At 36.6% G+C, this 61,808-nt stretch overlaps 6 protein-coding genes and 2 long non-coding RNA genes across 10 annotated transcripts; 4 read left to right on the top strand and 4 right to left on the bottom strand.

Moving 5' to 3' along the window:
- Nucleotides 1–5,953: 5,953 nt before the first annotated feature.
- Nucleotides 5,954–7,071, bottom strand: LOC125476914. The gene is made up of 2 exons (XR_007258140.1): nt 7,024–7,071; nt 5,954–6,188 (listed from the first exon to the last, which is right to left on the bottom strand). It is a non-coding gene; the product is annotated as an uncharacterized LOC125476914 (long non-coding RNA).
- A 3,804-nt stretch (nt 7,072–10,875) lies between these two features.
- On the bottom strand, nt 10,876–12,538 carry LOC125476910 (EG45-like domain containing protein). The gene is made up of 4 exons (XM_048583543.1): nt 12,353–12,538; nt 11,751–12,007; nt 11,268–11,550; nt 10,876–11,156 (listed from the first exon to the last, which is right to left on the bottom strand). Exons 1-4 carry the CDS (start codon nt 12,457–12,459, stop codon nt 11,150–11,152), a joined length of 654 nt encoding a protein of 217 aa, XP_048439500.1. The 5' UTR covers nt 12,460–12,538; the 3' UTR covers nt 10,876–11,149.
- On the top strand, nt 12,528–17,585 carry LOC125476913. Of its 2 annotated transcripts, none has more exons than XR_007258138.1 (3): nt 12,528–12,546; nt 15,555–17,135; nt 17,243–17,585. It is a non-coding gene; the product is annotated as an uncharacterized LOC125476913 (long non-coding RNA). The 2 variants fall into 2 exon arrangements; XR_007258139.1 differs by having other exon boundaries at nt 15,461–17,135.
- Nucleotides 17,586–17,716: 131 nt separating this feature from the next.
- On the bottom strand, nt 17,717–18,736 carry LOC125476911 (EG45-like domain containing protein). Its single transcript, XM_048583544.1, has 3 exons — nt 18,399–18,736; nt 18,026–18,308; nt 17,717–17,934 (listed from the first exon to the last, which is right to left on the bottom strand). The coding sequence occupies exons 1-3, from the start codon at nt 18,490–18,492 to the stop codon at nt 17,928–17,930; spliced, it is 384 nt and encodes a 127-aa protein (XP_048439501.1). The 5' UTR covers nt 18,493–18,736; the 3' UTR covers nt 17,717–17,927.
- Nucleotides 18,737–24,801: 6,065 nt separating this feature from the next.
- On the top strand, nt 24,802–30,030 carry LOC103930168 (ethylene-overproduction protein 1). Its single transcript, XM_048583539.1, is given in 6 exon segments — nt 24,802–25,323; nt 25,439–26,101; nt 26,103–27,445; nt 27,806–28,097; nt 28,178–28,487; nt 29,233–30,030. Coding segments are annotated over 5 exon segments (2,823 nt in total). The 5' UTR covers nt 24,802–25,323; nt 25,439–25,456; the 3' UTR covers nt 29,466–30,030.
- A 736-nt stretch (nt 30,031–30,766) lies between these two features.
- Nucleotides 30,767–35,032, top strand: LOC103930166 (importin subunit beta-1-like). Of its 2 annotated transcripts, none has more exons than XM_048583537.1 (3): nt 30,767–31,048; nt 31,961–34,366; nt 34,508–35,032. In XM_048583537.1, exons 2-3 carry the CDS (start codon nt 31,968–31,970, stop codon nt 34,704–34,706), a joined length of 2,598 nt encoding a protein of 865 aa, XP_048439494.1. In that variant the 5' UTR covers nt 30,767–31,048; nt 31,961–31,967; the 3' UTR covers nt 34,707–35,032. The 2 variants fall into 2 exon arrangements, with proteins under 2 accessions (XP_048439494.1, XP_048439495.1); XM_048583538.1 differs by having other exon boundaries at nt 31,958–34,366.
- On the bottom strand, nt 34,978–37,494 carry LOC103930167 (lectin-domain containing receptor kinase VI.3-like). The gene has a single exon (XM_009339468.3). The coding sequence runs from the start codon at nt 37,107–37,109 to the stop codon at nt 35,085–35,087; it is 2,025 nt and encodes a 674-aa protein (XP_009337743.2). The 5' UTR covers nt 37,110–37,494; the 3' UTR covers nt 34,978–35,084.
- A 12,667-nt stretch (nt 37,495–50,161) lies between these two features.
- LOC103930165 (TATA-box-binding protein 2) lies at nt 50,162–55,184 on the top strand. The gene is given in 9 exon segments (XM_048583644.1): nt 50,162–50,474; nt 51,046–51,133; nt 51,474–51,545; nt 52,441–52,491; nt 52,876–52,920; nt 53,038–53,064; nt 53,066–53,131; nt 54,355–54,498; nt 54,599–55,184. Coding segments are annotated over 9 exon segments (651 nt in total). The 5' UTR covers nt 50,162–50,394; the 3' UTR covers nt 54,677–55,184.
- Nucleotides 55,185–61,808: the final 6,624 nt, after the last annotated feature.

Here is a 61,808-nt window from a genome sequence, read left to right as displayed (position 1 = left end):
ACTACCTATGTACCCTAGGACAGGATCAAGCCCATACGTAATTCATCCTTTGTAAAACTCTAACATTTCTTCTGATACTTTATAGTGGAAAACATAGAGTTCCATATTAAATTAACAATCATATGTCAACCAAGATTTGTCATTTCGTTGTTCACATATCTCACATGTTTTCCAACTCCATTCCACAATCACATGAACTTATTGATTCAATGACTCAAAGATGCATTATGTAACTGTGTAAACCAATCAAATAAAGTAATAATTCTGGAAATGTAATAAAGCAATCATTGTATTTCCCTATCTGGATCCCAAGCAATGTTATGATCGCTAATTTACCAACATAATTATTTATCGTGAGCAATTTCAGACTAACTCCAAACCACTCAATGAAATCCCACTAGAAAATGGTCACCCATCATGGATCTACCAAGCACAACCTCTCCTTATAGCCTTAGGTAGGCAATGATCACCTATCGCAGATATACTAAGCATGATCACCCTATAGTACGTATGGTCCCCCATCGTGGATATACCAAGTAGGACCATATCCTATAGTACTTGGTAGTATCATCTATTGCAGATATACCAAACATGATCAGCCCTAAAATGTGTATGGTCTCACCATTGTGGATATACCAAGCAGAACCATATGCATAACCTAATCGTGTAGGCAGTGATTACTCATCACAGACATACCAAGCATGATTACCCCTAAAATACGTATGGTCTCCCCTTATAGATATATCAAGCAGGACCATCCATGTACCACACTGCTACATGGTGTAGTCACATCATCACACAACCTACCTCCTACATCAACACGACAACACCTAAGATTTACAGCATGAGCACATACACTATCAATTTCTCATGACAATCTTGTCATACAGGCACACAAATTTTACATAATACTAATAATAGGGTTTCAAACTCATATTTTCATACTAGTAATCATACATATCATTTGTAACATCTAGAAGTTTAATAAACACGTACATCACGATAAGGTACCACTTCATGTAATCCAAGGTGCACATTAACTGGAATAGCTCGCTAACTGAGATAGGCCCACTAGGCTCTACCAAGTCTCTAGGAATGCTAATTTTATTTATTTAAGAACGATTTGAAACTTGTTGACCAAAAGTCAATTCTTGGTCAACTTGGACAAAGGAATGGTCAACAACCCTAGTAATCCAATTTGGGAGATCCGTACATCAGATTTCCGATCCGTAACTTCATAAGGGCTCATTTTTCTCCTAGAACAACATATTAAAATTTTGTGAAGATCCGACGGTCGGATCACTGCCAATTGCAAATTTAAGTGGTAAACCACTACGAAGCTATTAACACATCAAAATTGCACAAAAATGATGCAAAAAAATAGATTCAAGGCATCAAAATTAGCCTAACAGGGTCCCGGGCCAAAACCCGAAATCAACATTGGACTGAATATTCACAAAACGGATGCTTTTACCAATTTTGTTCATCTGTTTTTATACATTTCGATGATTAAAAAACTTTAGTTTTAATTTTTTTTTTTGCAGAGGCGATATTTACCAATTTTGTTCATCTGATTTATAACATGAATGTTTTTTTTAATCATAAACACGAAGTTGAATGAATCGTCAACGAACAATTTGAGTATGAACTCTTACACATTCATTGAGTAGCCAAGTAATAGGTTCGAATCTTAGGAATAATTCTTATAGCTGTTTTGTTTGGAAAATTAAAATCTTTTAGCCAATATATTATAGCAAATACATGAACGGTTCATAATGCTTTTACCAATTCCGTTCATATGTTTCTATATAGTTCGAAGACTAAACGACTTTAGTTTTAATTGATTTTTTGCAGATGCGATATTTATAGAATGATTTATAATATGAACGGTTTTGATCATAAACACGAAGTTCAATGAATCGGTAAAGAACAATTTGAGTAGGAACTCTTACACATCCACTGAGTAGCTAAGTATTAGGTTCGAATCTTAGGAATAATTCTTATTATTCGGAAAATTAAGTTCGTTTAGTCAATCGGTTGTACCAAATACATGAACGGTTTCTAATTCCTTTACCAACTCCGCTCATCTATTTTTATATAGTTTGATGACTAAACGTCTTTAGTTTTAATTGATTTTTGCACGGTTCTCATTATAAACACGAAGTTCAATGAATCGGCAACGAACAATTTGAGTAGGAACTTTTACACATCTGTTAAGTTTCCAAGTATCATTCAATGTTTAACGGCAATTTTATGTGTGGGTATTCTTTAAACAACCTGACCAATCTACCCTATACACCTATGGTGGGATACGTTGAGTCGGGTTTAATGATCAACGTTTTTGGATTTGTGTTATAACCCGCCCACCCATGAACAAAGGGATTAGTAGTTGGATTTAAACTGTTAACCCATAGAAACTCAGACTCGCTCAAACTCTATTCTTTTCTTGATGAGATGCTGATAATCCTCATTACTTGAAAGCATTCGCAAGCAAGGTCACAAATCTTGGAAGCATTAGTCCATCTTCAACCTGCAAAAACACCCAACCCAAACTGAATGTGGGTAGTTTGGGTAAGTTGGTGATTAATGTTGTTCGATAATGGGTTGAGGTTTAACGCGGCCCAACCCACGCATGTCCACTCCTAACCATTGTGCCATTGTGCATAAGCACTAAGGCGTATCTAACCCTAATCTGTTTTTAGTTCTTTCTTCTTCTTTTTTTGGTGAAAAGTTGCTTTATTCCTACACAATAATTACACAAGAAAAGGCCCATATACATACACAAACAAAAATAAGGACCTCAAAAGCAACTAAAGAGCCCAAAACAAAAGTGTGAGCCTGAAACAAAGAAAACACTGAAACAAATTTTAGCAGCTTCAACCCCCCGTAGCTGGAAAGTCGCTTACCAACCAACAAAAACGAACGTTTCCTGCACACACTTGAAAACATTCTAAACAGATCCCCCAAACTCGAAGAGAATTAAGGGAAAACAGAACCCCAAAGCAAATCCCCAAACACTGTTGAGCACCACACCGGTAGCGACCACACATCAGAAGAAGCTTGCGAGAAGAAGCAACCCGTTAGCAACTGGGCCAACAAAGTGAAACCCAAAACGAAGGAAGCCAGTGGGAAAGAGCAACCCACTAGCAATAGTGCCATCAAAGGCAATCCCAAGGAAGGAGGTGGTGTGAACACCCGAGCGAAAACTACACACCTTTCAGGTAAAATGCGAAAAATCACGGTACAAAGATGTAGAAGGCAAACCAGGATGTGAAGTCAAAAAAGAATGAGGCTGATTGGGTTGAAGATGGAGTGAACTGCCAAGAAAGTGGAGGAAAAAAAGAGAAAAAGATGGAAAGAAGATGCAAAGAAAGGGAAAAAGGAAGAAACGGCAGAAGGAAAAAAAGGAAAAAAAATGGAAGGAAGGAAGAATGAAAGTGGAAGGGAGAAGAGAAGGGAGAACAAAGGGGGAAAAGTGGAAATGAAGTGGAAGGAAGGAAGGAAACCAGGGAAAAATGGGCTACAGACAGAGAAATTAGGGGCACAAGAAATGGGAAGAAAGTGGCGATCAGGCCCCTGGAGAGGGGGAAACGGAAGCTCAGGGAGAAAGAAATGAAAAGAAAAATGGAAAATGAGAAGAAGAGGACTGCCGCCGACCCTAGTTATGGTCCATTAGATTGTGCTGGGTGGATTTGACATGTTGTTTTAACCATATTATTGATGTATTGTAATTGAAATCATAATCACAAGCCAGCCTAGATTTCCCAATATATAACACTTGTATGAAAAATAAAAAATAATAAAAATGATTCCGAAAAATATCAAAAAATAATAAGCCAACCTAGATTTCCCTATGTATAGTCGCTTAGAGCATCTCCAAGGGAGATGTCAAATTTTAAACATAAAATTTAAATTTAAAGGTTTATAAATATGTAGCACACTGATTTTTTTTTTTTAATTTTGTTATCCAACTGATATGTCAAATGTAAACTATTATTTATTAAATTATTTACTTTCTATAGTTGTAATTAGTATTTTTTTTAAAACAAAAGATAAGAATAAAAATTATGAAAAGCATTTAGTAATTTCTAAAAATAGATTTGAAGTAGCTGTGAAATTTGACAGCAATTTCCTCTGCTACCATTCTATGTCATGCCATATAGGAATTGGTAGTTCGGCTAGAAAACACTAGTGATGTTTTTTTTTTTTTTCACCGTTATTGCTGATGTGAACTTTTTGACATATCTTTTTAAGATGCTCTTAGAAAATAAAATAATAGCGGAAAATTTTGAAATGTCATCTAAATTTATACATATTTTTAATTTTTCATTTATAGTAAAATTTTAAGCAATTTCTCATACAAATTTTCTGAAATCATTAATTTGTCATCTCACACTAATTATATTAAGTTTTTCATCCAAAAGTTCGACTTTTAACCTCATTTTTCACAAGCTTATTTATTTATACAAAGATATATGCATGCTAGGGTGGGTTATGACATCCCGTCCCGAAAATATAGAAAACGTGCGTGTGAAATGACATTTTTACCCCTAGATCGTTTCTTTTACGTTATTTGTTGTTTTGTGTGGTGTTGCCAAGGGTTGGGCCACACACACACACACACTGTCACTCTCCTTCACCCTCTGTCTTTTCCCCTCTCTCTCTCTCTCTCTCCCGTGCTCCCATTTCTTCTTCTTCTTCTTTCGAACGTACGGACCACACCCAAAACCCCTCAAACCTTGGCAGATCGAGGGAACTAAGGCCATATTCGAGCTCGTGAGGTCGAAGGGAGCACGATCGTACCATTTTCAGGTAGGAACTTCAACGTTTTCACGTCGTTTTCACAAGGTCCGATTTGAGTACTATTCATGTGAACGTAAATTCTTACGTTTTTGGGTGTTTGAAGCTCGTAGGTGGTTTGGTGAGGTCCCAAGGAGCCTCGGAGTGCTTCGTTTGAACAGTTTTGACGTCGGGATCACCGTGGTCGGAGTTGGCCAGTTTTGGTTAGTTTGCACAGGTAATTTCTGGTGGTTTTTTATCGTTAAAACTTGTATATCGTTATTCTCCTAGTTCTAGGCGTCATTTTGGTTCAAGAATCATGAAAAATGGTTGAGAAACGAGTGAGAAAACGAAGTTAGAAGTTTTTCCAGTTTTCCGGCGTCGGCGACGTCGCCGGAGTCTCGCCGGAGAAGGTGACGGAATATTCCTGACGCCGTTAACGGAATCTGTCAAAACTGATGGAATATTCCTAACGGCGTTAGTTGACGCCATCCGTGTGCACCGCACGTGCCTGCGCGTGGCCGGCGCGTGTGGCCGTGCCTTGGCTGGCGCGTGTGGCCGTGCCTTGGCTGGCGCGTGGGGGCGTGTGCGGCGGTGGAAAATTTTTCTAAAAATATGGGTGTGTTCCTGAGGTTGTGTAGAGCACGTTGGTATATTCAATTGTCCATTTTGAGCAATGTATGAGAAGTTATTACGAAAGGATGGTTATGTGCTTTATAATTAATGTTTTTATAGTATTTTCGCATTTAGGTGATACGTATCCCGAGGACGAGTGTGCTCATTCGAGACAGGGGGGCTACGACCCTTCCACATACCAGTGAATGGGCTTTTGATTTCCGTATATACCTATATACATATAATTCCCAGAATTAATATAAATGCTTACTAGTGACATGCCATTCCTTTTGTGTTATTGATTGATATGCATGGTTAGTGGCATATATGTTGGTTTACATATTCATTCACATGTCATATATATATATATATATATATATTGGTGCGGTGGAGGCACAGGCAAGTGCCAGATAAGCGTTATTTAACATTTGCATTAAAAAGTGATTAGAGGTGCTTAGAGAGCTCATAACCTGGCTCTGATACCAAACTGACACACCCCGACCGAGATCAGGGCATGTTGGCCGTCACGTGGAAGTGACGTAGCCATGTGCACAGTGCGGAAGCGAATAGAATAGTAATATAAAAGTACGAGTAATTAAAAACTAGCATACAAGGTCAAAGTAAGTGTGCTAGCGTAAGTAAGACACTAAGTTCAGAGCAATAAGTCTACAGCAGTCCAAAATAAAATGACTCGATAATAGTGCACCCAAAGGTGACCCTACATCGGTGAGTGTCTGTCAGAAATGCCGGGACGCCCTCTGGGAAAACCACCGAACTTGCAAAGCAACTAGAACCTGGAGGGGCGCAAAACAAAAGCGTGAGTGGGCAAAAAAAAGCTCTTTGAAAACCATTTAGTAAAATACATTCTAACCCCTCGCCGTAAAACCTGTATACTTCCCAGAAAATAAACATACGTACGTATATAGATATGCCAAATCATGCTCAAGGATATGCCATACCAAATCTCATGGTGAAATGCAAGTGCTCAGGTATAAACCGTATCAATAACATATCACTGGCAGCCGGAGTCACCTAAAGTGACCTGTGCGGCTAAATCTAGAGCTCAAATCTCAATCTCAATAACTAAACCTGCCCACGAGTCGGAACCACCTATAGTGGTCTGTACGACAGGCCTGGGTGTAATACATATAAACGCTCTAGTGCTACGATCACATGAAGGCTGTGCGAATAATCGCGGGTCACCTACGTGTCGGAACCACCTATAGTGGTTTGTATGACAAGACTGTGCACCTAACTTGGATCCAAGCTGAGCGTGTGGTGCGGGAGGTGAACGACACGTGAAGGACTGTGCCATACTCTGGGCGGGAGCACTAACACCGGGGGTGCAGGTTATGAGCTCTCTAAGCACCTCTAATCACTTTTTAATGCAAATGTTAAATAACGCTTACCTGGCACTTACCTGTGCCTCCACCGCACCAATATATATATATATATATATATATATATATATATATGACATGTGAATGAATATGTAAACCAACATATATGCCACTAACCATGCATATCAATCAATAACACAAAAGGAATGGCATGTCACTAGTAAGCATTTATATTAATTCTGGGAATTATATGTATATAGGTATATACGGAAATTAAAAGCCCACTCACTGGTATGTGGAAGGGTCGTAGCATCCCTGCCTCAAATGAGCACGCTCGTCCTCGGGATACGTATCACCTAAATGCGAAAATACTATAAAAACATTAATTATAAAGCACATAACCATCCTTTTGTAATAACTTCTCATACATTGCTCAAAATGGACAATTGAATATACCAACGTGTTCTACACAACCTCAGGAACACACCCATATTTTTAGAAAAATTTTCCACCGCCGCACGCGCCCCCACGCGCCGGCCACGCGCAGGCACGTGCGGTGCACACGGACGGCGTCAACTGACGCCGTTAGGAATATTCTGTCAGTTTTGACAGATTCAGTTAACGGCGTCAGGAATATTCCGTCACCTTCTCTGGCGAGACTCCGGCGACGTCGCCGGCGCCGGAAAACTGGAAAAACTTCTAACTTCGTTTTCTCACTCGTTTCTCAACCATTTTTCACGATTCTTGAACCAAAATGACGCCTAGAACTAGGAGAATAACGATATACAAGTTTTAAGGGTCAAAAACCACCAGAAATTACCTATGCAAACTAACCAAAACCGGCCAACTCTGACCACGGTGATCCCGACGTCAAAACTGTTCAAACGAAGCACTTCGAGGCTCCTTGGGACCTCACCAAACCACCTACGAGCTTCAAACACCCAAAAACGTAAGAATTTACGTTCACATGAATAGTACTCAAATCGGACCTTGTGAAAACGACGTGAAAACGTTGAAGTTCCTACCTGAAAATGGTACAATCGTGCTCCCCTCGACCTCACGAGCTCGAATATGGCCTTAGTTCCCTCGATCTGCCAAGGTTTGAGGGGTTTTGGGTGTGGTCCGTACGTTCGAAAGAAGAAGAAGAAGAAATGGGAGCACGGGAGAGAGAGAGAGAGAGACAGGGGAAAAGACAGAGGGTGAAGGAGAGTGACAGTGTGTGTGTGTGTGGCCCAACACTTGCCAACACCACACAAAACAACAAATTACGTAAAAGAAACGATCTAGGGGTAAAAATGTCATTTCACACGCACGTTTTCTATATTTTCGGGACGGGATGTCACATGGGTGATAAATTAGTTTTCATTAACTTATGGTGAACTATTAAAATAGTACATTAGGCTCACTAACATGAAGTTTAACTAATTACAAGTTTTGAGAATTCAACGTGGCCAATCATGTTCATTAAAAATAAAAGGCAGTTGAAATGTTCCAAAGAACCTTGAAAATAAGTCATGTGCATTGAACATGCCTTATGTTGGATAAAAAACTTAACGGAGTTGGGGTGAGATGACAAATTAATTATTTTCAAAATTTGATATGATAAATTGCTTAAAATTTAAGCTTATATCTCTACTAATTAATAAAACACTTATTGTCCACCAAAACCTATAAAATTACAAGTTTAACCCTCTAATTAAAACAGAACATGAATAATAAATATGGGCAGAAATGTAATTTCACACAACCAAATTTTGCTGTTTTTTTTTTCAAAGTCTCACCCACATGTAATCTTAACGTATCTCTAATTAAAAAAATAAATAAAATAAATATTAAAAAAAAAACATCTCACTCTCACATTCTCTATCACTCTCTTCCACTCTCCTTCTATTTCAAAAACAAAAATAAATAAATAATTCACACACACTTTGTGTGTGCCCACATGCTAGTAACAAATTAAAAAAAGGAGTATAAGGTCATATGACAATTCAAAAAAAAATTCCAAATAATATTTAGTAACAACATTAGACATGAGAAAGCTAATAAGAATGCACAAAGCACATGTCAAGTGGAAACTGGTTAGTGTATCTTTTTATAGTTGTTGTTTTCAAGTTTTTTTATTTATTTGTAGTTTGTTACGGAGTCATTTGTCACTCTCACCAAAAATAAAAAAAAATGTGATATGTAGAAATTAGATTACCAAACATACCATTTTGCTTTCTAATGTCAAACAAAAGTGAAGTTCATTTCCTCTAATTTTTTTCGGGTGAATAAATTTAATTTGTAGCTTCAATCATATAAGAAGCAAATAAAAAACATGATTGATTCCTAATATTAAAGATATTTTTTCCTAACCGAAATGTTTTTCTTCTTTTTTGTATGCAAATTTGCTTTTACCGATTTTTCCAACTTCCCATTGGGCATTTTATATGGCCCAAACAGTGGTTCGTTTTAACGGTTTAAGGTCCAACAGCGACTCCGTCGCAAGACCCACGGGCAGGAACCGTACGCGTAGCAAATCTAACAAGTTCCAACTAGGCCTGGGCAAAAATACCGAGAAACGAACCGACTCCCACGGTCTCACCTCCACCACAACGATCGTGACTACGTCTTTCTCTCAGTCTCTTGAATTTGTTTGCATTTTATAAAATTAGGGTTTGAATTTCTAGATTCAAATTGGGATTGGAATTGGGGGTTTCTCTGAAATTGGATTTTGTAGTATTGTAATTGTAATCCCCAATTCCTTCCGTTGTTTTAACACTGATGTAGTTAATCTCGCCATATTGGATGATGCTATCGATTCTGTGTTCTGCATTTCATTAATGTTTATGTTTTAAGATCAAGTAAAGAAATTTGCATGTGCTACAGTAAGAATTGAAGGTTAAGCTCTAATTAAGGCTTACATGTTCACCCGAACCTTAAACTAAGAATGAAATCATCAAAACTCAATTTTACATGACAAATTTTGATTCATCCAAGTAAACATAGATTCATGGATTAGAAGTTGACTACTTGTTGAATGCACTGAAATGAGTTTCAGAGCTGATTGATTATGAAATTTGATCCCCTTATCGTCTTAATGCTTTCGTAGTTTTCAAGTTTTAGGGTGTTTACCAAGAAAAGAAGATTAATGGTTGTTAAGGTTAACTAAAGCTTAAAAATGTCAGAGTTTGATACCATATTGCTTATACATACGTGATTTATGGAATAAAATGGTAAGTTAGTATGTGATTAATTTTTGACTCCGAACTATTAGGCCAGGAGCTTGATGTTATGAAGCAAACACTGGAACCATTAGATTCTACCCTTCCTAGATCAGTCCTGGCCCCTGAAGCTACTGTGGTCAATATGGAAGACATGCCACCCTTGCCACCTTTACCACCAATGCAATGGAGGATGGAAATACAACATGCTTCCCTTTTTTCACAGAGAGAATTGGTTGGAGTTGGTCTGGATTCTTTGCTGCCAATACAGCCATCGGAATCAGTTGAGAAAGCTCAATTTGATATGCCAGCACCACAGGACCTAGTAGATTTACCAGGAGACTTACAAGAAGGATTTAGTTGACTAAGACTACTCAACTTCCAAATCCAGTTGGTTATTTCACCATGAATCAGGTTTGCTGAAAGGTCCAAAGTGCTTAATTTTGATTGATTTCTCAAGAAATCAGGAAATGTTCTCAACTTTCCAGAAGACAATTTCCATGTCGTAAGTTGAGGGAAGGAAGAATAAGAGGAACTAGTATCAGCATAAGTAATCAACAAGCTATTGTATGACAAATCAAGACTCGAAATTCACAAACCCAGGACCGTTCTGTTTTCAAATTAATTGTACAAAAGCTATAAATTTGAGGCTTAAAGACATGTGTAGACACCAAACTTACAACCAACAGTGAAGAGAAAGAATGGAACTCAATGAAATAAGCTTATAAGTTACAACACTCTAACCTAGAGCATGAACAGTACAGCCAAAAGAAAAGATGAAAAAACTAACTCAAAAGGATAAGCAACAGCTAGTTATCAATGCAATTGAAAACTATTGTGTGGAAGGAAAACCGAAGCATAAAGGAGTGCCATCTCACCATGAAAACATGTGGGTTTCCAAGACAGCCACAAACAAGGAATTAATATAAGCTGTTGGGTATGTGGGAAGTCATTCTAGAAAAACCACTTCAATTTTAATAGATTTCAGTACCAACAAGGCAACAATAAAGATTAAACATACGAAAAAACATCCTATTTAATACAGTTGAAGTATGAGATAATACAGTTGAAAGTATTATCGACCATTATTAAATAATACAGTTGAAGGCTGAGAGCTAAGTTTTAAGATTTAGAAGCGTTGGCCGCTGGAGAGAGTTCTTTGCGAAATATCCTCAGCTGTATGTGATCAGCATAGATCGGGTTCAGCTGATTTCATATCCTGCACTTATCAAACCATCGACATGTATATTAGTGTGTGTATATATATATACACATATATTTACACGTATATAGATATAAGGAAACCAACATTAGAAGTATAGATACTTACTGGACATATTCGATGTTGATTCGTGTAGAAGATGAGTTTGAGATGGCTGCAAAAGCATAGGTTGACATGGCTATAGTAGAAGGGCAAGGAGATTGACGGCAAAGATCCACCACCTTCACCTCCACAGTAGCACCATCCTTGCAGGGCATATTAGGTCCACTCAGGCACCTAATTTTATAGAGCCTTCCACACGCAGAACCACCGTCCCACAACCCTTCACTCACCGCCACAAAAAGGTACATCGGAGGGAACTGGTCTGGCCTACTCCCAAAGCATCTTGTTGCTGCTCAACAATTACAATAATGGCATAAGAAAAGCTAATTGTCATCGATATGATCCAATTAATTCTCAATGCCCTATTCAACCTGCAACTAACTAGACATGAATTACTCACTTAAAACCATTTAAACCCACTAATTGTGATCAAGGCAATCACAACAACACAGTAATCATTGCGTTGAGATGAATAAGTTGTTTACTTACGCATATAAGGAGGACCGTAAGAATTTGCTGTGCCGAGATCGCCAGAAACTAGCCTTGATTCTGTGCAAAAAAAGCCTAAAACGATCAACATGAATAAGAGTCCCACCATGTTCACGGAGCCCGCCCAAGATGTTGTCAAAGGAGCGGCCATCGTTTCAATGGGTCCTTTGATTTTGAGGGTTTTGGGATCTATGAAAGAAAAAAGAGGCGGGGGGCACCTGGAAAGCTGATTGCTAAGGTGGTGGCGTTTCACAAGCCTGACATGAGTCAAAATAATATATTTAATGGCTCGGACAATGAAATATTCTCCATCTCTCTTCAGGGCTAAATTTAATAGCTTTGACAATATCAGTCGAATGAAATGAGGATGAAGAGAAAGAAAAGAATTATAGAATATTATGAAAACTTAAAATATAAACTTACGATAAAAATAATATTATTACCCGCCGGAAAACTCATCGGTTTCTGGAATTTTTGGCCGGTTTCTGGGTGAATTTCAAATGCTCATAACTCACTCATTTCTCAACTAAATTCAACGATCCATATATGAAAATTCATCTATTCAACGACAGGCATCCAAATATGATGGTTAGAGACCTTACCTTGGCCGTAATCGGAGATAAAATTTCCCGGAAGGTTGATGGTGGTTTTGGTGTAAAATTTTTGCCATTAAAGTGATGGTGGTTTGTGGTTGTTCACGTGGTGGCATTCCCACTATCTAAGATCTCATTTTTCAGCTTGAGGTGGCAGGTACGTGAACAGGTGTCCTTTAGTTCAAAACGCAAGAGAGTGGCAGGTATGTGAACAGGTCTCCTTTAGAACTCGGTTTTTATTATTGTGTTAATTTTTATTCTTTCCATCAAAGTTTAAGGGAACCGGATCCCCTCCCTCCTGAGATTAGTATACGCCTCCTGAGCTAGAAATCTGGATAGTTGAAATTTGATTTAACGGTTACAATTATTATAATTTTTAGATAAACCTCCTATTTGTAGCAGTTGGATCAAATTTCAATAGTTCAGATCCCTTACTCAGGAAGCTCAGGTTCCAAGCTTAATCTCTTTTCGTTCAAATTTAAGTTTTTTTATTAAATAAAATAATTAGGTGTTTCTTTTTTAGTTAATAAAAAGGTTTTTTTCTTTTCATTAAAGTTCCCAAATAAAGGAAATATCTTATACATCGGGGACCCTAATTTGAGATAATTATCTGAATAGGTGAAGACAATTCTATTGTTGATTAATTTAGAGTAATTTGTTTACTAGTTAATTAGTTTCCATCAAATCGTGATGGTAGGTATAGATAGCAATTATCTTCCTATTTATTTCTATCCCAATGCAAGTTGCAAGTTAATATGTATGCCCACTCTTGAAAAGGGAGGAGAAGTGCCTCAAGTCGTAGTTGCTTTTGATAATTAGAAATTATAGTCAAGTTGATATGTACCTCTTGGTTTTTTTAATTTCTCAACTAAATTTAACGATCCAACAATTCATATATGAAAATTCATCTATTCAACGAGAGCAATCCAAATATGATGGTTAGAGATCATACCTTGGCCGTAATCGGAGATAAAATTGCCCGTAAGCGTCAGTCCATTTAAAAGCTTTTGGAACTCAGTGTATCTTTTGCTTTTCACGAATCTGAATGATGATTGATGAACATGTCCTTATCCTGACCCACCATCTTACCCAACCTTGCGTGTGAGTTGCGAATAAATATTAGGAAAAATTGCACCAACAAAATCTTATACTCTGGTTAAAATGATTTACATAATTCAACGACAAGACTTTCAAGTTCAAATGATTTCTCGTTACTCATGTCAGTATTCTCGCTTCTGATATCTCCATTTCGTTAGTTCTCTAGTTCTACACTTGAATTGATATTGAATTGTACTAATTATAATTACTAAGAGATGGGTTCAACCATTTTAATGAGATACGCACCATTCTTGTTCTTCTTACTATCCTAAAAGTTGGAAACAAATAGGAACACTTTCAATTTTTTCTGTTGAAAATTAGTGAATGATGGAAAATTATTTTACGATTTGCAGCCATCTTGAACAGTGGAAAGGCACGGTGCTGATAGGTCAGTTTGGGAAAAAATTACAAAACTCATAATTGCCCTAATATGTATGAACGGTCAAAGATTGCGTGACCTGCAGGCTCTACATGGTTGAATCTGAAAAATATTCTAATCCTTTCTAGCTAGACAGAAATCGAGAGAGAGAGTGCAATATTATATTTACCAATCTCAACCGCCAATTTTTAACTCGTTGACAAGTCCACTGAGGATACTAAGGTGAAAATTTGTTGTTTATAGAATACAATACACCCAGGCATGTTAGAAAATATTTCTTAAATCATCCGTATCATTGTCACGCATTTTTCAAAATCACCTTTACAGTATACAAAGCACAAAATTGTCAATTCATTTAACTTTTTATGTGTCATAGTCGACTTGTCAACTTCAATCGTATTCCATCTTTTTTAGTTTCTTATATTATGAAAGCATTAAAATTAGGTTAGGAACCTATAAATATTTAAAGGGAGATTGAGAAGTGTTGAAGATTAACATCAGCCCAATTGATATTTGTATTCCACCAGCAGCAGGTCTAGAAGACAAAGCTTCTGGAAGACTTGCACGTTGTCCAGGTGCAATGGAACTAGATTTTTCTAGTTTAAATATGCAAGAAATGGCGGTGCATGCAGAAATATATAAAGCTAAAGTAGTTTCTACAAAGACTATAAATAGGAAAATATGACACCAATTTGCAAAGCCATATTTCGGTGGCAATGCTTGATCGGTAGCTAGAAAGTTCTCACAATGCCAAAGTCGGCAAATCTCAGGGCTGGTTTGGTATTGCTGTACTTTGAAAAAAAAATTACTTTTGTTGTGCTATGAGAATAAGCAGCTGTGAAATAAAGCAGCAAAGTGTTTGGTAAACTTTTTTGTAAAAGTGCTTTTGAAAAAAAAACAATATTCTAGTGTTTAGTAAATTTTTATGTAAAACAGATGTGAAAAAAAGCCAGTTTTTCAAAGCTAGGTTTTGCAGCTTCTTGTTTTTGGCATTTTTTCACCCAAAACTGTGAAAAAAAACTGAAGCTAAATGTTTACCAAACACAAAAACAGCTCCTAGCTTTTTTTTATACCAGTTTTTTTCATAATCACCTCGGTACCAAACCATGCCTTACTATAAATATGTAGTGGTGTAATACAATGAAGTAAGAATTAAGAGAGAGCTAGGTAAGAGAGTGAGAAGTAAGAGTAGTTTTGTAGAAGTGTGAGTGGTCTAGAGTTTGTCTCTAGAAAGTGAGTGGGTGATATAGTTTTTAAAGAGTGTCCTTGATGGTTTGTGTGTTGTAATTAGGGGTGGGTACTTGGAACCAAAAACCGAAATCGAAATACGAACCAAATCGAATCGCACCGAACGACTTAGTTTTGTGGTTTTGAAACGATTTTGGTTTGAAACCCAACCGCAGTGTAGAAAAACCGTTTGGTTTCGGTTTTGGCTTTTGAAAACCACACCGAAACCAAACCACACCACAAATATTAATTAGTTGTTTGTTACACTTCATACATTTAATTCAATGATGTTAGTTTTTCATCTCAAAATGCAATTTCTTCTTCACCAAGGAACTTTATAAATTTGCATGCATCTTTTCCTGGATTTGGAGATTTCCATGACAATGAATCTGAACTGGATGAAGTTTCTCCAGAATCTGCCACAGACTCCCGAATCTGACGATGGTCATAATTCCTCTCTGGATAAATAGACTGATAACAGTTTGGCTGTTCGTGATGTTCCTGCAGAATCAAACCCAAGCAAATCAACTACTTGTGACCATTCCAGATCAAAAGTATTTGATGATGGTCATAATTTCTCTCTGGATGAACAAACTGAAAGCAGTTTAGCTGTTGGTGATGTGACCATGGCCTCAGCATCTTTAGAAAATACGGAAGTTGTGTCTTCACCTACCTGCTACCTGCTACCTGCCGAAGCCTGAAACTAGTTTGGAGAATTCATTGGAGTTGCAAGCAAATGGAGTTGGTATCAAATAGTTGCCAAGAGATGGAGCAAGGGATCACGCATCAGCCAGAAGCTGACTTAAAGTGTTCTCTGGTGGTTCAATCTGATGAGCTTGATGTGGAAAATTCGGAAGAAGATAAGGCATCATTTTATCAAGTCTTCTATCTGTACAGGCAGGGTCTCAAAACCACATGGATTCGGAGAAATCCAACCAGTTACCATTTATGGATCAAATCAATCAGGAAGAATGCTTGGATGCTTCCCCGGAATGTCATCCTGAATATCTTCCAAGCCATGCTTTAACATCAAAGTTCTTACCAGAACCATTAGGCCAGAAACTTGATGTTATGTAGTAAACATTGGAACCATTAGATTCTACCCTTCCTATATCAGTCCTGCCCATTGAAGCTACTGTAGTCAATCTGGAAGACATGTCACCATGGCCACCTTTACGACCAATGAAATGGAGGATGGGAATACAACATGATCCCCTTTTTTCAGAGAGAATTGGTTGGAGTTGGTTAGGATTCTTTGCTGCCAATACAGCCATCGGAATCTGTTGAGAAAGCTCAATTTGATATGCCAATGCCACAGAGCAAGGTGCTGCCACCCCAGAACCCATTTTTGCCTCTCATGTCTGAAGAAGGCGAGAAGTTCCAACATGTTTCTGGACCTGTAATGGGCAATGTGGTGGATCCTGCCCCGTATTCATTGCGTTTACCAGCCATGGTTAATGATGCTAATCATCAATACAATTTTCCTGATTTAAGGGGGGGGGCACAATTCTCAAGCTCATTTTTATCGTTACCAGAGGTATCTCATGATAGGCCAGGAAGCAATCACTTTGCTTCAGAGGGAGAAAAAGTTCAGACTGGTTCCAATCTATTCACTAGACCAAGCTCTGAATGTACAACTTCTACAAATGACCCTGAATCTTCTCATGGATCTATTATCCAGCCTGTGCAGCAGGTAACGCCAGAGACAGGTATCGAGCTCAATGTACTTCAGCATTCACTGAAAAAATCAGAATCAGAACGGGGAGAACCTCTTTCCACGTCTGTGACAGCACCACCAATGGTTGAGCACCCTCAGCATAGTATGCCAATATCAGGGGGAGAAACAGCATGGTCATCCCATAATTCTGCTGTAATGTCAGACTGTGAAGTTGGAAGGTGTAATGGAGTTCCAGTTACTAAGATCACTCTGTCTTTCAGCGCATGCTCTTCCTGAAATTTATGCTCTACAAAATACCTTTCTGACATTTTGACATTTTACAGTTGAGAAAAGTCACTGAACAAGTTCGGCCTCAGGTCGAACCTAAGGTAGATGAAAGAGATTCGTTGCTGCTAAAGATAAGAACTAAGGTTAGAGCCGTCTATTTTTGTTGTTCTTGCTTTTGCACCACTCAACTTTTCCCCATTTTGGGCTCTGTATTTTCGAAGTTAAAGACAACCAATTTTTGTTGTCTTAGTCCTTCAAATTGAAGCCTGCAACGGTGGCAAAATCTTTAACATTGACAAGACCCAGCATTCATGGTCCTGCAACCAACTTGAGGGTTGCTGCTATCTTAGAGAAAGCAAATGCAATTCGCCAGGTTTTGATCGTGCTACAAAACTAGAAGAAGAAGAAGAGCAGAGTAGACTGGTGAGCAGTATTCAGATGATCCGTTGAAGTTATTCGTCACTCTTTCTTTATTCTTCTGATGTACATGAGATTAGTTGTACATAAGATTTAAGATGTATATAAATCTCACATTAAAAATATGTCAATTTCAGTACCAACAAGGCAGCAATACAGATTGAAATTACAGTTCACTATTTTATGATGTGGTTGAAAGTATGAGAGCTAAGTTTTAGGATTTAGAAGCGTTCGCTTTTGGATATAGTTCCTTGAAAAAAGTAGAGCATAATGATGGTGCAGCAACAAAACACATCGAACATGAAGATTTCATAAACACAGACAAAACATCTCATTAATTTTGCCAAGAAAGGACTTTATTGACAAGTACAATCGAGCAGAGGAGGCTTATGACGGTTGTGCCTCCAACTGTGTCATTCAGTCCTATCTGCTGGAACTTTTACAATTCATATTACAAAACATTTCCACGCGTCCACCTTTGGTGTATGTGAAGACATCTTCGATGATGCTGTACAGTCTCACGTCCTGTAAATCAAACCATCGGCATGTATATTAGTATATAATGAACTGTAAGAGTACAGGTACAAGAGAGTGCAAAATTTAGATTGATGTTTACTCGACATATTCGATGTTGATTGGTGCAGAAGTAGGGTGTGATATGGCTGCAAAAGCATTTGTTGACATGGCCATGGCAGAAGGGCAAGGAGATTTCCGGCAAAGGTCCACCACCTTGACCTCGACAGTCTCACCAAACTTGCAGGGCATCTGAGGTCCACTCAGACACTTGATTTTATAGACCCTTCCGCACGCAGAACCACCGTCCCACAGGCCAGGACTCACTGCCGCAAAAAGGTAACGCGGAGGGAACTGGTCTGGCCTCCTTCCAAAGCACCTTGTGGCTGCAAAATTACAACATAATGGCATAAGAAAGCCCAAACATACTGGATATATTTATCTTTATTGCGTTGAGGTATGTATTGTTTGCTCACGTATATAAGGAGGGCCGTATGAAGTTGCAGTTCCCAGATCCGCAGAAACTAGAATGCTTAAGTTTAACATGACTGACAGGACTAAGAGCTTCATGCTCACGGACTAAGATCCTCTCCGGATTCTGTACCTTCGGAGCCTAGAGATCAGACAATCCTCCGACGATCAAACAATCCTGGCAGATTTTCGTGGATTTGGGCGCTGCGATGAATTGGGGCTCACCACTGCAATGAACAAGAGCCCGGCGTCGTGACGTTGGTAGAGTCACATCGGAGTAAGCAATTGACACACGTAAGTAATATATTAGATTTAATTGGCGTTGGGGATCCTCTCTCTCTCTCTCCTTATTGATTCCAAAGGAATGGTATCATTCTTGAATTTGACGATTTCTAGTCAAAGGGTTCAAAACCTCTATAACGGCGGTAGTGGATGTACAATTTTCATAAGAAAAATAAAAATACGACTCTTATTACTTATTTTTCGATCAGTTGTATCATTTTTATAATAGAGATATAACTTATATGGGTTGATAGACCGTACGTCTATTAGAAAAATAGTACAAATAATGATACAAATATGTGAGAATTGTATCATTACTCTCAAATAAAAGTTACAATCTTTTGTTATATTTTTCTTTTATGTGCTTAAAATATATATGTTTAACCAAAATATATGTAAACATTCATTGACAATTTCTTCTTCTAGCATTTTTCGAGTCAAAATCATGAAGCACGCGTTTTTGAATTAATTAAATGCTTCTTTTTCTTTTTTTTTTTTGTCAGAGAATTAATATGGCAAAAGATAAGTATGTTTAATGAAAAAGTCCAGGGAGATGCTGGTCTGTTTTCTGGTTAAATCCGACAGATTCATATAATTTTGAAGATATTGTTTTTATCTTTTTAATTTTGAAGATATTGTTTTTTTTCGTCAAACGTTATATTTTATAATAAATTCGTCAAAACAATTGAAGACAAAAAATTTGGTGTAGAACGGATAGCAAATTGATATACTCCACTTGACTGAGCACATATGCGTTTAACTTCTCTATAATATTAGATTTTTCCATAACTTCCAAGAAGCAAATTTCTCTGCTCACACCATAGCCAACCTTGATCATCGTAAGCACTTCAATCAATTGAATCAGGGATGTCCCAATGGCTTCTCCTTGTAAATTTTTAGTTCTTTTTTTCAGCCAAAAAAAATAAAAAAAAGAGAAAAGAGAAAGATAGACGGAAAATTTAACATGCCAATTAGTAAGGGAAATTGCATAATATCACTACAATCTTCTATATTTGTGACCATAGACTAAAACTTTTCCTAATTAATGATGCCAGTTTGACACCTGCTTTCGGAAGGTCCACCAAATCCGTCCACTAGCATTTAGTCTGCGCACCTGCAGATGTTTATGACTATGAGGCTGTCCCTGTTGGAGTACGGACAGAGATTGCGCTTTAATTTGACTTGAACTTCGGCATAGAACTCCACCGACTACTTGCAATGAATTAATATTAAAACAAGAACGTTGGCTTCTTTCCTTCTTCTTGCCGTCTCCCATGTCGGCCAATTGCATGTATTGAATTAATTAATCAAAGTTTTGTCTTTATTCTTGGTATGATTTAAAGCATACCACAAAGTAGCATACAAATATCATATTGATTTTCCTTATCAACATTAAGATTTGCCAATTGTAGCATATGAAAATAAGAGTCTTTTCTGCATAAGATTATTTTAAGTAACTATTTAAAATGTCAGAAAAACTAGGTTGTTGTCCCTACTGACCAGCCACCGAAATATTATTATTAGATCTACTTACACTTATCTAAAGTCTAAAAAATTTTATATGCAGACACAAGACACACAAAAGTACACTTGCACAAATTTTTGGGATTTTCGAAGTTGATTTGCTATTTAAATTAAATTGAACAAAAACAGGACATAAACAAATTTTAAGTAATTCACAAATTAAGAAAAACGAGTTAGGGGGATTGCTATCCACCACCAAATAATCATTCAAACATGTTATGTTTCATTCAAATTCCTTTTATTTCCGGATGAAGATGCTCAAGTTGGCTCAATGTTAGAACTCAACCTATTACTCTTTCTTATGTAGTATGTTAAGAGAATGACGTTTTCAACTTAATATAGTCTCTAACATGCAATCTAGAATGGCGTGTTCATAGATTTAAAAGTAGTAGAAATCATTAAACAAAAGGAGTTTGAGTCATCACAAGGCGTTGTAAGTACTGGCATTGTCTTACTTATCCTAGAAATTGGTTCACATGTTAATTGCAATTAACAAGTACTACTCTAGAACATGTGTAGGTCCCTATTCGATAAGGGCAGACACATACATATTCATATTATTAGAATCCTAGATATGCTTACTAAGTATGCATCCATAGAAAACAAGTAAAGAATTCATCATTGATATAAGTAGTGAACCAATTTTCATCCATTCATAAAAGCAATTTAACGAAATGTCATAACAAACTTGCAATCATATTTGGAGCTTCAAAACAACCCCTAACTACTAAAAGCATAATTACACATCATAATTGAAAAACAATCTAAAATAAATATTGAAACTTAAAACAAAGAATTCATGGAAATGGAATTCGGATGGGATGGGGTTGCTGGGATGACCCCCCCCCTCCCCCCTTGCTCTCCGCCGTATGTTTTTTCTGTCCTCTCTCCCTTCTGCCTTTTATTCTGCTCTCTGCTCCCTGCTCCCTCTATTGCCTTAAACAAATATACTTTTACAACGAGTCAATTCACTCACAACTGAAATCTTAAATATTAGTTGTGCCCAAAATTTTAGAAATTCAAACACAGAATTTTCAACGAATACATCGAAAAATTATCAATATCGGTGAAAGTTTAATAAAAATGAAGGGCATTGTGAGAAATAAATGAAATATGTAATCAAACTTTAGAATATGTGTATTTAGGTAATTATCTATTATTTTGATCAAAGAAATTTGAAGGACTTGATTGCAAAGTGGGTTTGATTATTTAAAGTGAATATAATGCATGCTGACCAACAGAATTACTCTATCCCTAGTGAGTAGGAAATTTAATAAATTAAAGTTATATTGAACTTTATATTTGACTCAATCTTCTCTAATGCACGAAAAAAATTTAAGATCATATGATTTTAAAGTTATATGCAAAGTATATATGACTTTGAGTTAAAAAGTAGTATTGCATGTAAATTTTTTTATTTTATTTTTTTATTTTATACTATTATTAGGAGAAAAGCAAAATGAAGAGTTTGAAACTGTTACAATAATTCAGGGGATGAGGGAGTTTCGAACCCGGGACGCATGGGTAGAAACCTAACAACCAATCTACTAGAATATTGGATTACAAACAATTATTAACATGTATGTTAGCCATATGAATTTGTGTTTGCAACTTTTGGTGTAGATAGGTCTAATATGGGTCAGCTTGCTTGAGTGACCCCCATGATCCTCATCCAAGGTTGCATGCGTGGAATCTGCTTCACCGATTAACTGGGTTATGAAAGAAGAAGAGTCGCTTAACATGAAAAGAAGGCAAGAGGTTCGAACTCTGCCTCCCACGCTTGATTTTCTTACATTCTTTCTATGGTGAGCAAAGACAATAAAATTGAAAAAATCACGGTAAAAATTTCGTTTAGTGTTGGACTTAAATATGCACACTTAAAGCAAACAATAATAACGATCATCAATATGATATTATCAACATTTTGGTATTTGCCCACTATAATCATAACCTTTACTAAATTTTTGGTGGTCTAGAGCGAGAAACTAAAATAGGGCCCCTTCCGACACATTATTTCACAAGGATAATAAAATGTTCAAATATTTTCTTTATATTCATTTTTTGGGCTTAAAACATAATAGTTTGACTAAAATAAATATATAAGAATACATTCATTGAAAATTTATTATTCTAGCATTTTTAGAGTCAAAATCATCATGCACACATTTTCAAAATCAAGCCCTCACAATAATATATCCTTATCAAAGTACAAGATTGCCAGTTCATTTATCCTTTCATGTGTCCATGTGTCCATGTGTCCATGTGTCATAGTTGACTCAACAACTTCAATCGTATTACTTCTTTTTTAGTTTTTTATATTATGAAAGAAGGGTTTGTTTTGATGTGATACTTAATAAAGTGATTTTACTCATTAGAGTTTTTTGTTTGTAGTACTTTTTAATAGCATTTTTATGAGAAAGCAGTTTGTTATTTGGCACACAACCAACTAAGTGCTTTTATATTGTATAGAAGCACTAGAAAAAATTGGTGATGACATTTTTGATGATTTTTTAATGTGTAATGATATTTTAGACTTTGCAAATTAAAAAATAGGGATAATTTTGGAATTGAAAAAAAATCATTAAATGAGCAAAGTGCTTTCCTTGTTTTCTCTGTATAGCACTTTTAGGAGGAACCAGCTCGAAGGTGCTTCTTAGAAAATGTTTGTTAGTGTTTCTACTTCTAACTAAAAGCACTTTTAAAATATTTGACAACAACTATTTATTTTTAAAAAATTGAAGTGCTTTTACTCATTAAGAAGCGTTTTTGGCTCTTCCAAAAGCACAACCAAACTAGCCCTAAAACTAGGTTAGAATCTAGAAATATTTGAAGGGAGATTGAGAAGGAGAGAATGGAAAGAAAAAAAAGGCGGAATATGTATCCTTTTATAATTTTTCTGAAAAGAATTGAGAAATCTGGTTTTTAAAAACTGAAAAATCTTGCTAACATTTATACACACCAAAGTTCTAACAGTAAAAAGATTTTAGAGTTTCAATTTATCCTCTATAGTCCATAATATTTATTTTCTTTGAAAGAAAAAAATATATAAATAAACATTGGCCAGCATATGAGTGTTAGCTACAAAGCCTACAACATTATGTGAGGACTTGATGATGAACCTAGGCCCATAATCCTGGCCCAAAAATGATTATACGAAAATGACCTTTAGAAGCCTACAACATTATGCGAGGACTTAATGTTCATATGCTACAACATTCCTGAAGGTCATTGTCCAATATTGGAGGAGAACAACTATAATCTAAAGTTTATTATTTGAATTAAGAAAATGGAATAATTTTTTCTTTTTTTTAGATTATAGTTGTACTCCTTCAATATGCTGCTTATTCAGCTCTGCACTTCGATCAATTGAATCAGGAGTGTCCTAAAGGTTCTCTTTGTAAACTCTTAGTTATTTTTCAAGGAGAAAAAAAAAAAAGAGAAAGATAGGCAAAAAACTTTAACACGCTAATTAGTAGGGAAAACATTAACTAGTACTAAAAATTGCATAATATCACCATAAACTTCTATGTTTGTGAACATAGACTACAATTTTTCCTAATTAATTATGTGAGATTCATGTTATGTGACAATTTTTGACACCTGCATTCAACTCTCTCGAATTTCATCCATTTTTTGTACTAAATAACAAAAATGCTACTCTTATCATCATTTATATCATCTATCTAATAGAGATGAAACTCACATATGTTGGTGAACTCTGCTTCTATTAGAGATATGGTAAAAATACGTGGTACGTGTAGCATTACTCATTAAATAATATTCACATGCAATACATGTGGCTCCTTTCAAAGATGTTATTGTAATTAAACATGCATGGAAGGTCAAATATCATTTGGTTGGTGCTCTATGTACACACTCATTTTTACCTCATACTTTTCTCAATTTCCGCGGTCTTATCGAATTAATTGAAAAATGTCAAAGGACAAAATCGACACAGTATGTATGAGGTAAAATGGGTGTAAATAGCACTATCCTATTATTTAGTCTATCAAGCTACGTCTAAATTGGTTGCTATGCGGTGAGGTTGTTCCTCTAACGAGTATGAGAATGAGAGTTTTAGCGGCCAATTGCTTGGAGTCCGATTTGAATGAGAATGTTTTATCTGAAGAGGAGTGCTAATCCTTATTGGCTTGTGATTGCAATAGAAAACTGATATTTTGTACCAAAGGCTAAAGGAAACGTATTCAGTTTCCTATATGAATTTAATAAAGAATCCTTATTTGAATTCTATATGTGTGTGGGGAGAGAGAGAGAGAGAGAGAGAGAGAGAGAGTAGCCTCTGCTTTCAATTCATTGAACATATAGTTAATTTAAGTTTTGAAATTTTGACAGAGAAGAGGAGGACTGGTGCGATTGTTCCTTTGATTTTGTTCATTCATGGCTTCGAGTAATGAAAGCTCTTTAGGTCAGTTTTCTACATTATCTCTATATATTATAGTTTTGTGTGATTAATTGTTGTTCATGAAAATTGATCTTGTTTGCTAATCTACGTCTAAATTTATCTTTTGTCTAAATAATAATATTTGTAGCTGTCTTTCCAATAAACAAAGATCGGAGAGGGAGAGAGGGAGGCAGGCCGACTTTAATGCCTATCCTCCTGTGTCCCAAAACACTACAAATACCCAATAATCCATCTTGTCACTCTCAGACATTATACAAAAATACATCTGCAAATATATACATTTATAAAAATATATAAATAAATAAAAACAGCAAATAAACAGAGAGAAAAGGAAAGGCTTTGCATATTTAGACGGACAAGACAAAAAAATATCAGAAAAAATAGGAAGAAAAAAAAAAAAAGAGGGAAAAAAGAGAGAGATCGCGGTTGCAACGGCCAGGCAGGCCACCCTCCACCTCAACACATCTGGCTGCAAATTTTGCAAGTCAATGTGAGCAATCATTCGTTCGTTCTCTCCCTCCCTCTTTCTCTTCAAAACACCCCAACTTTCTCTCCATTTTCTTTGGGAAAAAGAAAAATACCCAGTAAAATCTGCGATTTCCCCACCTCGAATTCGCCTGCATCACCATCGTTCCCGCCTCCAATTTTGTGTCTTTTTTTTTTTCTGGGTGCCCAAACGGTGGTGCTTGCTGGGCAATGAGGTAGCTCTCAATTACCTATCTATTTCTTCAAATTTTATTGAATTAATTGTATTTTGCTTGAATTTTGAGGGTGGTTTGGGAAATTTGAAAAAGCTCGGTAATTTGGAAGATGCAGCATAATATATTTACTACAATGCGGAGCTTGAAGATCATGGATGGGTGTAAAGGAAGTCAAGTTTTCGCGCTTAATCCTTCCGGAGCTACTGCCGCCGGCGGAAACGGCGGTGGTGCGGGGGACAAGCTTCTTTACGACCATCTCCGGATCAACTCGATTCGATCCAGAGCGAGTCGGGGCAGTTTTCAGGCTCCGAACCCTACCGCCAACAATGTTTTGCTCGAGACTCTTCTCCCTTACGGTCTGCCGGTGTCCGATCTCCTTGAGCCCCAAATCGAACCATCCCTCAAATCGGTCGATTTTGTCGAAACCCTAGCTGATATGTACCGTAGGATTGTGATTTGCCCCCAATTCGAGAAGTGGAAGATGTATTTGGAGCAATGTGCGACGTTTCGGGGCCTTTCGGATCCGAAATTGTTCCGGCGGAGCCTCAGGTCGGCGAGGCAGCACGCGGTTGATGTGCACTCGAAGGTGGTGCTGGCGTCTTGGTTGAGGTATGAGAGGAGAGAGGATGAGCTTATTGGGTCGTCAGCAATGGATTGTTGTGGTAGAAATGTTGAATGTCCGAAGGCTAGTTTGGTTTCCGGGTATGATCCGGAGTCTGTTTTTGAGTCTTGTATGTGTTCTAGGACGCCGCGGGGGACAAGATGACGATGATGATCTTGTGATGGGGGATGACGAATGTTCCACTTCAGAGGAGGATGGTGATATGTCGTTTTGTATTGGAGATGCTGAGATTAGGTGTGTTCGGTACAACATTGCTTCGCTTTCGAGGCCTTTTAATGCAATGTTGTACGGTAACTTCACGGAGACACGAAGGGAGAAGATAAATTTCACACAGAATGGGATATCTGTGGAGGCAATGAAGGCAGTGGAGATTTTTAGCAGGATAAAAAGAGTAGATTCTTTTGAAGTGAAAACTGTTTTGGACCTGCTATCCTTTGCAAACACGTTTTGTTGCGATGAGTTGAAGACAGCATGTGATTCTCATTTGGCATCTCTGGTTTGTGAACTGGAAGATGCAATACTGCTGATTGACTATGGGTTGGAGGAGACTGCTCATTTTATCGTGGCAGCTTGTTTGCAGGTGTTTTTGAGGGAGCTACCGAGTTCGTTGTACAATTCTCATATGATGAGATTATTTTGTACTTCAGAAGCTAGGCAAAGGTTGGCTATGTCCGGGCACTCTTCTTTCGTTTTGTATTATTTTTTGAGCCAGGTTGCTATTGAGGATGACATGAGATCGAACACAACGGTGATGCTTCTAGAGAGGCTGGCAGAGTGTGCCACCGAAAGTTGGCAGAAGCAACTTGCATTTCACCTGTTAGGTGTTGTAATGCTTGAGAGGAAAGAATTTAAAGATGCTCAGTGGTGGTTTGAGGCAGCAGTAGAGGTTGGTCATATTTATTCCTTGGTGGGCATTGCAAGGGCCAAGTTCAAGCGTGGCCATAAGTATGCGGCTTACAAGCAAATGAACTCTCTCATTTCTGATTATACACCGGTTGGGTGGATGTATCAGGAGCGATCTCTGTATTGTATTGGAAAGGAAAAGATGATGGATTTGAGCACCGCTACTCACTTGGATCCAACTCTATCTTATCCATACAAGTATAGGGCTGCTTTGTTGTTGGAGGAGAACCAGTTTGAAGCAGCTATTACAGAGATCAATAAGATAATTAGTTTCAAGGTCTCCCCTGATTGTCTCGAATTGCGGGCTTGGTTTTCAATTGCCCTTGAAGATTTTGAAGGAGCTCTCAGAGATGTCCGGGCACTCTTGACTTTGGACCCAAATTACATGATGTTTCATGGGAAAATGCATGGTGACCATCTGGCAGAGCTGCTCTGCCCTTTGGTTCAACAGTGGAGTCAGGCTGATTGTTGGATGCAACTATATGATCGATGGTCCTCTGTTGATGATATTGGTTCTCTAGCTGTTGTACATCATATGCTGGCCAATGACCCTGGGAAGAGCCTTCTACGCTTTAGGCAGTCTCTCCTTCTGTTGCGGTAAGTAGGAGAAAGTGTTACCTTACTATACCAACTAGCCTATGTATAATTTGCTTTTGGATTTAATTAACTTCCTTTTTAAAAATCAGTAGTATTGTTTTTGTATGAAGGGCTTAATCCAGAAAATAACATCTACAGTTCTTGACACACGTAGAATTTGTCACTTTCAGTTCATAGGAATTGTATGTGCCTGACGGACTTATAGTGCATGTTGGGCAGAATTCTAAACCTCATCTGATCCTAAGATATCATAGAGAAGGATGACAATCCACTTATTCCAATTTCTATTGCTTCTTTGATGTCGTTGGTTGTTATATTAGTCTGTTTTAGAAGCATCTCTGACATTCCTGAAAATCATAGGTTAAATTGTCAAAAGGCTGCTATGCATAGTCTGCGGTTGGCCCGGAATCATTCTAGTTCTGAGCATGAGAGGCTTGTCTATGAAGGATGGATCTTGTATGACACTGGCCATCGTGAAGAAGCATTGGCAAAAGCAGAGGAGTCCATTGCTATCCAGAGATCATTTGAAGCATTTTTCCTTAAAGCATATGCTTTAGCAGACTCAAATCTTGATTCTGATTCTTCAACATATGTGATCCAGCTTCTAGAGGAAGCACTTAGATGCCCTTCGGATGGTCTTAGAAAAGGACAAGTAAGTGTCATCCTAAGAATAATTTTTTTGATCTTGTTATCTAAACGTCAAATTAATCAGATTGGTATGTTATCCTGCAGGCACTAAATAATTTAGGAAGTGTCTATGTAGATTCTGATAAGCTGGATCTTGCTGCCGACTGCTACACAAATGCGCTCAACATTAAGCATACAAGAGCACATCAAGGTCTAGCACGAGTATATCACCTTAAAAATCAACGCAAGGCTGCATATGATGAGATGACAAAGCTGATAGAGAAGGCTCGAAACAATGCATCAGCTTTTGAGAAACGTTCAGAATACTGTGACCGTGACATGGCAAAGAGTGATCTAAGTATGGCAACACAACTAGATCCCCTGAGGACATATCCGTACAGATATAGGGCAGCAGGTATGTTCTGACTATGGTTCTTTTGTTTGATGCCTGCCATTTTAAGTGGAAGTTGTTGCTTATGGTTAAGTCTTAGTGCTCATAGATGAACGCCCTACTGCATGCATGTCGTTTTTCTTACTATTTAAATACACAGAGATGCCTGTCATTATTGATTCCAAATCCTTGGGCCTTAACTTAGTGTAGAGCTGCTATATGTTGATTCAATCACTTAGAAACTAGAATAGACATATCTAGGTCTTCAAGCAGATGGGCTAGTGGCCCATTCTGCTCGTTGGAGTTTCAATTACTAAGTATTTGTCAGTTTAGAGGGCTTTATTGTTTCGTAGTAGGATTTTAACTGAACACTGATAGTTTATATAGAAATCTGCATGCTGATGTATTTGCCAACTTGAAACTTGTTAGTAACTGGTCAAACTTACTATAAAAGATGGAAGTAGATTGTTTAATAAATAATAAATTAGAGAAAAAAAACCTGAGAACTGTAAGTTCTATAAAAAAACACTTCAAGAGCTCAACTGGAGAATGATAAAACCTCGTCTATCCACTTGTGATGTTCTTATGGATTCTTATTTTTGGTGCCCTTCCCCTTACAAAGGCAGTGGGGTTTTTTTGGTCTTTCTAAAGTTTTGAGTTTGAATTGTTTTTCTCTGAAGTGTATTGTTAACAAGGGCTTCTGAGTCTGTGACAGTGAGTGTGTTTGAAAAAACTCTGAACTACTAACACGGGAATTATGGCCCAACAGTTTTAATGGATGACCACAAAGAAGGAGAAGCCATTGAAGAGCTAACAAAAGCCATAACTTTCAAGCTAGACCTGCAACTGCTACATCTTCGAGCAGCATTCCACGAGTCAATGAGCAATTTTGTTTCCACCGTGCGAGACTGTGAAGCAGCCCTCTGTCTTGATCCCAACCATGCTGACACTCATGAACTCTATTCTAAAGCACGGGAACGTGTCAATGAACAAAAGAAGTGAGAGAACCACAGAGCGATTATTCATTACCGTCTGGGGGCAATCATGCCGTTGCTCCCCGATTCATTTAACATGGAAATGGCCAGCACTTGTCAGCATAGGCAATCCGTTGGATTTTGTCTCTAGAAACGTGCAATTGTAGATTCCCATGGCCTTGGAAAAGGGTATGTAAAGCGGAAGCAAGGACGGAATTTGGATTCACAAAGGAGGAGAGTAGAGGGGAGCAAGATAGCATGTAAATAGATCGACTTATTGATTGGATCAACTTATTAAGTAGCGCAGAGACCTGCTGCTGCTACTGTCTGATATACTACTCCAGCAAAGATGGGAGCGGAAGTAACCAAAGGCGAAAATCATCTTGTACATGATCATGTGAGCTTGTGATGTGTCTGTCCAATTTAGATGCGTCTACCCTTTGTTTTTGCCAGGTCGTTTGCAGTGTGTTGTAATTTTGTCGTTCTGTTCTCTCATTTGTTGTATAAGCTTCACGGTTTTCATCAAGAACCGGCCCGAAAATGATTTATTTTCAAAGAGGCTTATTGGTGCCAAATTCGGAGCCAGATCTGCATCCTCCTCTTCTCTTGGACACTCTTTCCGCACTAACTTTTCTCTTACGATATAGGGTATGAGGATTTCTGTTGTCTTGTTAGTTTTTTGGAAAATACAGATAGAACTAATTACAAACTTTTTATCAAAAATAGAATTAGATGCACGCTTAAGACGTCTGTCTGGTTTTATTTTTGATTAAGAGTTTGGAGCACCTCTATTAGTGCGTAGTTCCCAATTTGTTAGATGATTGACCTGAAACAAAGCATCGCTACATGTGAATCCTACTTGATGTATTGTATAGCTATAACATTTTTTTATGGTATTAGTCTGGTCAGCCCACGTGTGAATCCTAACGATTACACGTGTTTCATATCATCCTATACTTCTTGTGCAATGTATTTTACCTTAAGTTCACACACTCACGCTTGCCGCACATACCTCTTTAAGGCTATCAAATTACCAAATGCTAATGCATTTTTTATTATTAATGAATTTTCAAAATATACAAAGCATGTTTTCTTAAGGTCATTAAATCGTCAACGTTGGATCGACCTTAGTGCAATGTTTATGGTCAATAGAATTTCAAAGGTACATGTATGTCCATTGACGGTAATCCAAACAACGCGTACGATTTTTTGTTGAGATCCTAAAATACAATGGTAGTTTTGGTAATTTGCTGAACTGAATCATATCACAACCACTCACACGTGGGAGACTTCAAATACTAGGGTTTTCAAAGGCGGTTGACCCGGGTAGCTCGGGCAGGCACAAGACCCCTGCCCAGGTGACCCTTCTTCCCTCCCTCCCGCTTCTTCCACCCATTCGAAATAAACAACCATTTGTATAAATCGCCGATTAGTTCATCTTCCTCCGCACTCTCTCTCCTCCCTCTCTCTTTCTTCTCTGTGTGCTTTGCCTTCTCACGGCGCAAACGTACAGAGAAGGGAAGTCGTCCTCGCTTCTCGCTCTACTTGTTCGTCGAGTGGGGTTTTAGAGCGAGCTCGCCGCTGCTGCTACTCAATCGGCTACCGCACGTGGTAATTCTCGTTCTTCTAATCTCAATCTGTGGACTTCGGTTTACGTTTGTGGTGATAGATGCTCTGATTTTGTTTATTTCTGCTCGATTTTCCCCTGGGTTTTGAAATTGGTTCTAGTATTTGTGATATCTGAAATGCGATTAGGGTTTTGAAATTGGTCATGTTGTTGTTTCGCGCAATGTGTCTGTGCTATAGTGATTTAACGAGTTTTTTTAGTAGATTTATTAATTTAGAGAGCTGCCAGACTCAACCCATCGATTACTTTCACCCACCTCAAACTCCCATCCACCATAAAAAGTGAAGTATTGAAATGCTATTTTCCCACCCAGTGTTATTCTTAAAATAGCGTCTAATATGCTATTTTCCACCGGCTATTATTCCTGGAAAATTGAAATGCTATTTCCCCAACAACGAAGTCTCCTCAGACGATAGTCTACTAGCAAATGAATAATGCTTGAAATGTATGATTATGCATTCCAGTAACTACCATTAATATCCAATCATCATTAATTGCTAGCTTCTTACCTTTTAATTGGAAAAAGACATCCACACTTTTTCGCTATCTTTATCCTTTATGTCTTTTTTTGCGAATTCAACTTACATTTTGCCCATTCCTTTCACAACCCAATGTAAATCTAGAGCTTCTGTTACTTTTATGCGCCCATATTAGTATTATTATATATCCTTTAAGGTCCTTATCTGTCATTTCACAAATAGGCAAACTTGTAATTGAGAATTTTATCAAAAAGTGGGTGGAGAAATAAGACATTGGAGTGGGAATAACGTCTCTCTTAATTTATTACATATATAGTCTGCTACATATTGTATAGCCTTAAGAAATGATCGGTTTTAAGTAAACAATTTTTTCCTGTTTCTATATTCTTTTTTAGCTTCTCTCTTCTTTTGTAGTAGGAACGAAATGGCTGTGGAGATTACTCAGTTTCTATTGGCAGCTCAATCAGCCGATGCAAGGGTTCGTACTGAAGCAGAGGCTAATATTAGGCAATTCCAAGAGCAAAACCTTCCTGCTTTTCTTCTGTCATTGTCCGTTGAGCTTGCAAACAATGAGAAACCCACTGAATCCCGTACGTTGGCTGGTCTTGTGCTTAAGAATTTATTAGATGCCAAAGATGCTGGTACAAAAGAACTTCTTACTCGACAATGGATTGCTATAGATATTTCTATTGTATCCCAAATTAAGGACTTGCTCTTAAGGACACTTGGGTCATCTGTCCCGGAAGCAAGACACACATCTGCCCAAGTTATTGCAAAAATTGCATCTATTGATATTCCTAGGAAACAATGGCCTGACCTAATCGGGTCTTTGCTCAACAATATGACTCAGCGAGATAGTGCAGCTGGTTTGAAGCAGTCAACCTTGGAAGCACTTGGTTATGTATGTGAGGAGATATCTCATCAAGATCTTGAGCAAGGCGAGGTGAACAATGTTCTTACTGCTGTAGTCCAGGGAATGAACCTTGCTGAAAATAGCCCTGAAGTTCGTCTGGCTGCAACAAGGGCTTTATATAATGCCCTGGAGTTTGCACAAACCAACTTTGACACTCAGATGGAAAGGGATTTCATCATGAAGATGGTCTGCGAGACGGCCTTGTCTAAGGAGGTTCAAATTAGGCAGGCTGCTTTTGAGTGTCTCGCTTCAATTGCTTCTAGATATTATGAGGTGCTTGGGCCTTACATGCAGGCTTTCTTTGAGCTTACATCAAATGCTGTAAAAGGGGATGAAGAGACGGTTGCCCTTCAAGCAATTGAGTTTTGGAGCTCCATTTGTGATGAAGAAATAGAGCTTCAAGAATTTGAGATCTCTGACACTGGGGACTCTCATTCAAAATTTATAGAAAAAGCTTTGTCATCTTTAGTTCCAATGTTGCTAGAAACTTTGCTGAAACAGGAAGAAAATCAAGACCAAGATGACAACATTTGGAATGTTGCGATGGCTGGTGGGACGTGCCTACAACTTGTTTCAAGGACTGTTGGAGATGCCATTCTGCCCCTTGTGATGCCATTTGTGGAGGCTAACATAGTGAAGCCAGATTGGCACTGTCGTGAGGCAGCTACATTTGCATTTGGCTCAGTGCTTGAAGGCCCAAGCACAGAGAAGCTATCTGTTCTGGTCCATTCAGGTTTGGATTTTATGCTTAGGTTAATGAAAGATGAAAATAACCATGTCAAAGACACTACTGCCTGGACTCTTAGTCGTATATTCGAGTTTTTGCACGGTCCTGATAGTACTGTGATTTCTTCTGCTAACCTTCCAAAGGTGGTGGAAATATTGGTGGAAGGCACTAAGGATGCCCCAAATGTTGCAGAGAAGGTTTGTTGGGCCATCTATCACCTTTCTCAGGGGTATGAGGAAACCTGCTCCTCTCTCTTTACTCCGTATGTCCCGGGCATCATTGAATGTCTTATTTCCACTGCTAGTCGTACAGATGGTGATGATTCTAGATTGAGGTGTTCTGCTTATGAATCGTTGAATGCGGTTGTGAGGTGTTCTAATATTAAAGAAACGTCACAAATTATAGCACAACTACTTGTTGTTATTATGAATAAGTTGGGCCAGACTTTAGAACTTTCGATTGTATCGTCAGATGACCAGGAAAAGCAAGGAGACTTGCAAGCTTCTTTTTGTGGTGTTCTACAGGTTATTATTCAGAAGCTTACCAGTGATGATGAGAGTAAGCGTTTTATATTGGAAGCAGCTGATCAGATAATGCTTCTGTTTCTTAGAGTGTTTGCCTGTCGTAGTTCTACAGTACATGAGGAAGCAATGCTTGCTATTGGTGCACTGGCTTATGCAACTGGGCCTGGGTTTGAGAAGTACCTTCCTGAATTGTACAAGTATTTGGAGATGGGGTTGCAGAATTTTGGGGAGTTTCAAGTATGTGCTATCACAGTTGGGGTGGTTGGTGACATTTTCCGTGCATTGGATGAGAAGGCATTACCGTACTGTGACGGGATTATGAGTCACCTGATGAAGGACTTGTCAAGTGAAGCGCTCCACCGGTCTGTCAAGCCTCCCATATTCTCTGTCTTTGGCGACATAGGTCTCGCAATTGGAGAACATTTTGAGAAGTATGTCCCTTATGCAGTGCAGATGATGCAGGGAGCTTCGGAGCTTTGTGCTCGGATGGACGCTAGTGATGAGGAGTTAATGGAATACGGAAACCAGCTAAAATGTAGCATCTTTGAAGCTTATTCTGGTATACTTCAGGGCTTTAAGGATTCAAAGCCTGAGGTCATGTTGCCATATGCCCAACATCTCCTGCAGTTTATTGAATTGGTTTTAAGGGACGTAAACAGGTATTGTCTCACTCTCTCTCTCTCTCTCTCTCTCTCTCTCTCTCTAATATATTTGTGTGTGTGTTCTGACCCGAAATGTCTGGTCTTTCTGGTTTATAATCTGATTTGTTCGTATTCAATGTCCTTGTTCATTGTTTATAGGGATGCCAATGTCACAAAAGCTGCAGTTTCTGCGCTGGGTGACCTTGTTGATGTGCTTGGCCTAACCATCAAGCCACTGTTTGGGGATTTTGCATTCTTTGAGGGAATTTTGCAAGAGTGTCTTCAAACCGATGACGAAAGTCTAAGTGAAACAACAGCTTGGGCTTATGCGATTATGAGGCGCATTATGAATCAATGAGAAGCGACTGGTTCATTTGTGAGTAATTGATAATTTCTGTCTAATAGCGGTATTCGTTGAGGTCTAAAGATAGGCGTCATGGAAGTTAGAAACTTGTTTTCGTCGATTTTGCATTATGGACACATCTCTCTACTTTTCGGTTTTTGGCTCTTTGAACATCCTCACTTTATTGAGGCTACAGTTAAGGTGTCCCTTCTTTTGTTTTGGATTTGGTTGCATTTTGAGCCAATAGTTTTCATCAAATCCAGTGTTTAATAAACTTAAAAGAGAGTTGAGATAATCTTTGTAATATGTATCTCTGTATGAAACAAGTGTTACAATGTTGATTCGAAAATAAATAAATGAAAAGAATTTACGTTGAAAAGTACATTAGCGCTACTATCTGCCGGTGTTCATGGAACTGCAGGACATCTCACCTATGGTCGATGAAGGGTACGATGTGATCGTATCACCCAAAAGGACATTCATAAATCTGGAGTTCATTTCACTGACCCGCCTGGAATCAACAAGGTTCCAGTTTTCGACTTCAGGAAGCTGCTCATCCTCGTTGAGATATCGAACCACTTGTCTCATGGTAGGCCTAGCTTCTGGTTGGTAGTGAGTGCAAAGCAAACCTAGTTCCAGCACCAACTTCATCTCTTTAACAACGAAATTAGAATCCAAATTTGGATCAACTGTATCCAGTATGCGACCCATTACATGATTCTCCATAACCCAATCTGCCAATATGAACTCGCCTGAGCCGATAGGTCTCTGTCCACAAGCCACTTCAAGGAGCAGAACTCCATATGCAAACACATCAGAGCGTGTGGATGCCTTCCCTGTGCGAGCCAATTCTGGTGCAATATACCCAATTGTGCCAACCACAGCTGTAGTGTGTGATATTTCTCCGTGATCATACAGCCTAGCAAGGCCGAAGTCGCTTAGCCTCGGGTTCATGTCTGTATCTATTAAGACATTACCCGACTTAACATCGCGATGAATCACCACTTGCTCCCATTCCTCATGCAGGTACAAAAGCCCTGATGCAACGCCTTTGAGGATGTTGAATCTTTGTGCCCAGCTCAACACAAAGTTGTCTTCGGACCCAAAAATGAGTGAGTCTAAGCTTCCGTATGGGATGTAGTCGTAGACTATGAGGAGGTTCTTCTTCTTCTTGCACCAGCCTTGGAGATGGACCAAGTTCTTGTGCCTCAACTTTCCCAAGCTCTCAATTTCTGAGGCGAAGGCCCTCATTCCTTGGATAGAATTTCGGGTTATCTTCTTAACCGCGATTTCACATCCACTAGAGGGTAAGACGCCCTTGTAAACTTCACCACAACCGCCGGCTCCAACTACAGCGGAGGCCTTGAAACCCTTTGTTGCTGCATAAAGATCCTTGTACTTGAACCTGTGAGGAGAATCCAGCTCCCAATCCTCAAGACTCTCAAACTCATCATGCCGTCCTTTGTACAAGGTGAAGAACAACAAAACTACCAATAACATGGATACCACAACCGCTAAGGCGATTATAAGAGCCTTGATTTCAGGTTTGTAAGAGGATGAGCCTTTCTCTTTTGCCGGTTTACGAAGTTGAGAAATATTGATTGGTCTCAGTGCTCCGTCCACCGCGAAACTCCACGCTATTATGTAATGAGAGCTTGCTTGTTCTCCGGTGGATGCAGAGAAGCCGGCGTACATAGTCTCTTGAAGAGTAGTAGATAAATTGATAGTTTCTGACAATAGCGGTTTCTCGGGTTTCTCCACGTGTATGGGAGATATTGTGACATTCAGCTTTTGAGCTTCGCCATCATAGTCTATCCAAGCTTGGATGAGATCACCGCTCTCCAAGTTTACTTCTTCTTTGTGTGCTCCTTTGACAAAGTACGCAGCCGGTTCAGATGCTTCAGAGTCGACACTGTTGATGTTTATACCAACATGGTTTCCTGCAGTGTTGGAGTTCTCTTTAAATCCATTCACCGTGTCGAATTCCACAGAAAAGATGTGGTTGGAGGGATTACCGTCAGTTGTGGAGTTGAAAATCCCAAGGAAATGCCCGGGTTCCCCCCCGGGGAATTTTGGAGAGGGAGAGAGTGTGAAGGCTAGGCCAAAGCCTCCGGGGCCGGAACTTGGGGAGACTATTGCAAAAACAAATTGTGTGCTGAAGGAAGAAGCATTAGGGTACGAAGAAGAAGAGTTTTTATCAAATAAGTTTATATGTTTGGGATAGAATGCATGGCCTTTAATATTATGTGATGTGTTCGTGAGCTTGAGCATGCCGGAGGGCTTGATTATAGTCGCCCCCTCGCAGATCAGGTCATTTGCATCGGTTCCATTGAATCCGTTGAACAAAAACTCAACTCCCCAAGCCGGAGAAAACATGGGAAACAAGAAGAGGAAACCTAAAGGAATTGCTAAAGCCATTAGGGTTTTCGGAATTGCAGAAGCAAGAAGCAAGTCCAAGACCTTAACGTAGCTTGAGAAGAAGGTGAAGGACTTAGAAATGGTCGAAGTTTAGAGCATAAGCATGTAGAGAAACACCCTCCCGAATCCCAATACAAGGAGTCCCGTTTAATTGTGTGTGTGTGGACGTATAAATGGTGTGGTTCTTGTGTGTGTGGACATATAGATGGTGTGGCTCTCGTGTGTATGGGCGTACACATGGTGTGATTCTCAATACGGACACAAGAATAGTAAGGAAGATAAGAAGGAACTACATGGAAGGTACTGACCAGTTGATCAAAGGCAATTGGCAAATAATTGCCACCATTGACGTGCTCAGCCCTTTAGCAATTGACTCCTTGTGTGGCGGAAGAAAAGTACTTGAGTGCTAATCAACTTATTGAGTGGCTACAGATCTTTGGCAGTCTACTTTTTGGCGTAACAAAGATAGTCGGGGTATCCAAAGAAACTTAAAAATGAAACATGTGTGTCCAAAAAAGTTGGATGTCTCGTACGCAAGGATGGAACTAAAAACTTTCTTTAGAAATGGAGACATTAACATCTGGTTATACTTAGAGAAAAAAAAAAATCAAGATAGCGTAATTTCTTCTATAGTTTTGTTTTTTTTCTTTTTCTTCTCAAATTTCATTCAACCAACTTGTAAACATTTTTTTTTTAAATTATAACTTGTTGTGCATATTATTTTAAATTACAACTAATCAGTTAAAGTTAAATATCAAAAAATCATTTTTTTTTCTCTCTACACACTACTTTAATGGAGGCCGCAGACTCCTCTCCTCCGCCAGTCTCCCATTTCTAATTATATCGAAGTCAATACTACGCGTGAGTGATGATCTTAGGCAACACAAGGCAGCCGGCCACGAGGATTGAATTGTGTGAATAACACACACTGGAATGTTTGAAAGCGGCGTTGAAATTTCTTGCCTACAGGACTCTAGACTTTATAGTAGTACATACTACGCATCCTCATTTGTCACACCATAATATGAAAGATGGTCAAAGTACACGCTAAAAGTCTTTCTTATTTAGTAAAGTTTTTCTTATTTAGTGTCACAAACCCTAACTCCAAAAAAATAAAATAGAAAATAATAAAATTCTACAGACTTTATAAAATATAAAAAATACGAAATAAAAATAAGCTGTTCTATTTACACCTAAATTCTTTCGTTGGACGTCCTTGTTTTACTGAAACCCCAAAATAATTTACTAATCTTTTAGGAATACCCTTCTTATACTTTTAATGAAATAATTTTTCTTTGAACATCCAATTTCTTTGTATTAGATAAGAAGGTTTTCTCTTCAATTTGGAGATTGCGGGTGTGACATAATTCTTTGTTCTAAATTGGTACCAGAACTTTTTTTTTTTTTTTTTGGTTCCAATACCAAAATTTATTATAATGCCAAATCTATATCACTACCTCCTCCACAATGGAGATGGCTCGTTCTAGCAACAAAAAGCATCCATTCCATCCGAAAGATTCAATATGATTGAACTCGTTTGAAAATGTTTTTAAAATAGCTGAAAGCATAAAATTTCTTTTGAACTGTTGAGATTTCCCAAAAAAAGAAAAAGAAAAAGAAAAGCTGAAAAGGTTTTTGGTGAAAATATTTTTTAAACCAATCCTTAATAAAAATATAAGTAAATCCTAGAAAAAAAAACACTTTAAGTGCTTTCTGAAAGAAGCACATAATTGGTGTTTGCTTTTGAAATCCAAAAAAAATTTCTCTAGTGCTTTCAGTCATTTTAAAAGTGTTTCGGAATGAGTCATGTATGCATGCTACTTACTATTTAGTTAACATCACAAAAATCTACATCCCAATCAATCCACTTAAGGTTGTGGATATAACCATCTGGTGTATCAAAATCAAATAAGGTCATGTAAAAGTAGAAGCTGATTGATTTGAAGACAATAACAGCGTTGTCAAACACTTTTTAATTTTTATTTTCTATACCAGGATATACTAACACTAAATGATTGAAAATTTTAGCTAATTCAAACAATGAGCCAACCCAATCATAATAAATTTTATTGAACTCGACATCATCATAAGTCGGAATTGTTTCGTATTTGAATTTGTGATCTAAAAGTAGGTATGTGCTAACGTTTCATCGGAATCCATGAACATGGCAGAGCTTTTACAGTGAAATAAACAATACAGCAAAGTGGGTTCAAGATGTAATAAGAAAACCCTTAGCTATTTCATGTTAAAGCTTCCCTGATTTAGAGGACTTATTTGCATTCTTTGGAAGCTACTCTGACATTTTGAACCTAGGACACTATGTCACGTATTTTATTTTTAAGTTCTCACATAATATTACATGATTGATTGGAAACACCGCTACATTAACATTCATATTTCATGCAAGTCCTTCCTGTAGAATTAGCGAGCTAGCAAAGTGCTGCATCAATTTGACAAGAAAAATTAGCTAAATAATATGTAATTATAACTTAATTTGGGCAATGCCATGCATTGTGAATGTTTGATGTTCTTTTCACTATTCATATGCGAAAAAACAAATGAAAGAAAAAAGCAAAGTTTGAAAATAAATAAAAGAGGTGGACCTGGTAGGCCAGTGTTGCCATGATCTAAATGTGACCTTTTATGAGAATTCTTTATAAGTAAATAAGTTATGTGCCCACTAAACTAAATAATTATTTTGAATACATCCGATATTATCTATATTGAGTAGTGAAAAAATGAATTAAACTTCACAATGACTACCATAATAATTTAGTTCGAATTCATTTTCATAATAATCAAATCTAAGAGTTCTCACCAATGGTAGAGCCACGATTTCTTCTCATCTATCTTCTGGTCATCATCTTAGTCGTTACATAATCAAGGGGTCTGAGTCGACTTCAACTTGATGGGATTACCGAGCCAATTTTTGCTCTAAGAGGTTGTATTTCTCATTCTCATGTTCTTTATACAGATGATTTATTCAGATCAGGATCCTCTCCTGAGCTAAGGGTGAGGATCCTTCTGAGCAAACATATCGGGCCGTTGAAACGGTTACAAACAGGAGGCCCCTCTAAAAGTTATAATAATTGTAGCCGTTGGAAAAAATTTCAATGACCCGATGGGTTTTCTTAGGAGGATCTTCACCCTTAGCTCAGGAGAGGATCTTGATCCTATTATTCATCTTCAGATCTTCATGTTAAAAGTTAAGTTTTATTCTTTTTCCGAAAAGTTTGTATGGTGTCAAACCAATTGAGCATGAAAGTTGCGCTACCCGAAAGAATTTGAATTGAAAATACAATTTCATATAACAAATTAACAACTCTAGAAGCGGAGACACTTACGCATGTTAGTGAAATGATTACGACATACTCATAATTTCTTGGGCCTAAGCTTCTTTAACCATATTTGCACTCTAGTCTAGTGCATCATCTGACAAAATATGATGTGATCAATTTACATATCATATTGATCACGTTTTCGATTTTTGCATAAACAATTAATTTCTTGTACTATTTGCGGTAAAGATGAGATATCGTGGCTGGAATATAAACATTATATACATGAATAAAATAAAATATGAGTCACGTTACCTATTTTTTATGGTCGAAATGAATCATGTGACCTTGACGTTATTTGTATTTCCCAATCGCTATAACATATTTGGGGATTCGACCAAAAAAGATATTAAGCGTGTTTACTTATAAATAATATGAATTTGAATTATTTTGAATCTTGAGTTTCATATGTTTGTTAAAATATAAAAAAGAAAAAAATCATTTCACCTTTTTAACTTACTTATGCATTTGTTTATAGCCAATTTTTTTCATGATCCCTGTAATGACACGTCACTTTCGATGTGATCCTCGTGATGAACAAACTTTTCATTAAACGCTTGTGGTGAGCCTTGTTAGCAATTCAGGTCCAAATCCAAATTTCTGTTAGTTTTCCGTTAAATAAACTCACGTTACTATCACATGAAGCGTCAAATTCGTCATTTCAATCCAAATTACATCTTATTCAATGGACATCTAGTATAATTAAGGGTTTAACTGAAATTAGATTTTACAGAAAAAAAAGCTTGAACACGAAGACTGAAACTAAACCTGTAAAACCACGTCAATGGCTAGGAGAAGAGGTGAAGGTGAACTGGTGAAGTCACTTCTAAATTCTTAGGTATGATTTAATTTCGTTTGGAAATCCTAATACTTCTAATATACCATTGTTTTTTATTTCAATGCTAACACGTCTTTGATCATGAGTTAGAGTCTTAATCTTACCTGAATTTTCATTCTTGTATCAATTTGTACCAGTTTGAATGCATAAATGCCTTTCAATTTTGTCTTTAATTGGTAATGTAGTTTTATGCAAGTCATAGTCAGCCAATACACAACCTTTTAATTTTTTTTTTCTTAATCTTCTTTGAATTTTAATTCTTTAACTTTCTTATGCTCTTGAAGTTCATTTGCGGAGGGTAGACCTGAAGATTGAGTTTTCTACAATACTTTTCACCCATTGTCTTTAATTCTATAATGCCCTTCACCCGTCTGAATGCATATATTTTGCAATGCATATATACTGCATTATATAGGTTGAGATACATGTGCTATCAAATTGGGGTGATGGTTAGTGATGGTGGAGGAGGTCCATAAGTGGCTACAGTAGTGTCTGGGAGCCTGAGATGAGATACAGGAACTGCTGGTTTTTTTTTTTTTTTTTTTTTTTTTACGAGTTTCTTTTATTTGTAATTTTATTTTAATTCAATCATGCTTTTGTCTTTTTATTTTTCAAAATAAATAAACTTAATTTTGACAGATCCACATGTGATATTCACATGGTTTTATTTAATGGAAGACTAACGGAACTTTAGATTTGGACCTCAATTGCTAATAGGCTCACCATAGAGTTTAATTAATAGTTGGTTCACCATAAGGGTCACATTTAAAGTGACATGTCACCATAGGGACCACAAAAAAAAAAAAGACCTTTATTTATAGATAAGAAATAGAAAAAGTGTAAATTTTTTCTTACATAATCAAATACTTAAAAATCAGATATTAGTCTATTAGATCATCAAGGAGACTAGCTTGTTGATTTTACATCTACTTTTAAGCTCGTTGGTTATTTTATTTCCTCGTTTTTGTTAAGTAAACATGTCCTTAGAAGATATTTGAAATTGCAATCTCTAAAAATCTCCACAATTGCGAATTGGGGAACAAGCTGTCACTTCTTGCATGTTGGTTTAGGCCCACTTTTTGATTTATTGAGTAATGTAGTCCCATGCTCTTTATTTCTTAATGTTCTTTTTAAGAGAGGCACCTTATCTGTACCTCCTATTTGGATGATATTTTCATCTTCTCTTATTTGTACGCTTACAATTAAGTACGTCAACATTTTATATTTCTATTGCTTTTTATCTTATTATATGCTATAAAAATCAATATAAAATGTTAACGTGACATAACTGTGACCGCACAAAATAGGAGGGTATGGGAAGAGCACCCAAAGAGGAGGGCAGACAATCTGCCTCCCTTTTTAAGACTACTTGCTGGTTTGGTATTGATGTGCTTTGAAAAAAAACTGCTTCTACCGTGTTGTGAGAATAAGCAGCTGTAAAATAAAGCAGCAGAGTGTTTGGTAAACTTTTTTGTAAAAGTGTTTTTGAAAAAAAAAAAGCAATATTATAGTGTTTGATAAATTTTATGTAAAACAGATGTGACAATAAAGTTGGGTTTTCAAAGCTGGGTATTGCATCTTTGTGTTTTTGGTTTTTTTTTCACCCAAAATTGTGAAAGAAAGCTGAAGCTGAATGTTTACTAAACATAAAAAAGCTCCCAACTTTTTTTGATAGCCATTTTTTGTAGAATCACCTTAGTACTAAACTAAGGCTCAATGGTACACGAAGAAAGGACATCACTAATCAAAGATGGAAAAAGAGTTCAAATAATAATAGTATAAAACAATGATTGTGTGAATCATCATAGTTGTCGACGTGTTCTACTGTAATGTCATCTGAGTAGAGCTTATGCAAACTCACGGCAACGTGAGCGTTCAATGTCATAATACACGTTGTGTTGGTTACCACGTTGTATTGTTTCAAAGTCCTAATGAGTGGCCAATATGTGTAGCAAAAAAAATATTTCTTTCTCGAGAAATTATTAAGCTCTTTGTGATAATTTTACATATGGGTACAAGAATTTTTATTTTATTTTAATTAAAGCTGATGGGTGTCCATGGAAATAATTTAGGCGTAAACGGAACCAGTCAATAAATATATAAAAATTAGAACTTAAATTTCTAGAAAACAAGTATAGAAACGAATAAGTTTTTGAAAAACAAGGCTTGAGACTAAATGAGCATAAATTCGTTAAAATCGAGTTTTTTATTTTATTTTTATTTTATTTCTTTATTTAAATTTACTCGTGTTAGGCGGTTTCACAATGAATAGATTCAACTACACAAATGCGGAGATTATCTCATTCTCAAATATTCCAATAAAATTCTTCCACTCCAATATGCAATAATATATTTTCATAATCAACATTATCATAATACCCATATTGTTGACAATGATAATACTAATGAGAGTTTTAATGAAAAGGGTTTAGACCAAGACTATTTTAATCAAAAACCACCCAATAGTTTTCTTTAACCATAAGGACATAGGCCTCCAATTCTACATCGGCTGGATTACATAGCCCAACATGAACAAAAATAAGTTTCCAAAATTACCCCAACATAAATAAAACTTAGAGCATCTCCAAAGGAGATGTCAAAATTGTTATGTAGGCATACAACAGTAAAAAATGGCAGCAAACTCTCTCCAACTTAGCCTTCAATTTCTTAGGTGGTGCTGAGTCATTTGAAGGCAAAACCTTTTGTTGTCAAATTTGACAGCAGATGTCAAATTTATTAAATGATATTTTAATAGATTAATATAATATATAATAAATGCTATGTTTTTTAAATATTTGATTGGTTACCTTAATCATTAGACTTCACAAAAAGATAAAAAGTTTATTAAATAACATTATTATTTAACATATCAGGTGGATCAAAATATTGTACAAATGTCAATTGCCACATAAGCTATCAACTATCATTTTAATGTTTAAAATTTGACATTTCATTTGGAGATGCTCTTAAACTTTAGTGTAGGTTCTTTAAGAGTGGGATCCCCATTTTAGCCACAAAATGAGAATGATGCGCTCAACCATTGATGAGATCGTGTGGCTGGATTTAATGTGCCTTTTTTTCTTTTTTTTTTCTTTTCTTTCAACTAGAGAAAGAATGGCTGAAGAACAAGGAGGCACAGGTTTGAAACCTTTCGTTTTCTGGGTTTTTCTTTCTTCATTCTTGGTGCATATATCAATCAGTCTTTGAATTTCCTTGTCCAAATTAGATTCAAATTTGGAGAATAACCAGACTTTGAGAAGGAAAAGAATCCTAAATTATTGAATCCAATCTCCAAAACTAGAATTAAAATAAATGAACAGGAAAAGAAATGTGCAATTGAATCAAAGAGGATGACACTCAAATTAAATCCATTTTCCATGGAACTGAAAAAACAAAAAATCCCAATTCCTTGTACCTATTTTCCCATAAAACTAGAAAGAAAAATAAATCTCTACTCGTGATAGACCACCACCTAAATGCCAACCACCCTCTCCAATTACAAAATTTGAAAAAGAAAAAGAAAAAAGAAAAAGCAGACAAGAAAGACAGGGAAATGACACTTCAACTGTGGCTTTCAAACTTTCATTTTTGATATCTCATCATCCATTGCCTTCAACCTTTCATTTCTGAGAGAGTTGTCAGTGAATATTGGACGTTAATTTAATTAATTAGCACTATTATTACTTTTTGAAGTGTGAACATAAAAACAACTACTAATCATTTTGGAATACGCAATGCAACTCGGGGCGTGCTACAAATTTGGAAATGGTAGGAATAACTTGTAATATAATTTTGCGCTAGTTTTAGAAATAATCTAGGTTATTTTGGTTCAATTTTACAAATAATGTGGGTTACTTTGTTGTATTTCTAAAAATAGTGTTTATTTTGTTTCCTTTCAGAAATAGTGTGTGCTATTTTGATGTATTCTAAGAATAGTGTTTAGTTTGTTCTCTTTCAAAAAATAGTGTGAGTTATTTTAGTTCAGTTTCAAAAGTAGTGTGGGTTGGTTTAGTTTCAGAAATAGTGTGAGTTATTTTGTTCTAGTTCCATAAATATTATGTGTTATTTTGATTTAGTTTCATAAATAATGTAAGTTATTTTTATGTAGTTCCAGAAATAGTATTGGTTATTTTTGTTCAGTTCCATAAATAGTGTGAATTATTTTGTTATAGTTTTAGACATAGTGTGAGTTATTTTGCAGTAGCTCCAGAAATAATATTGGTTATTTTTGTTCAGTTCCATAAATAGTGTGGATTATTTTGCTATAGTTTTAGACATAGTGTGAGTTATTTTGCAGTAGCTCCAGAAATAATGTGAGTCATATTGGTTCAATTTTAGAAATAGTGTGGGTTATTTTGCAGTAGTTCCAAAAATAGTGTGAGTCATATTAGTTCAATTTCAGAAATAGTGTGGTTATTTTACTATAGTTTCAGGAATAATGTTCAGTTTGTTCCAATCTAGAAATAGTGTGAGTTATTTTGGTTCAGTACCAGAAATAGTGTGGGTTTTTTGCTGTAGTTTTAGAAATAATATGGGTTATTTTGTAGTAGTTCCAAAAATAGTGTGAGTTATTTTAGTTTAGTTTTGAGAAGTTCCATAAATAATACAAGATTATGTCCACCAAATCACAAACAAGAATATGTAATCACACTTCTAGACTCATGTTCAACAAATACTTTATAAATATACAATTTTACTGTATTTTTATTTTTTAATTTTGTATTGGAGCAAAGACATGAGAACCCCATTGAAATGGTGACTTCTCTTCGTGAGAACTGACTTGGGATGTTCCTGTCTAAATTTATTATTGAGTAGGTTTGTGTTGGGCTCTTGCTTTTAGTCCCCTTTTTCAACCAAAAAAAATGGTGACTTCTCTCCTGCTCTCTCTCTCTCTCTCAACCTCTGTGTGCCAAAATCTAAGTAAAACGCTTAATTAAATGCTACATTTTAAAATGAGAACTGCTAAACTGACTTGTCATTCAAGTAAGTCTCATGAAAATCGTTATACGCGCCCTCAATCTTGATGATATAAGCAAAACAAGCCCACCACAAAACAAATAAATAAAGGTATAATAAAATAAGTGCAGCAATTATGCTTCCTTCACCTTCTCAACCATATTTTCCCTAATTTTTCACATCTCTAGTTGCAAACCATATTAGCCCCACACCGCATCACCATTAAAATCACCATGAACAACCAAAATTAAACCTTGGATCCCAAAACTTGAAATTAAACTGGCAGGACCCAGACTCTCAATTTGTTAAAGCGGACTAGTGGAATGAACTGTAAAATTTTAAATAAATGACCTGGATCTATGGGTTCACCTACTTCGGACTTGAAGATTTGGAGAGAATTTCGATTCCAAAAAATAAGCTACTCCTGCCAATTCCATGTGATGTAGGTTCGACATCTCCAAACCCTATATTTGAATTGCTCCAAAACAAGCCACGTCTAAAGGGGGTGTATTCAATTAAGAATTTGAGAGATTTTAATGGATTTATAAATCCATGGATTTTTACGGAGTTTAACTGATTTGTAGATATTATATGTAAAATTTTGATTCAATTCTCTCATGGGAAGAAGTGTGATTTGTGGATGCTTAAAATACTCTACAAAATCTCTCCAATTCCCTTTAATTCCTCAACTTTTCCAAATTCTCTAAATTCTAATTCTAATTGAATACACCTGGAATGTTATAAACTTTTTTAAAATTCTAATTGAATACACCTACATTTTTAAGGATTTTAATAAACTATCTTAAAATTATGATTGAATACACATTGAATTTCAGAGAATCACTTAAAATCCTAATTGAATACCCCTCAATTCTTTAAAAGAATTAAAATCTCTCAAAATCTCAATTAAATACACCGTCCTAAATAATATAGCATTCAATTAATACTCCTCCTTGTAGGGTGCTTATAAGCCCCTTCATGGTAATTGAAGATAATGATGAAACCCTAGCTTTCCACGTCAAACTTAACAAGACTAGTGAATCATTCTAATAGAATACAATGGGATAAACCTTAACACTCGAGTGTTTGAAGCTCTGGGTAAGGACGTTGTAAAGAAATGTAAGAGTTTGCCACTTGTTGCGCTTAGGTAGTCTTATGCACTATGCGAAAACAATAAGTGAATGGAAAGCTGTTTTGAATAGTAAATATGGGAACTGTAAGAGGTTGAGCAACAAGTTTTCCAACCTTTATTGCTAAGTTATCATGAGTTCATTGTGGAGCCAAAAACAATTAAGAGGCGACACGTGGATTTTTGGGTAAAAAGGACAAAATTACCTTCGAGGCACACCAGAATTCTTACGCATGAGCAGTGAGCAATTATCCTTCAATCAAGTCAAAAGTGCCCAAAATAGGTGACAATTCAAAACCTATTTCATCCATCCTCATCAAATCTTCTCCACAAGGTAGCCTCCAAGACATTCCTTTTAAATTATGTTAATTGGCTAATTAATTGATTTATTACCTAATTAATCTATTAATGGCCAATTACACTACCAATTACACCCAAAGAACACACAAAAGGCCAGTCACCTTCTTTCCCAAGGGGGATGGCCATGCCTTATATATTCTACCTCATTTTCTCTAAAAAGTTAGGTCTTCACTTTTGCTGAACACTCAAAATTCTCCTAACACTTTTCCCTCAAAATTCTAACTTTGGCATCAGAGGTTCTTCGGCCAAAGCCCCCCCTCCCAATAATCGTGGGCGCGTGAGGCTCGTGGCTTGACCTAAGGTGTTATTTGTTTTGTAGGTGCAATTTTGTCAAAGAACAAGGAGAAAGAAATTTGCATTCATATCCATTACCTTGCCCCAGCAAACTGCAAACGTTGTCTGTTATATTGTCTTAGTTTCTAAAAAGATTATGTGATAGATAAAAACAATTTGGTTGAGTTGTGGATGTCACAAGATTATCTTACTACGGGAGTAAACAACTAAAAGAAAACAATAGGTACATGCATTTGGATAACTTAGTAATACGGTCTTTCTATCAAGATTTTTTGGTAGATGATGATGATAAATATAAGAAGCTTCATAATGCTTGATATATTATAATTGATTTTGAGCATTATATGTCCAAGAATGAATTTTTCATTTTTGAATTTGAAGGACCTGAAAGCTATCGGATGATAAGGTTTGTCATTTGATCTTAGAGCATTTCCACCCGTTAGTGAAGAGAAGGGCAATTGGAGGGCAAGAGCAATAAATTGCTCTTACTATTTACTCTAAACAGTAATTATCTGTGTGAAAGTTCATCCGTTTGGAAGAAGAAAGAGCAAAGACAATTACTATCCATATATATATATATATATTATGTTTTGTGCCTTGTAATTATGTACTTAGTAAGTTTGATCTTTGAAAATAAATTCAGTATCTAGCTCTAATAATATAACTTTAAATACATATCAAAATACAAGCATTACAAACAAACATAATTATGCTGTTATGTGGGTGGGCTGGGTTAGGCTGGACTGGCTATCACATGGGTGGGGCCCCCCACCCCCACTGTTAGTTGAAAGGGCATAAGCCCGTGTAATTGTTGCAAGGGCAATCAGCCCTTGCCGCAATTGCCTCTCCAATTTTGGACCGTGGAGGACTTTTATTTGGGTTGGAGGCAATTTGAGTCAATTGCGAAGGCAATAAAGTCGGTGGAGATGCTCTTAATGTTTGTCGTTGAGGGTCCATCCCATTTGATGTTTTCCAATATTGCAAAGATCTGAGTACCCTTGTCACTCTAAACTCGAAGGATTCTGTCATTAGCCTAGAGCTAGTTTTCAATTGTTCTCTATGTTCTCACTTGGAGAAACATTGAATGCCACCCACAACCAAATCCAAATTTAAGTTGTCCAGTAAAAGGAAGTTGTCAAGGGGCCGCGTTGTCTCTGAATTGGTTGGTGCCATTGCAGAACTTAACGAAGCTTTGCCTCCTTTGGGAAGATTGCCGTCTCTTGAATGGTTATAGAAATACTGCAAGCATTGTCATCCCCGAAATCTTCATCATCATCATCATCATCGACACTTGTTTTATTCTCCAAACTGAGGGGCTATATAACTGAAGGGATTCTCAAGTTTCGATCTGACGCTAATCCAACGCCTTGGGATACGAGCACTACCTGACTTCGTGAGCAGCGAGCACCACTACTAATCAGCTGAGCTTGTTGAAGTGAACAACTGAGATCATCCAGCTTCTCTCGATCTGCATTCTTTTACTATTTATGTGACGCTAAGTTTCACTGTAAATAAGGCTGAAATATTAGGAATCAAGTCAATTAGGAGGCTAATTAATTGATGCCAATTCTTTGTTTTCCTATTAGAAGTTCGTCAACATGCCATGTTAAAGTCTTAGAGAGACGGGCCGAAAGGTCTAGCATTGATATTATTTCCAATTTGACCACATGTAGCTAAAGGGCATCAGTGTTATTAGAAATTCAGGAGTGCAACAATACACTTATGTGTGTGTATATATACATATATATTTTATTTTATTTTCTCAATTTATCTGATGTGAGACCTATATTCAACTTGTTCTGAATATTAACTACAATGAGACCACATTCTACGTATGCAGGTAGTTATTACAAAGAGTGGTGAGAGAGAGAGATGATAATTAAAAGGATAGTGTTATTCACATTATTCACATTCAATTTTACTTTTCACACACTCTTGTTAATTTTGAGAACCTTTCGGCTTTCGGCATACTCTGGTCAAAATTTGAATAAACATTCGGAGGGATTGGCCGATTGACAATTCAACTTTCGGCTTTTGTCACCGAAGACCATTTTTTATTTCATTAATTTACTAAAACGACACCGCCGTGTGTATATATATATATATATATATATATGTTCCCAAATTAAAAACGGAAGCATGACTGGAAGTCCTAAACCCAAACAAAAACCCGCCATCGTTCACAATTTTCTTCCATAAAAAAACTATAAAACAAACCCTAATTTGAAAACTTCCGTCCCCAAATTCCAATTTCCCCGCCAAGAGACGTCGAAGAATTTGAGGCAGCAACCCAAGAAACCCTTAATAAGATTCGATTTTTCGTCTTCTGTATAATACATTTTGAACAATCGCCGGTCCAAAATACAGGGAATGGAAGAACAAGGTGGATCTGAAGATAACGAGCCTGTGGATCTTTCCATTCACCCCTCTGGCATTGTTCCCACTATTCAGTAACTCTCTCTCTCTGTCTCTCTCACTTGTTGTGTGATTTTTCTAATTCTGGGTATTTTTGGGAAGGGGGGGGGGGGGGACTGAACCTAGGACCGCGGGTGCAGGTTAAATGCTCTTAACCATTTGAATGTTATTGGTTTCTTGGGTTTATGCTAGGAATATCCGTTTGTGGGTTTATGGGGGTTACAGGGTTCTGGTTTCCTAAAGGGAAAGGAGGATTTAAATTCTAGTGTAAACTGATTCATTTATATATCTCTAGGATGTTGTTTTTGGGTTCTTGAAGGGATTGAAATTCTTTTGATTTTTCTGGTTGAAGTCGAATTTAGGGTAGAAATGAATTAGATGGCCGTCAATGAAAGATTTCATGTGATAGTGATCTCTGTTATTTATTTATTGCGGGTCAGTTGGGTAGTGAATCCACCAAGTTTGGTATTCATTAGTTCATGATATGCATTTTTTAATCTTAATTTCTTTTCTTTTTCTTTTATAGTGAGTGCATTATTTACAAGCTGGAGTATTTTGTGCTTAATAAGTAGTTTAATAATCCTTCTGTTCTGGTTGTGTTTGTAGTAATATTGTATCTACGGCTTTTTTGGGTTGCAAGCTGGATCTCAAGCAAATTGTGTTGCAAGCTCGGAATGCAGAGTACAATCCCAAGGTATGCAAGAGTATGTATAATTAATTTCAGTAGTGTATTGACTGATAACTGGTGCTAGCTCACTCTTCCGAAATATGTTATACTGGGTTCTTTAGGAAGTAGTAGTTGGATGTGATGCTAGTGTCGGTTGACTGATACTACTGTCGGTTGACTGATACCTTAATTAAAGGCTGCCTACTTTAGCTGAGTTGAGAATTAAGTGATTCCAAGTATCTTATAAAATTGGTGGAATCTTGGTTGGGTTTCTCTCTCTCTTCCCCTTCTGAAACAAACACATGGATCTATCTCAGTGTGACTTCTAACTGAATCCTAACTTCTTAGTTATTGAATGGTACTGCAGCGTTTTGCCGCAGTCATTATGAGAATAACGGAACCAAAAACTACAGCTTTGATATTTGCCTCTGGAAATATGGTGAGCATGCTTTTGAATCTCTTTGCATCCTGTTTGGTTCCACCTTTGGTCGTAATGTCTTTGTTCTTAAATCCATACTACCATGTGAGATCTGATAGAACGATTTATCTTACATGATATGTTTTTGCTTATCATACTCCAGTTGATTGTGCTATTATCTGTTGACATGGCTATGGATCTAGTTTATACATGATCATGAATTCGCAGATGTGTTTGTAATTGTATGATTTGTATCCCTTCATACATGAACATGGCAATTGTCATGCTAGTCTTAGTAATGCATTTTGGCCTTCTGTCACTATAGTTTATTGTCTTTGTCGTGAAGTAATGATAAATGTTTAACTCAGAATATCCCCCAAAAGGGACCATTGTTTGGTTGCTTATTTTGATTATGAAATCTAAATCGGTGTGTATGTTTAATACCAGTTCTGGTCGTCTGAATTGCATTTTTTTTTGTTCAAGATGTACAGTATCTTGAATCTTAAATTGACAAATATTGGTGCTCAGATTAACATGATATTTTGGAGATGGTGCGATCCTTTTATGAGTTTCATTTCAAATGGCATGTGTACGTGTTAGACTTGGAATTGAATTATTTGTTATGTTCTGAAATTATGTATACGTTATCTTCTTTTATTGGAAGCCATGGACAGTTGTGCATTGTTGCCATAAACTCCTGTTTTTGCACCCAGCACTTCTGCAACCAAAACTGGGTTTTAAAAATTTACTCACGTCAAAACCTTGGTTGACTACTGCATTACATTCTCATGACCATTTGAACATGATAAAGCCCCCTCCCTTTTCCCTCCTGCCTTGTTTGTAATGTATTTGAGTTATGCACGCATCATACCATTTTTGCCTTTGGTTAAGAGATTTAATCTCTCTGGTACTTCAGGTATGCACAGGTGCGAAAAGTGAAGAGCAGTCAAAACTGGCAGCAAGGAAGGTAAATGTTGCATGCTTACAGATGTTACCATGATAATGAAACATAGTGCTATATATTTGGGACATTTCATGTCTTTATGTGTTTTTAGGCATTTTAAGGCAGGAGTAGAGTGACAATGGACTTTTACCCTTGTTTTGGAGTGGCTTAAAACTTTTGGTATCGACCTTACGTACCCCGAGTCAGTGACTGAAATCATTTGGCCTTTGTTAATGGTCACAATCACGAGTGGGTGTGGTTTTGTAGTCAATGATTACACAGTTATTAGTCAATGATTATCCTTTACATAATTATTGTTTTATGTAATTAGATTAGTGAATCTTAATTAGGTTGCAAGGACATACTGTGGAACTTCTTTCATCTGACTTGAATATTTTTGGTTCCCAGTATGCTCGAATCATCCAAAAGCTTGGGTTTGCTGTTAAGTTTCAGGTATATATATATATATATGTATCTCACTCTCTCTGCCTCTCGTTTAAGGCCATTTGGAATAAGTTCTTTATATTACACTTTTGATTATTCCTTAATACATGTTTTTGTGAAATTCAGAGATTCGAGATTAGAAATATTGTTGCAGTCCTGTGATGTTAAATTCCCAATAAGACTTGAGGGCCTTGCATACTCCCATGGTGCCTTTTCAAGTGTAAGTTGGACCTGTCCCATATTTGTTTGTAATTGACATGATTTTTAAGCTTTTTCTGTTTTTGTTTATGTTTTCATAATTTTTCTCCATTGAGATTTGATTTAAGTTTCGTTCATGATCTGGTGTCCATGTTGTTCTACTCTTGGGATGATCATCTTATTGTGTGGTTGGCGATTTAGGTGTTTATATTTTATGATCAAGGACATGATATTATTACCTTTGCTTTTTGAAATTTTGCTTTTAGATGCTCGTAATTAATGAGTTCAACGTCTTTTGTGTGGGCATTAGCATTCTAGGTGCATTTTGATATATATTTAATCGGTGACCCAATTCATCTATAATGTTGTTAAGCAAACACTCCTTGTCAACCAGAATGTATAAAATGTCATTTATACTCTTTTCATTCTTGATAAGTGTGATTATAAATATAAAAATGAAGGATAATAGTAACAATTCACAACAATGGGATAAAAACTAGACGAGAATCTGTGTGCTGTAAATTGTTGGTAGGTAAAAGTGCAACTGTGCAACAAGGACATTCAAGTACGAGAAGAGAAATTTACAAAATGGCTTAAAAACTAATGGAATCTTACCAGTAGGCGTCTAGGAATCACTTTTAGAGATCTTAGGCATCACATATCCAGCAAATGCTTGCTGGACATTTCTGCTAGTTACTTCATGTCCCGAAATTAAGGTTTACAAGCCTATTTATAAATCTCTACCAGCGACTACGAAGTCTAATTCGTGACTCCCAAACCAACACAAGGACTACTATATATATACCCAATACATGAATCCTATCAGACCAAAAAAAAACACATGAATCCTAGAAACAATGCTTATTTTGAGCCAACATTATGATAGGACAGTGTATGTGCCCTATACATGAATCATAGGGGCCAAACAGAATTTTGCAGTAAGAAATTTGCACTAAATGCATAGGTCTAACAAGCTGAAAAATTGAGCGTGTTTCGGGATTACAGTATTGCTTGGGTATGGGAGCATTTTTGAAATTCTGTAGGTGGGATTCTTTGTTTGGTGAAGAAAAAGAAGATTCACAATAAGTGCTTTTCCTTTGTTTCTAATTGACGTTTGAAAATTTTGTACTGGCTGGTATGCTCCGTAGTCCACTTAGTGGGATAAGGTTTTGTTGTTGTTGTTGCTAGTATGCTCTGTAGTTGCTATTTCAAGAACTGACATTATCTTGTGTTATGCTGGTGCAGTATGAGCCAGAAATTTTCCCAGGGCTGATATATCGCATGAAGATGGAGCAGAAGGAACCACAGGAGTCGGAGGTGCCAAAGAAGAAGAAGAATGTTGTTCTTCTTATATTTGTGTCGGGGAAAATTGTTATTACCGGTGCAAAGGTGATTTGCTGTGTTTATTGTGCACCTCCTCTTCTTTCAGTTCTCCTGCATTTGCAGATAGACGTTTGTTGTTAATATTATGTTTAATTTGATGTCTTAGGTGAGAGAGGACACGTATAAGGCGTTTGAGAACATGTACCCTGTCCTTACAGAGTTCAGGAAGGTCCAGCAACAGTAATGGTGCGCCTTCTTTAGCTTCCTCACTCACAAACACCAAAAATATATAAAATAAGTAAAAATTGTGTTGCTTGATGAAATCTTAACTTTTGGATGTTTCTATAGCACCGTATTGCTAATTGCTTCCTCATATTTTCTTTCTTTTCTCTTTTCGTTCATACTGCATATGTAAGCTGTTTCCAGTAGACACGTCTCGCAACGTAGCTCCGGTGCTGTTGGTTGGCAATGTCTGCTGCAACATTTTTGCTCATCTCTGGTCAGTTGCTGAAAGGGTTAATGGTTCGATTTGGACCGGTTTCACCCGAAATCAAACCAAACCAATATTCGGTAATTTTGCGGATTTGGCGGTTTAGGCGTACGCGTTTAATTCTTAAATTTTTTTGGCAACTTAGCACAATTATAGTCATTACAAAGTTATATGATCTTTTTTTCACATTGTTCAAATTAATTGTAATGTGAAATGAAACATAATAGTTTTATACTCGCATGTTTTTGCAATTTTCCTCTTACCAACTTCCAAGCATATGAAGTTTACATTTTATCAACCATTCTAATTTCTGATTCCCTAATAATAATACCATCATCATCTTTCGGTTTCTCCGATAAATAATCTTCGATCCGTGTTGAGAAGCATGACACCATGTTTCCCTACCGTGGAAGCCTTGTTGAAAAAACAATCCGACGCTCAAGTTAGTATGGTGTTCAAGAAGATTGCAGTAGAATTTGGATTGATGTGGTTGATTGAAAAAGTAAAAGTAACAGACATGGGAATTACCCATTTCAATGCGCACATGTTAATTACAAATATGATATTTACAGTGAGTGGAAGGTCCGACGGCAACAAATTCTGGTAGTTCTGATCCAAAGAAGTTGAAGGATGATATCTAAATTAGAAAAAGACTGATAAATAATGAATAAAAAGGTGTATGCATGCATGATATTTCATTTTTAGGTATTTAATTATGAATTTTAATGTAGCATAATTTTTTTTTTTGCTCTACATGCGTTAGTAAATGCATGAGAAATCAGGGAATTAGAATTATAATGTCAATATTGATGTTTAAGTAAATGTAGATAATTTTATGATCATGTTATGTAAGTAAATGTGTCATCGGTGTGCTTGAAATTGAAAAATCAACCAAGTAATGTGGGCAAATATTCAATAATTTCATGCAATGTGTTCTAAAGAGCATACTGTTCATCGCATTGACTTGTTCAACCATGTGTTCCTGCTGCTGATATATTTTAAGAACTAGTTAAAATATTAACCAAAAACTACAATACAAAACGTCACGCTTACAGAGACTTCCCATTTCATGTCTTTGATGATGGACCATTCTAAACTCTGATGGCATCCATCATCATATATAAGAATCTATCACACACCTATCTTTATGGACAACATTTACACACTTGATCGGATACATGAGGTAATAAGAAAATAAGATCAAATAATACTAACAATCGCATAATTTGTTAGACGAAAACTTGACCTAGCCGTAATATTTTACTCAGCATCAGTTTTGTCTTTCTGCATTGCATTTTATGCTTCAAATCAATACTTGAGGATAATTGAAGCCTTTTGGATAGGAAAGGGTTTGACCAAGAACATGTACTCTAAACTTATTTTATCTATTAACTAATTAGATGGCTTGTTCTTTGATTGAATATCAGAGCTTAGTATCTTTTGATCGGCAAACATTATTTCCTGGCGTCATGATTTATCTCTTATCTACTTGAGGACAAGTGTGAAGATGAATATAATAATCTAGCAAGATAATGAGATAAACTAGCATGTGAATTGATGCTTAATTTCATGCAATGTTCAAAACTTCTAATACACTGTTCAGCACATTTGACCAGTTGAACCATGTATTGTTGCTTCTGGTATATTTTAAGAATTAATTTAAAATATCAAGCAAGTACTGCAATACAAACATCACCAGAGAGACTTCCCGTTTCATCACTTTGATAAAGACCATCACGTTTACTTTCGATCATGCATGCATTCTGAACTTCCCTGGCCGTCGATCGTATTAAAATATGATCCCAAACACAGTTGTTATGGACAGCAACACTTGATCAACATGAGGCAATAAGAAAATAAGATCAAATAATAACGACAAGCTCAGAATTTGTTAGGTGAAAACTTGACCCAACTTAATGAAAACCTAATATTTTACTGAGCATCAGTTTTGTCTTCTGCATTTGTTCCTTCAAATCAATACTTGAGGATAACTTAAGCCTTTGGGATAGGGAAGGCCTTGACCAAGAACATGTACTCCATACTTGTTTTACTTGTTGACTGATTAGATGGCCCTTTTCTTTGATTGGATACCAGAGATTAGTTTCTTTTGAGTAGCAAACATTATTTCCGGGCATCAAGAAGCAATTTTTTATCTAATTGAGGACAAGTATGAAGATGCATATAATACTCCTCCCTCCATATTGCCACAATTATCCAATTTGCAGCATATGGGAATGCTTTTGTTGCATATGTGACAAGATACTTAATTATATTAACTAGCGTGTGAATTAGGAGATGGATTATCAATCTGCATGGATACAGATGTGCTTAAAATATGATTTGGCGTATCTTTTTTTTTTTTTTTTCGTCAACTAATAGGATTATGAAATTTGGCTCTAAACCACCATGTCTTAATTAGTTCACGATAATTAATCATGATGCATGAAGAACATATAATTTCGCAATTACGTTGCAATGCTTATTGCTGTGCTGTTTGGACTGCTGGACTTCAAACCTAATTAGGTCATGAACCACGATGAACATGTAATAGGTTTTTGTCATGGATTATTGTAATCACACGGTTCAAATACAAAACTTCAAAAAATCAATTGCGAAATAGAGATCTTCAGTAAATTAAAGTTCCATGCTTTAATTTAACGTATAATTAATTAAACACAATTTTGCAACGATATCTGAGGCCGTTTGCAAAGCATATACGTACAAAATATACGTCAACATCTTGGTGGATTTTCTTAAACTTAATTGAGAGATTAATTCATACAATAATGATCCGAATACGAAGATCCCTTTTTTTGTGGCCTCCAAAGCAGGAAAAATCCATGACAGTCATCAACAAGTACGTACTACGTAGATCAATGACAAGGCAAAGAAAAACGAGTATGCATTACGTGTTCGAATACCGCCAACGTTTTGTTGATAGAGAGTCTAGAGACCTTCATGCGTCGAACATCTTCCAAGTAGAGCATAAGAAATATGATCTCTAAAGATACGCTCTCATAATATCCAATCAATGTTTCTAATGCATGTATGTTATGGAAATAATTTCAGCATACTCATTTCATCTTCCTGCATACCGTTGTTTATTTTTGTCTTCCTAGATTTTTCATTGGTTTATTCAATTCAAATGTCATAAATAAACACATGTGTGCACATTATAAGAAAATGATTTGCAGAAATCACCTCCCTAGCTATGTTATCTGATATAATCTCACCAAGTGGAGCCTAAGAATGTTAATCCAAATCTACAGTTTCCCTATCCATTGGGCTTGTACTATGTTGAATTATAGTTATAACTTCAATGTTTTGGGCAGATTACAAAATCAATGTTATTCAGGGTTGTTTAAGGTGAAAGATAAGAATCTGGGAAGTTGGAGGAGATTCTAATTAAGACTGCAAACAATATAATGATACAAGCAATCTGATTACATAATCACATTTAAGTAATAATTAATCAATTAATTACATGCGTATTACCCTATCTGCAGAATGTAGTTGTTCTGGATTTGTTTAAACAAATGGATTCAAGTTTTCAGCAGAATATCATCATGCAGAAACGGCGGGTCCTTATATACTAATTATAAAGATTGTAGTATTGCAATTTACTTGATTCCTGTTAGCATATAAGATACCATTTGGCAATTGTAAATTTGCACGAAGTTGCGCCCAAACTCTTTCTTTCAGCAATGTCTAATTAAACAAACATTATCTAGCTAATTATGATCAACTTTGACCTCCTCCAAATACTTAAGAAATGTATCTGTAGCAATAGCTACCATTTTCAAATTTTCCTCACCTTTCTAATGAATAGCTAATTGTGTGCCAAAACATTATGCTCTCAACATGACACAAAGGTAAGTGGTCCTTTACCACAGTGGTAGGAAGAGGTTAAGCTCTTGCATGACGGCGTGAATTCAAATCTCATCGGTGGCTAACCTAATATCTAATATAATAAAATATATCGTTTGACAACAACCAAAAAATGACATGAGGAACAATTAATGGCATGATTCCACGTAGTCCTAATCATCAAGTACTTCTCTCTTAAGGGGCTTGTAGCTCATTTTGTTTAGAGCATGCTCTCTTCAACCTGAGGTCGCAAGCTCAAATCATTTTCCACCAATATGCTTATTGTTGAAATATTTCACATCGGGAAGAGAAAGAGAAAAAAAAAAGTTTAAATACCCTAACTCTACCCCAACAATACCAAGACATTTTGTGATAAAGGTCCACATGTGTTGGACTGTGTAATGATAATTGACAAGTTGGGGACAATAATGTTGTTAGAAATGTCTCTCTGATAATTTTACACATATATAATTAAAATCAAGCATTTCTCTCTTATTCTTTTACAAGAGAGAAAGACTTTTCCATATCACATTCAACATATTATGAATATTGCAGGCCTTAGACCATCTCCAACTCATGGGATAAAGCTTAAAATATAAGCTTTAAAACCCTCCTAAACCAACTCCAATCATGGGCTAAAATAAGTCGAGAAAATATATGTCTGGGCTAGATTCTCCCCAGGATTTAAGCCTGATTTAAATTATTATGGACTCACGAAACTGTCATATTTCAAACTTTTTGTTTTTTTGTTTTTTACTTATAATCTAACAGCTATGATCAAATGAGATCAATTCTAATAGTAAAAAAATAAATTTGACGGCCCAAAATTAAATCTAACGTCTAAGCATTCCTGTCGGTTATAACTGACAAGATTCTCAGTATTTCTGGCCAGCCTCGGGCTGGCTGGCTGGCTGCTTGCAGCCACCCCTCCAACCCTCTAGCCCTCTCCGATTTCGTGGGGCCCTCTCAGATTCCAGAGCCCTCTGGCCTAGCCCTCAGTTGGAGACGGTTTTCGGGCTATTTTTGGCCCTCTAGCCCTTTGGACCCTTCGGTTGGAGATGGCCTGGCTCGTTTTAGCTCTCTGGCCCTCCAAGATATTAATATTTTAATTAACAGTACATGGCCATATCTGCCTCCGTCGCCAACCGAGGGCCAAAGGGCCATAGAGCTCGTTTTAGCCCTGTCACGAAAAATCGTCTCCAACCGAGGGCCAAAGGGCCAAACATAATTTATTATTTAAATTTAAAAACTACAACAACTTAAATTCAAATCCAACAACATAAATTTAAAAACTACAACGATAACTAGCCCAAAAAACCAAAAAAATTAGAATTTAAATTTAATGAATGGTTTAGGTATTTATAAGAAAAAAAAAATTAGAATTTTTAAGAATTAAAAAAAAAAAAAAGTTGGCCCAAAAAAAAAAAAACAAAAAAAAATTGAATACAACGGCTAGCTGACTAGCCGTTGCATTCAAATTTTTTATTTAAACAATCCTGTCGATCGGTTATAACCGACAGGAATACATTTAATTTTTAATATAAATATATTCCTGTCGGTTATAACTGACAGGAATGCTATATTTTTTGGCCAGCCCTCTAGCCCTCTCCGATTCCGTGAGGCCTTCTCAGATTCCACAGCCCTCTGGCCTAGCCCTCTGTTGGAGACAGTTTTCGAGCTATTTTCAGGCCCTCTGGCCCTCTGGACCCTTCGGTTGGAGATGGTCTTACTCCAAAATCACCACCTAAACCAATAGGACCAGAATTATTATAATATTAATATTAGGAAGTTTAATCATGAAGATTACGTGCAAGTTGCTTGATTGTATGTGCTTGTTTTTTCTTTAGGGGAAGCATATGGTGACCGACCAATACGTAATTTGTTTTATACTTTTAATAAAACAAATTTTCTTGAGAACTGTTAATACAGTTAGTCTATGATAATTTTGTAACGTAGTTATATTTATGCATAACATCTTACCCTGACAATGAAATATGACATTCATAATGAAAAATTACCTTGTTAAAGTAACAACAATGTCATGTTATTAACAATACCTGTGTTTTAAAAAATACCGTAAATTTTTATCTGTTAATATTAGTAATACTCAAACAATCAAACCTATAGAAAAAATACATTTTACTTATCAACAATCGTTAAAGTTAATAGTCAAGTTCAATACTAAAGTTTGGTCAAAAAAAAAAAAAAAAAAAAGGTTCAATACTAAAGTTAGGAGCAAGAGCTCTCATTCTTCGTCAAAACATTATTTAAGTGTTTTTTTTTTCTTTTAATTTTTTGCGATGAAAGTGAGTTTTAACGGAAATCAATTTAATAAAGCTCTTATAAATGAGGGAGCATTTTTGCTCATCACTATTTAGTATGGTGTATGTTCATTATCTTATTTATCATTATTATATGAGTTTGAATTTTGAGATTCGTGTAGTGGATAGACACAAATCTCAAAATTCAAACTCATCTAAAGATGATAAATAAGATGGTGAGCAAAAATGCACTATATAAAGGAAAGGGATCATCTCCGGATCCCTTTCACCAAGTCCACCCATTCAAGCCATTGAAATTTGATCCAATGGCTAAAAAAATTATAACTTTTAATGGGACCCCTGTTTGTGGCTGTTTGATCAAATTTCAATTGTCTGAATGGGTGGACTTGGTGGAAGAGATCTAGAGATGATCCATTTCTCTCTATAAATGGTAAGAGCTAGCTAGGTGTCACTGTATGGAAGGATGACCAGGACTCTGCGTCATCAAATTGGACTAATACCCTTGGTCACATTGAGGGCTTTTAAACACACAATAAGTCATTAAAGAATTTATTAATTAAGATTATATTTCTTATGATGACGGGTAATTACGTTGAAATGACAGGAATCATTATCAATCTTATTTTCTTAATTAAAATACAAGGGATTCGTGCAACATATAAGTCAGCCACCTCAAGAAGCAGCCAAGAGAGCAAGGAGAATTGAGTTGGGAACCTTTTGTTGAATTATGTGTGCTG

Source organism: the organism of the source record quoted next, unplaced genomic scaffold (genome assembly GCF_019419815.1).
Source record: "Pyrus x bretschneideri cultivar Hongxiangsu unplaced genomic scaffold, Pyrus_bretschneideri_v1 Contig2, whole genome shotgun sequence".
Classification (NCBI taxonomy): Eukaryota; Viridiplantae; Streptophyta; class Magnoliopsida; order Rosales; family Rosaceae; genus Pyrus; species Pyrus x bretschneideri.
Note: the sequence above shows the minus strand (reverse complement) of the source record. Positions and strands in the feature narration are given on the sequence as shown.

Bases quoted from the DNA above. Each gene is read 5' to 3' on its own strand.
- LOC125476910 (XM_048583543.1), bottom strand. From the start codon at position 12,459: ATGCCACCACGTGAACAACCACAAACCACCATCACTTTAATGGCAAAA. The intron at 12,008-12,352 runs GTAAGGTCTCTA...GACTCATGTCAG, and splicing joins TATCTCCGATTACGGCCAAG to GCTTGTGAAACGCCACCACC. The intron at 11,551-11,750 runs GTAAGTAAACAA...ATTGTTGAGCAG, and splicing joins TTACGGTCCTCCTTATATGC to CAACAAGATGCTTTGGGAGT.
- LOC125476911 (XM_048583544.1), bottom strand. From the start codon at position 18,492: ATGAAGCTCTTAGTCCTGTCAGTCATGTTAAACTTAAGCATTCTAGTT. The intron at 18,309-18,398 runs GTGAGCAAACAA...GTAATTTTGCAG, and splicing joins ATACGGCCCTCCTTATATAC to CCACAAGGTGCTTTGGAAGG.
- LOC103930166 (XM_048583537.1), top strand. From the start codon at position 31,968: ATGGCTGTGGAGATTACTCAGTTTCTATTGGCAGCTCAATCAGCCGAT. The intron at 34,367-34,507 runs GTATTGTCTCAC...CATTGTTTATAG, and splicing joins GTTTTAAGGGACGTAAACAG to GGATGCCAATGTCACAAAAG.
- LOC103930167 (XM_009339468.3), bottom strand. From the start codon at position 37,109: ATGGCTTTAGCAATTCCTTTAGGTTTCCTCTTCTTGTTTCCCATGTTT.